Source organism: Pinus tabuliformis, chromosome 7 (assembly GCF_031772625.1).
Source record: "Pinus tabuliformis cultivar Carrire ecotype Pingquan chromosome 7, CPIR1, whole genome shotgun sequence".
NCBI lineage: Eukaryota > Viridiplantae > Streptophyta > Pinopsida > Pinales > Pinaceae > Pinus > Pinus tabuliformis.
Window position 1 is genome coordinate 573,129,672 of NC_142293.1, and position 72,089 is coordinate 573,201,760.

Below are 72,089 nucleotides of genomic sequence, written 5' to 3' on the forward strand. Positions count from 1 at the left end.
TTCCTAGAATCTAACGATATCTAGTGACAAGCAAGCCAATAAAAAACTATCTTTCTCTAAATATGCAATTATAAACAAAGGCAAGCAAGTGTTTTAGGCCTACCTTGGGTTCAATGCAAGTTTGTGGAAGCCTCGCTCCTTTGATCCAAATGAGCTCCCTTGTTGCGAATCTGCAAACACAAACAAGCAAAAAAATTAAATAGCACCTGAAAAGCCAATATCATAAAGCATACTTAACATGATGATCAAGGAATTCATGAAACAAATGACATAAGACAATTTGTTGAGAAAATGAATCTGATTGTATTAATTCAAATCAAAGAAGAACTTTACAACCTGTGCCTTGATGTTGTACAAGCTCCTCCCAGGGTCCAACAAGAAGTCTCCTCTACTTTGACAAGTTTCACTCTCTTCCCAATGAAGCCAAAAAGGTATGTGATCTCTCCTCTCAAGCTTAACTAGGAAGTCTCAATTCCACCAGCATTTACCCTAAAAAATGTTCAGCTTCTAATCTCTCCAGCAACCAGCCCAATGCCTTAATTTATAGTGCAATGGAGGGAAGTTACTAGGTCCTCTTTCAAAGGGATAAAGCCCTCCTTCAAAGGGATAGCTCCTCTCATCAAGGGATTAGCTCCTTCTCTTTTGGGATGCATGAACCACCTAAGAGCGACCAATCCACGTCAAAATTCCTTCTAGAATCATCTAGAATTAACCCAAAGTGAGTCTTTTAGAATAAACTTGTGCCTTTTTGACTTTCACAGGGGTACGCACCCACTCCTTTAGGGACAAAGCGGGCAGGTCCGCAGGTATTGTGAACAGGGGGTGTGGGACCGCAGGCAACAGTGAGAGAAAGTGCGGAACCAGAGCTTTGTTGATTTTTAATGGCTTTCTCTCATTTTCAAAGCTTGACTTGAAGAGCTGAGCTCTGAGACTTGCTTAGGAGGACAATACAAGTGATGATAGACCCATACTGACTGCAAATAGTCATGGTGACGATATTTTTGTGTAACAGATTTCCCCCTAAAGTGCGAAGTCTGTAGTAGATGAGGATTCCATTTATCATTTAGGAAGAGTGAAGTACTTTATCATTTCGAGGATCATCTTGTGGAGAGCCCGGTTGAAACCTGTAAAAACTTTCAATGCAAAATATATATTTGAGATCATATCATCGCTGAGGTAGGCATTCCCATACTCAGATCAAAACTGACTAGAAAACTAACTACTTCTTTGACATAGGAATGAACTTGTAATACATCAAAAGTATAGACACATGTAGACACAGTATGGACGCAGCCATCTGTTTATGAATAGTCCACAATATAATGAATACAAAATTCCTCGTAGCCTAGATTGTGGAAACTAGATCTAGGGTCTTCATTTCTACTTCCCGAAATAGTACGATTCTAACCATGCGAATGAATGTGTTGAAGTCAAACATGGTAGAAACCACTTGATTACCAGTCAATGATGTAAATTGTTAACAAGTGTGAGAGAAACCACCAGTAATGTCAATGGCTCTCAAAGTACCCAGTACAATCCATGAGATGTGAATAGATGTGTTGATGTCGAACATGTCATGGAGTCCTTTGATCGAAGGTCAATGATGCAACCTATCGTCGAAGGCGAGAAACCTGCCATTGAGGCATGAAGATCCCAAGGTACTGACGATTTCTAGATCATATTTCTAAATAATGAGCTGAAGTCGATAGAAAGCGATCCGTCATAGGCAAGCCGACAACACGAAATCATAGATCAAGTTGAAGAAATTTAGTTGCAAGGACTGACTCGGGGATGGTCAAGATGGATGACAGATATTTTGTAGATGAATGGCTTATTGGCACCGACCTTTTGAACACATAACGACACGGCAGATGGTTTGGTGACAATTTACCCAAAGTTAATACCCAGAAACCAGCTGAAGACTTTCAATGTGGTTTGATCAACTGTTAGGCAAAGGATTTCCCAACCCAGGTGAATGAAAGTGTCGTGTTCAAGAGTGGTTACAAAGTATGACAAACAGGCTCATTTTTCTCTCTTTCCCCCACCATTTCTGGCAAGTACCTCTTTATTTTTGACAATCTTGAGGAGGATAACATTTGCTTGATTATAAGTTCATCCTTCAGATGAGTCCAACTTAGTTTAAATTCGAACCCTAAGAAGGAGTGGTCTGTTCCTGTTTGTAATTGAATAGGTCCTTTACTGTTAAATTTTAACGAGTCCAGTATAGGAGAAACTCAGCGTTTTTCAATTTTAGAGAGTCTGAAAAAACTTAAGAAGACTCCAGGGTTGACCTTTTTCGTAAATTTGTGTCTCCCAAGCTCGAAGAAGTATAAAATAATACTTGAGAGAACCGCTTGATCTTTACGACCAAGGAGTACTTCTCGTAATTAGTGCCTCTAATCCAAAAAAGTAAAAAAGCGATCAACGACACGTCGTTTTATGACCAATATCAAATTTGAAACGACAAAAATCTGGCAATCTTTTCATGTTTTCACGGTCAGAAAAAGAGTTGTAAGTGGACCGTCTTTTTAGTTTTGTTTTAACGAGTTTAAAAAGAAAAACTCGGTGATCTTTTCATGTTTTAGGAGTCAGAAAAGAGCTTAAAGGTGACTCTAAATGTTTTTTCGTTGAAAATGACTGATTTCGCCTGAAAAATACGTTATCCTGAACAAAAATGCAAACATTACTCATACCTGTTTGAGATGGATAAAAATGCTGCAAGAGTTACCTTTCTAAAGTGAAACATAAACAAATTTACAATTCATTTATTCAAAAAAACTTATAAAAAGGGCTTTCATCAATTCATTTTTACCGTTTGAGATTTGGGTGAGAAAATAGTGCTTTTGGTCAGAAACTTCCCGTGAAGATTGTGAAAAATCCATCCATCGGAATCGAGCGCCCTCTCCTCCAAGTAATCCACATCATCCTACTCTTCAATTTTATCCATTTCAAATCATTTTTTAGGGTTTTATTTCATTTTTTAGAGGGTTTTTAGGCTAGAAACCTGCGCGTGGGGGCCCGCAGGCACAACACAGGTAACCTGTGGACCCCGACTTTTTCTCAAAATTTACCCAAACAATTCAATTTTTTGCATTCTAATTCGCCTTTTTGTTGGATGTAGATTATACATCATGCTTGATTGGCGAGAATGGGAGCATGAGGATGTAGATCTTGTCGCGTTAAATCACCAACCTTCGATCGATGCATTTAAGGCATGCGGCTTTTACAGATATTGGGCCATACCTGGCATGAGGGCCCAGGTGGACTTCTTGCAGTGGCTGGGAGACAGGTGGAGCATACAGGACTAGTGCTTCTTCATTGGTGGCCACTAGCTCGAAATTGAGCCGGCAGACATATACTTTTTGACTGGATTGCCTAAGAGAGGTGAAGACTTGACTCTATTTGGGACTAGGTTAGGTGGCCAATCTGTCGATAGCCTCTAGCTATTGTTCTGCAACAACCAGACTAGAGACAAAGGGATAGACATCAAAACCATATCCGGTCCTGAACTCATGGTGATCGCATTTACTGTTACCAAGCTCTGTGGGAGCGCTGCATTACATATAGCCACTGGATCCCAAATGCGGATGGCAGTTGACTGCTTTCGAGGCATCATCTTCAACTGGTGTGATGCTGTGTTGGCTAATGTAAAAGGTCAATTGACCAGAGCCAAGAACGAACAACTGAAGACCTTTGGATATGGTGCTTTAGTTGTGAGCTTTGGTCTGGAGAGAGTCCCAATGTTGGTCCTGCAGCACCTCACTATTGGAGTTGGACTTCCTCGAGAGCCGAAACTGATGCGATGGGTTGCAATTATGGCCCGTCATCCTGATGAGGGGACAGAGGTCATTCGATTCAAACCTAAGTATTTCCATTGGTTGGAAAACCAGGTTTTTGCTATTCAGGACTTCTCTTACGCTGGGGTAGATTTTCGCGGTGACCCAAACATGGCTCTTCCACCAGGAGAGCAATGGGATGACTCAGGTAAAATTATTTCCAACATTTTCCTAATTTTTTTTTTTTTGTTTTTATCTCGTCCAAAAAATGATAGTAAAAGTTTCAAATGCAGATGTGGGTCCACAGCAACCAGCCGCTCTCTGGCCTTACGAGAGGAAACAACCAGCTGCAGCGGCACTAGCCCCATAGGACGAATCAGCAGAGACCTTGGCCGAATTGGAGAGCCATCTAGAGCGTTTGACAGGAGACATTCTAGAGACCGGCATAGATGACATTCCTCGTCGACTATAGCGCTATGTGATTGGGGTCCCAGGACCTTTTAGGAGGTTCCTTTGTAAGGTGGCCCGTACAGTGGTTTCTTATCGAGATCATCACCAGTGATAGGATGATCGCCTATTGTAGACACATATGACATTTTTTGCTTTTTGTACTTATCATTTTTGCCGATCATAAGGTGTTTTTCAACCTATGATCGAGGACGATGTATATTTTGACACACTCCTATATTATACTATATCACTATTATCGGCTTATCTTGTAAAACATGTTATGGAATGCTTTTAAATTTACATGTATGATTATTGCAAATGTCTACTTAACATTCAAGAAGCAATTGCATTTTCTAATGTATTTAAAGATCTTGGAATATGTTGATATTTAATATAATCAAATTCACATTCCAAGAGATGCACTCTAAAAAACAATCTTAATAACATTGGATTTCTAATGGCATATACTCTATTAAGTTGTAATACAATGAGTTCAGAATCTAACCTCACTATCAAACTTCGAATCCCAAATGAAATAGATTCAGATAATAACTCATTCACTGCACTATACTCTGCAATGTTGATCGTTGTTTGACCGAGGATTACCCCATGCATAGATACCAGCTTGTCAGAGGGTGAATAGATAACCCAAGCTACGGAAGAAATGTTCCATGTATTACGACAAGCACCATTAGCAAAACCAATGTATGTTTGGAGAGGCATCGACATCTGCAATATCAAGAGTAAAACCAAGATAAGCACGAATAATGACGAAAAACACTCTCTAAGCTAAGCACACTTTTTAAAACTAAAACACACCAGCTAGAAAGAAAGCTAACCTAACTAAAAATCTCCACACCCATTCTTTAAGCATAATACCTCTTCAGGTAAAGACCATTTCTGGGTTTACCTAAAGAGTCCCCGTCAAAGTCTACCAATTCATAGGCCCCTTTTGCTAGCTTTCAACATAGGGACCATGCCACATAGGAACGAATTTTCCAGCGCCTAATTTGTCATTAGCTTGATTGAACAATAAGACTAGATCTCCTTCCGAAAAATTTCTAGGGGTCACATTTCGATCATACTGAGCTTTAATACATTTTGCATGAGTTTCGATCGCCAATGTAGCATCACGTCGATTCTCATCTAGTTGAGCTCAGTATAACAAATGTTTTTCCTCTTTGGAAGTGGCTGGAAGTAACTCAATGGCCATTTGCAATGACGGGATTTCGCATTCAATGGGTAACATAGCTTCCAGACCATAAACTAGTTGGAAAGGAGTGAACCCTGTTGACGTTTTTACTAAGGTTCGATACGCCCAAAGCGCTGAAAATAGCATGTTATGCCAATTCGACCGATGAATCCCAATGATTCGTCGGATCATGATGACTAAAACTTTGTTGATGGATTCAACCAGACCATTAGCTTGTGGATAGTAAGGAGTTGAATTATCGTGACGCAAGCCAAGCTAGCCTGTAAGTTCAGTCATCATAACGTTTCGAAAATGACGCCCATGATTAGTGATAATCGCTTGTGGAACAGCAAACCTAGCAATTATATGATTGAACACGAAAATCGTAGTTGTTTTGTCGTCTGCCTCAAAAGCAGACATCGCCTCAGCCCACTTGGTAAAATAATCTACCGCAAGGATGATATACGCATTCCCCTCGACCGAGTGAGGGTTACATGTAATAAAATCGATACCCCATTTGGAAAAAGGACCAATGGCAATTATAGGGTGGAGAGGAGCAGGTGGAGATCGCATCTTTCGATCAAAAATTTGGCAGTTGTGGCATTTTCGGACCGCGTTAATACAATCTTTAAACAAAGACGGCCAGAAGTAGCCAGTGCGCAATATCTTTTGGGCTGTGGCATACCCAGACATATGACTGCCACACGCTCCAGAGTGACAGTAATTTAGAACCCTTTCAGCTTCCTCGTGAGTTAGACAACGTTGAAAAACAGAGTCCGCCCCACAGCGATAAAGAGTATCTCCAATAATTCTGAATTGTTGGGACTGGAATCTTATTTTTCGACGTTCTGACCTTGAAATTTCTGGCCAAAAGGATTGGGTCTGGAGATAAATGATGATATCCCCATACCACAGATCTAAAGTGCTGATTAGAAACAAGGATTCGTCCGCAATGGGCTCCTCCGCCACAGTTTCTGTGTCAGCACGCGGGAAGTCACACATTAACTCCACAAAAACTAAAGATTTCTTAAACTTAGACTTTTCAAATTCCAAGTCGAACTCCTGTAGGATCACAATCCATTTGGAGTACTTGCCCCCTAGAAATTGCTTGGTCAAAATATAGATCATAGGGTTGCAATCAGAAATTACTGTAGTTTTACGTAGTAAAATGTAATGACGAAAATGTTGGACAGCTTGAACAACTGCCAATGCCAATTTCTCCACATGTGAGTATTTTAGCTCAGTTGGATTTAAAGTTAGACTAAGGTAATATATCACATGTTCAGTATCGAATTCATCTTCGTGAACTAACACCATTCTAATGGTGGAATGGGAAGCGGTGAGATACAAGAAGTAGTCCTAGTTGTAGTTGGGCAGATGCAATAACGGTGCATGGGTCAACACGTGTTTTAGTGCATCAAAAGATTTCTGAGCTATCTCATCCCAATAAAATGGAGTATTCTGTTTCAACAACCGGGTAAAACCCTTTGTAACCTCGGCGTAGCTAGGAATGAATCGTCGTAAAAAGTTTGCTTTCCCTTGCAAACTTTGGAGTTGGCGAAGACTCGAAGGAGGAGGAAATTTGACAATAGCTTCAACCTTCGAGGGATCGACACGAATGTCGGCTTTCGAAACAACAAACCCTAGCAAATGACCCGTTTTTATACAGAAAACACACTTGTGTGGATTCAACCTAATCCGATAATGCCTACACCTCATAAAGATTGCTCGCAAATGGATGAGATGATCAGCTCGATGTAATGAATGAGCAGGCAAATCATCGAGATAAGGTTGCACAATGTGCTTGATGTCATGAAACACATAAGACATGGCCCTCTGAAAAGTTGCCCCGGCATTCTTGAGCCCAAAAGGTAATTTGGAATAAGAAAATGTCCCCCATGGACAAATGAAAGCCGTTTTTGATTGATCGGCAGGTAGAATATTGATTTGATTGTATCCGGAAAAACCATCCATGAAGGAGAATTTTTTGCTGTCGGCACAATCATCAATGATTTGATCGATATAGGGAGTTGGGTAATTGGCCTTTGGACAGGCTCGATTAATGTCCCTATAATCGATACATATTCTTATTGTCCCTTGCTTTTTGTTAACTGGAACAATATTCGATACCCAATCCGTTAACGGAAACGGATAAATGAAACCTGCTTTGAGTCATTTTTCAACTTCTGCTTTAATAGCAGCAACTTTTCTCGGGTGAATCTGACACAAACGTTGCCGGACAGGTTTAGCATCCAGGTAAGTCTTGGTTTCATGAACAACAATTGCGGGGTCAATTCCTGTCATTTCCTCATATGACCAGGCAAACACGTTGCAGAATTCTTGAAATAGGGCCTTATATATTTGAATTTCATCTTCCGTATACGAGGCACCTATATGAATGTTTTCAACAATTCCAGGCTTAACCGAAATATCAACAGGAAAAGTTCGAGAAATGTTTCCCAAATTTAACTCTAAATCAGGATTTTTCATTGCATTCTGAGGTTCCTTGACATATTCAGTCGTAAAAATTGATGAAAAATCATTTTCAAAACGATCATTCTCGGGTAAAAACGAAGATCTGTGATGAAGATCTTCCCATGGTAAATCATCGACACATCGGATTTTATGAATTTGCTCATCAGTGTGAACAAGTTCAGAAAACATTGTTGAATCCGAGTTTGATGTGAAAAGTGATTCCTCATGGACCACATTCATTAAGTCAATTTTGGTTGAAGATGGGTCGGAAAACGACTGCACGGCCTGATACGCAATTTCATATGGACTCAAAGGCATAACATCACCAAAAGAGTCTATCTCAGATTCAGAAGGTACGATCCAAGGATCATCATAAACAATGGTGTCTGATGAATTCATATGAATGGTTGCAAAAGAGGATGATGCGTTGATAGGAGGAAAAGGAAAAGTTCCCAGTAAACCGACATCTTTAACTAGTCCTACTCCAACATCCTTATACAGGATAGTCATTTTACCGACATGCTGAATGCTTTCAGAAGAGGTTGGGTCGGACGAAAAGTAAGCCAGCTAGTCTATTGTTATGATCTTTCCATTATGAGGAAACTTTATAACTTGAAAGACCAATGAAACGACAACTGTCATAGCGTAAGACCAACAACAACCCAAGAGAAGGTTGTAATCTAGAGGGGCATCAACCACCTCCACATCTAGGTTAACAGTTTTGCCTTCTACCCCTATAGGTAAATCCTGAGAATGCCAAAAGGATGAAACCCACGGCCATCAAAGGCCTTTAAGGCCTTTAGAATCGTCGGCGATTGATTTAGCGAAGGAGAACCAAGTGATCTCCAACACTGTATCGACATAATACATGTTTAAGCTCCCTCATCAATCACAGTCCTATGAATAGGTCTGTTTTTTACTATCACTGGGATCCGGAAAGCCATTTGATGAGGTAAGCGCGGTGTACTATTTTCTAGATAAAAAATTATAAGGTTCAAGTCCTGAACGTCAACAGCTCCTATAGCCGACAAAATTAATTTACGTTGTGCTGGACATGATTGCATCACTTCCAAAGCCGACATTGTTGAAGGTGAAACAGCTAAATCCTCAACAATGTTATAGTTCTGAGCCACTCTCGCATGTGGATTGAAAGCTGACTTTCGAAGTATACCCTTGGTGGTCGGTTTGATTACTAAGTCTGGATTAGGTTTCTCGATCTGTAGTGGATCAGAACCGGGAGCTGAGGTTGATGGGTTAGAATGAGAAGATTCTGCTTCTTTACCATCAACAAGACTTTTACTACCATAATCATGCGATCGAGTCGCAATCCTAACATGGGACATCATCAGTATGGATTCTTCGTTGGCATTTGAGGAAGAACCTATCATCTTACTGTCTTAACTTGGAAAAGGATCCTTCAAAACAGCAGGCGTTTGGGAACCTTTGACAATTTTCGCAACCTCTGCACGATGAGGGCAGTCTCTTGTAAAATGCTCTTCGTCACAAATGAGACAAGGATAATGAGGTTTGCGTTTCTCATCATTTGATTCCACTTTTTCTGGTTTCTCTTTCGAATTTTTATCTTTTTTATTTTTCTTCTTCCCTTTCTTCTTACTACCGGATTTGGATTTGGCTGTAGATGACTCTACAACATGAATATCGGCGGAAACCTTCGCGGAAGAATCTCCTGTCAGGGAATCTGGCAAGGTTATGATAGGAGAAGAATTCTTGGAAGACTTCTTCTTACTTTTGGTATTAACCGTACCAATCATACCGTCAGCGGCATGAGACCCTGAAGGAGCTGTAGTGATTTGATTTTGCTTAGGAAGATTGGGGATTTTCTCGTGTAACGTACCTAACTGAGTATAAACTAATTCAAGGTACTGTGCGTGAGCAATTACTTGCTCCTTAGTAATGAATCCAGCCTTAGCTACATCCTCAGTGATCTTCGGCAGTAAAGATTTTACAAACCATTCAGCTAAGATCTGATCCGGAATAAAAACCTTCACTAAACACCGTCGACATCTCCATTCATGAATGTGATCTGAAATGTAAGTGGACGTCGATTTCTTTAATGAAGTTAGTAATTTCGTGCCATTGTCATATCTGACTGGCAACTGAAAATGAGTTAAAAACGAAGTAGCTAACTGACTAAAGATATAAAAAGTGGCTCGCGGTAACTCAATGTACCACTTGGCTGCAAGACCAATTAGAGTGCATTGGAAAAGCCTTAAACGGATTGAATCATCTGAAATGGAATTAGACGCACACCAGAGGTGATAAATCATCACATGGTTCGACGGGTCTTCTCCTGATTGGCCTTCAAACTTAGGAATATCACTAGGCAACTTATTCGGCATTGGCGGCCAAAACGGAAGATAGTTAATGGGATCATTCGTTAGGCGCGACAAGTCAGGCAAGTCCAAAGTTGCGATAAACGATAACTGACGATTAGGGTCCCTAAAACTCTGGGTCATGAGACCAGCCCCAGGAGGAGGATATCCAGGATAACCAGGAATTGGGATTGCATTTGGGATATTGTATCCTCCCAGAAAACCAGGATTAACCGGAACGTACTAGGGTTGTTGAGGTTGTTGATATGTATACCCAGGGTACGGTTGATACTGATAGACTGGCTGCTGCACAGTAGGACCGAATTGGTACTGTCCTGTTGAGTGGCCCGAGGTCGGGTCAACAACAAGGGGGATACCCACCCGGTCCGGAACCTGGTTGGCGGCTCCTTGCCCATTTGGAGTAGCGGGTCCGACTGGGGATAACGGGACCAGCTTCCCGATGCATGGGATGTGTATGTGTGTGTGTGTGGAATTTTGGTTAGGTTACTTCTAAGAAACGTTCTAAAGACTACTGCAAATCTATCTTACAAACTTGAGCCTAAATTACTATAATCAAATGAAAACAACACACAGAATTTACATTAACCCGGGATGTTTCTTTTATCATGCGATCTAGAAAGATTTCTAACAGCAGCTGGTGATAAAGATCATTCAACTGATATCAGAATATAAATCAATAAAGATAAACCATTCTGCATAAGAAGTTAGGCAGAGCGGTTGTGAACAACACATCGCATAATCAAATCATTTTCATATTAAATATGAATAGACAAATCCACCGTACAGAAGTGCCAAATGATAACTTATATATTCATACATTAACATGCAAACAATATCAGTTGTATATCGTTTTAAGAATACAAGCAGAAATTAATCAAGAGATAAAAGTACCATTGATGACTAATTCTTACCCATAGACTTCAAACAATAATGATCTACTTCTACTTGCTTCTAACATCTATCAAGAGTACAGAAGTGCAACATCAGTAACAGACATAAGAATGCAAACATAAATAAATCATGATCCTTCCATTCATCAAAACCTCCTCTGAGGGTGCAGAAGTGCATGTTCTGAGGACAAGTTTTTGACAAATATCTGGACCCTTCTCCAATGCAATGAGAAGGGTTAAAATACTAGTATCTAATCCTAATAATAGTATTATTACAAAATTTTAGGATACGGCTCCCAAATGACCGTCCTTTTTCTAATTCTGTAAAACAAAAAGAAAAACAACTTTCTAAATTGAAATTACTTCTTAATCTGGTCTCTGAAATTGCAGTTTTCAAGCATGGGCTTGAGAAGAGTCGGTTGGCCGACTTCCGTGCTTAGTTGGGCTGCGAAAACAGCGTCCATAAGAGCTGGCGCTACTTTCTCGGCCGCGTTCATGATGCACCTTACTGTCATGCATTGGCTGTGGGGCTTAACTAAGTAAGTCCAGTAACTTTCCCAGTTTAGCCTCGATAATGCTCGGATTGTCTCCCCATTTGCCTGTTCTTTCTACTTCCATTCAGCCTCCAGTTGCGATGCGATTGGTAGGTACCCCGGAGTGGATTCTGAAACTAAGTTGGCCCTGTGTAAATTTTCATTTACACAATCGATAAGTATGGTCGCCTGTGTTGCCGCTGACTCTGCCGCCTACTCCGCCTGTGTTATTTGCTTGTCCCACTTATTAAAGAGCAGTTCTTTATGATTTTCATTAATCTTGGGTGCCCCTGCCCTTTTCCCTTCCTCGTCATTTTGCCAAGCCAGGTATTCTGTTATTCTTTTGTTGGCCTGGTCATAGTCATTCCGTAGTTCCACTACTTGGCTGGTGATCTTGACGCTTATTTCACAAAACTCTCTCAACTGTGATATTTTGCGCACCATTTCCTCCTGTTGCTGTGACAATTGGTCGTTCAAGCCAATGGAATCTGAAATAAACTCTGTCAGCCTGGGTTCATCCTTATGCATTTCTTGCACCGTCTGCAGCTGTTTTTCTTTTTCTTCAATACTTCTTTGGTGGCTCACCTGCATCTGGCGAAAGCTTTCTTGTAACTCTTCAAGCTGCTTGGAGGCTTCAGCGTTCTCATTGGCTTGTCGCAACTGTTGTTGCAGTAGTTGTATTTGACTTTCACGTTATTTTAGAAGCTGTTGAACTTCAGAGGCCTTGTCGATAGTTGCAGAAGCATATGCTCCCGCAATTTGAGACAATTTCGTGAGATTTTCTGTTGGATTGTTATTCGAGTCTTTCCACAAGACATCTAGGTGTTCAGCATTCTGAGCCAGTGCATTTTCGAGCTTCCTTTTCTTTCTTTGTCTTCTCACAACTGCCTTGTGCTGTGGACTGTAAAATACATCCAGTGGAGGGATTTCTTCTACGCCGAGTAGAAGTTCTGAGGATGGATCTATAGGGAGATGCTCCGTCTCTACGGTACCACCGACTATGGTTGAGAAGACCTCTTGCACCACCTGAGTATTGCTCACAGGTGTTTGCGGGACTTGGCCTTCAAGACTTATCAGTTCATTGAAGGTCTCCCATTCTTTATCTAGTTCTGCTGTAACCAGAGGTCCTTCAGTGACGGGAGGGGGGATTCCTCTTGGTGGCGAGACGGCAACTTGCTGCTGAGCCATCGAACTTGACTGAGCCGTGTCTTTGATTGTTTCTTCGTTCTTGTCTTCTTTGTGGACAGACTCTTCAGGACCTAGAGATATTTCTTTTACGGCACTGGAATCGGATTTGGAGGCGTTGGAGTGTTCACTGAGGCTGACGCTTGGAGTCGTTTCTCTGGCAGCTATCCGCAACACTTCCAGTGGAATGTTAGCCAGCCTTCTTTCTCTATACAACTTGAATTTCCGGAGGTTGTCTGGGGACAACCTTGACTGAGCTTCTTGCAAAACTTCTTTGATCGAGTTCTTACTCTGAAATAGGTCGTCAAACGGATCTTTCTGTCCAGAGAACACACTTATCCTGACGCTAGTTGTAAATTCCTGGGCGACTTTATTTGGGTCGAATGGCCTTGGTGGGAGTTTAAATAGTTGGAGACACGTCACATTCTCCACCTCACCAAAAGCATGTCCCACATCGAATAAAGAGAAGGCCCCACACGTGACTGGGAATTGAGGCCAAATGGCCTTCTTTTTGTTCTTCAGGTCCTTAGTTAAACCACCTTCAGAACAAGTCTGATAAGCGATTTCTCGAGCCAACAATTTATCTGGGATATATAAGGGTAGGACATGCGGAGGTACTGTGCTTCCAAAAACTCGAATGTAGGTAAACCATTCTTCTCCAAACCATCTTGCTACGGAGGTGATGTCGTTTTGTGCTTCGGGAGAGCATCTCGGAGGGTCTTTATCATATATCATTCTATGGATGGGCAGTATGAGCCCGTGGCAAATCTGGTAAAAATGGGGGGCAAATTGAGAATCCCACAAGACTTTATGGTAGACATGAATGGGCAATGGGTCCTGGGTAGTCCATTGCCAGCCCATAGTGGGGAATTTAGACACATAACAGATAGAGTCCATTATGTAGGCAGACATATAAAAAGGGGGATAAAACCTTTGGGAGAAGGATCTTTTAGAACGATAGTAAAGAATGGCCGTGTATAGAGTGTCAGAAAGGATTTTGGCCCAATCTATTATCTTGGAGTTAGTCGCAGCATCAATTAACGGTAGCCATTCGGAGGGAAATTTATTGATATCAGGCTTACCGAATAGCCTACAGAGCATGGCTGCAGCAAAACAATACGGAGAAGTAAGGGAACCGGTGCTATACATACCGTTCTTATCTTTCTTCAGTGGTTCATCCCTTTTCGACCATTCTTTGGTAGTGTATGATAGGTCCGGATTCTCTGCTGCGAACTTCCTAACAAAATCTGCATTGTAGGTCGTTTGAGGTTCGGGAAGGTGATACATGAGCTTCAGGTCTTGAGCCGCGAACGATCCTACGAGCCCATGTCCTTTGACTTTGAATTGCCTATGATGCAGCTCTGTGTCATCTAAAACCCACTTGATCATGTCCGTATACGGTAGGATCTTCGGCCTTGATGCTATTCTGTGGAAGAAAGAGCACGCTAGATCTTCCAGGGATGCTTCTGAAGAGCGTGGTGCATCTGCGACAGCAGCAGTTGCCTTGATTATTCTAGGGTTCTCTTCCTCCAACAGTCTATACATGCTTTCCCATGTGGAAATTCCTACATCTTTATTGCATGCGGTATCTGTGTAAAGGGGCGCCATCTCCTTGGTCTTTTCTCTTGTTTCTCAGCTCTGAGCTTTGTTCTTCTTCCCCATCTTGCTTATCATTTCTGTTTGATTTTTGCCTTCGCACTTCGCTCCTGTAGGTTATGAGAGAAATGGAAAGATTGATCAAAAAGGTGATGGGAGAGTTTTGAAAGCAAGAGATAAATCAGATATGCCACCTTACGTGAAGTAAATCCGCATTAAGGCACGCGTCTTTATGCCACTTAATAACTGACAACTAATTCATTACTAACATTAAAAGCGCAATAATTTCCAAGTCAGGTTATAGTAAGTGGATTTTCTTTGGGTGGTGTGCCCGAAGGAGTCGTATCAAGGTGCTTTTATGACCTGCCAACGCATCCTGCATGCCGCGCGATCGCAAACGGTAGCTATCGCAATATCGCATATCGCAGCATCGCAACATCACAACATCGCGGATCGCAATGGTTTAATGTTTGCTAACGTACCCCGCCTCATTTCTGCGATGTGCGATCGCGCCATCGCAATATCGCAAATCAGCGGACTCGTAAGCTTTTGTCTATGGATGTTAACGTATTGCGATGCGACGTGGTTTATTAATGCCGAGATGATGTGCATATTGGCCTTTAGAAGGGAAATGCGGGCGTTTCTTACCCTTTTGTGCTGCGACCTTGAAGATTTGCTTTATGAACACAGGTTTAGGCTTAAGTTGTCCAAGAAACCTTTCCTAAGCTGATGCTTGCAATTTCAAAAGAAATCTTTATTATTATTATTTTTCTTTTTTTGAAATGTAACTAAGGGTCCCCATTCATTCTAGCATCGTGGTCGATACTAGTTTGAACAAAGGGGGGGGGTGTTGCTGGCCACAACAATTGGCAATTCACTTGGGAGAACCAGTTATCTCTGCTCTTTTTCTATTGACGTTTTCAGACCCTTTTCGAAAAAATTTCTCAGGGAATTCGAACTTTATTATAAAAGGATAAGAGAAATAATACTTTAAAGCGTCAATGATGTTTTGTCTTCGCCCCATTCTATTCCAATTACTTGCATTCCCAGGTTGTTTTCGAGTTTAGATCAGTTATTACTTGGTCTTGTAGAACATAAAAATAAAGTGTTCTCTATGTATCAGCCCCTTTTTAAAGAATGTTCCTTTGTTGCAGGTAGAGCCACTGCTGCCAGCAGGCGTCCATAGCCTCGACAGGGTTACCTATTATCCAGGAATGATCCTTTATCCTGCCTCAGTTTCTCGCAACTCTTTCAGAAGAATTATACCTTTCTTGATGCTTTTTTTTTTTTTTTTAAATAAATCCTCAAAAGAACAATGTCTTGGTTTGGTGGAAAAATTATGACACAGTCATTCACTTGATTTATACTTTTGCTGAACAAGCTGGCTCGTGATGAGACCCCTTGTCTTTTGATCGCAACAATCTTGAGTCGTTGCCTGTTTTGGTAGACAGTTTTGGCAAAGTCAGCAAGTTATAATATCTGTGATCATGATAAGTCGCCTCGTGATGAGACCTCTTATTCTTCGAGATATAGCATCCTTTCGGGTTATTCTCCTGAATCGTTGCATTCTTCTTCAGCAGGGAGGAAGTCAAATTCTCTTTCCTTAAGAAAGTTCTGGACGACAATGATAGGGCTACTTTTGATAATGGCTGTTTTCACAGAGAACCTTTATTCTAATATTGATACCTTTTATTGTGCTGATCTAACACGAATTCCTCACTGAGATAGCTTTCTTTAAAATTTTCTGGGTTTGAATTCAAACACCATCTTCCGGGTTAAAGATCTATTGACAATAAAGACCGAATTCCCAGAAGCTTAGTTGTTCATAAGAGCCGAAATTCCAAAATCTTTAATAGAGACAGGGTTTCTTTCGCAAACGTCAAATATTGCTTTGCAAGAACAAACTTTTCTTTGGGAGAGGCAACTATTCTCTGGGGTTATGTAGAGAATATAACTAACTTTGCCTATCAATTATTGGAAGCAAAACTAATAACTTTAGCTAAACTACTCCTACTCCTATTCTAATTATGTGCAGAAAATAGCTAAGAGAAATGGTATTTCCAGTGGAACCAACGATTCATTATTATTCCTAGTCGCATGGATTGCCTCAGGATAAAAAAAATGAATCGAATTCCCCATGGATAGGACTTGTTGTTTAGGGGAAAGGGAATCATGAATCCAGTTGGAAGCTTGTTTGATTTTATTTTCTTGTAATAGGTTTCTTCCAACTGAATACCTATTGGATCGCAGAAATTGGGATGAATTTCTTTTGTGAATGGGTGATCTTTCGATGGAAAGGACAACAAGCCAATCCGTGAGATATGTTCTTCGATTTTGGTGGCTTGTGACCCGTCGATTGTTAATTCTGGGTGTTTAGCGATCTCGTTTGGAATGAAAGCTTTTATACATAAATTGCCAAAATCTAATCTATCAAAATTTTGGAGTTTTAAAGAGAGATTCGATTTCGTACACAAAGAAAATAAGTGAGAAAGAAAAGATTGGGTAGCTGTATATACAGTGGTGTCGCTCATCTGGGAGTTACTTGAAACTCTGTGTTTTTCACAAGAACTGGCCGGGTTCTGTGAATCAGGAATTGAATCATGATTGCGATCAGGGATGGAGATCTCCTCTGGATATGAATCGTAGATAGGAGTATCGCTTCGAACAGTGAAATTATTCAAATGAGATTTTGCTTTGAGATGAGGGTCAGATAGAGCAGTTTCTGATCTAAGATGTTTCTTATAACCAGACCCTAGTTGAGTTACTTGCGACAATTCAATATCATCATAAATATCAAAGCAACTATCACGAAAGATTTCACAATTTTCCCTAGGTTCCTCTTTTTCATTATATGTTTTTAGACAAGGGAGATGAGGCAGCTCTTGTTTGATATGAATCGTAGACTGTGATATAGTGGTCTCTTTATTTTGGAAACCCAGTGATGTCTCGTTTGAATAGCCCTCTATTGGAATAGACTTGATACTATGAGGGAGAAGATTGTCATTACAAAAAACATCGGGGTAAAGAGAAAAATGTCGATCTGGAACAATGTATTTAAAATCATCAAACAAATCTCATTCATCAGATTCACAATAAGCATCGGGTTTTAGATCGTACCTTTTTGCGTCGATACTTTTCGAAAGAGAAACAGTAGGTGGATCTAACCTTGGCACCAGGAGTTGTTGATTTGAAATGATGTTGTCTGACTTTACATTAAAGTCAACTTCTGATGTCAGGGCACCTTCCCCTTCAGTACTTTCGCCTGCGTTTTCTGATGTTAGAGCATGCAAAACTCCTAGGCTAAATTCTGTCTGATCAGGTGCAGGAGGTGGGAAACACTCATCATAATCCGAAGATTCTTCATCTGTGAGTTCATCTTCAAGATCATATTGTAGACATTTAAGATGAAATCGTATATTGAAATCCCTTACGGGCTCGTCTTGTTTCCGCAGATGGTCGATCTCATCGTATACCTGGTCGTATTCATAGCAATCAAATTCCAAGATGAAAGCTCTAACAAGTTGGTCCCAGCTGTGGACTGATGCAGTTGGGAGGTTCCTGCACCATCTCCTAGCTTCTGCTGTGAACGTGAGAGTAAAAATCCTGCACAGAATGCCTTCGTCAATTTTCTGAATATCAGCACTAGAGACTCTATGAATGAACTGTAAGGCGTGATGAAATGCAGAAGAATTATTCTCACCATTAAATTTTACCTGAGATAATAGTCTTACCATGTCCAGTGGAGTGTTGGAGGATGTAGGAACCTGGATGCAACTCCAAATGGGAATTCTGTGAGTAGACATCCTTTTCCAGGACTTCTAGTTTTAAACATATCCCAACAGAAAATATGCTCAGGCCCTCCTTCTAGCGCCAGAAATGTTGAGTGGCCCGAGGTCGGGTCAACAACAAGGGGGATACCCACCCGTTCCGGAACCTGGTTGGCGGCTCCTTGCCCGTTTGGAGTAGCGGGTCCGACTGGGGATAATGGGACCAGCTTCCCGATGCATGGGATGTGTATGTGTGTGTGTGTGGAATTTTGGTTAGGTTACTTCTAAGAAACGTTCTAAAGACTACTGTAAATCTATCTTACAAACTTGAGCCTAAATTACTATAATCAAATGAAAACAACACACAGAATTTACATTAACCCGGGATGTTTCTTTTATCATGCGATCTAGAAAGATTTCTAACAGCAGCTGGTGATAAAGATCATTCAACTGATATCAGAATATAAATCAATAAAGATAAACCATTCAGCATAAGAAGTTAGGCAGAGCGGTTGTGAACAACACATCGCATAATCAAATCATTCGCATATTAAATATGAATAGACAAATCCACCGTACAGAAGTGCCAAATGATAACTTATATATTCATACATTAACATGCAAACAATATCAGCTGTATATCGTTTTAAGAATACAAGCAGAAATTAATCAAGAGCTAAAAGTACCATTGATGACTAATTATTACCCATAGACTTCAAACAATAACGATCTACTTCTACTTGCTTCTAACATCTATCAAGAGTACAGAAGTGCAACATCAGTAACAGACATAAGAATGCAAACATAAATAAATCACGATCCTTCCATTCATCAAAAACTCCTCTGAGGGTGCAGAAGTGCATGTTCTGAGGACAAGTTTTTGACAAATATCTGGACCCTTCTCCAATGCAATGAGAAGGGTTAAAATACTACTATCTAATCCTAATGATAGTATTATTACAAAATTTTAGGATACGGCTCTCAAATGACCGTCCTTTTTCTAATTCTGTAAAACAAAAAGAAAAACAACTTTCTAAATTGAAATTACTTCTTAATCTGGTCTCTGAAATTGCAGTTTTCAAGCATGGGCTTGAGAAGAGTCGGTTGTCCGACTTCCGTGCTTAGTTGGGCTGCGAAAACAGCGTCCATAAGAGCTGGCGCTACTTTCTCGGCCGCGTTCATGATGCACCTTACTGTCATGCATTGGCTGTGGGGCTTAACTAAGTAAGTCCAGTAACTTTCCCAGTTTAGCCTCGATAATGCTCGGATTGTCTCCCCATTTGCCTGTGCTTTCTGCTTCCATTCAGCCTCCAGCTGCGATGCGATTGGTAGGTACCCCGGAGTGGATTCTGAAACTAAGTTGGCCCTGTGTAAATTTTCATTTACACAATCGATAAGTATGATCGCCTGTGTTGCCGCTGACTCTGTCGCCTGCTCCGCCTGTGTTATTTGCTCGTCCCACTTGTTAAAGAGCAGTTCTTTATGATTTTCATTAATCTTGGGTGCCCCTGCCATTTTCTCTTCCTCGTCATTTTGCCAAGCCAGGTATTCTGTTATTCTTTTGTTGGCCTGGTCATAGTCATTCCGTAGTTCCACTACTTGGCTGGTGATCTTATCGCTTATTTCACAAAACTCTCTCCACTGTGATATTTTGCGCACCATTTCCTCCTGTTGCTGTGACAATTGGTCGTTCAAGCCAATGGACTCTGAAATAAACTCTGTCAGCCTGGGTTCATCCTTATGCATTTCTTGCACCGTCTGCAGCTGTTTTTCTTTTTCTTCAATACTTCTTTGGTGGCTCACCTGCATCTGGCGAAAGCTTTCTTGTAACTCTTCAAGCTGCTTGGAGGCTTCAGCGTTCTCATTGGCTTGTCGCAACTGTTGTTGCAGTAGTTGTATTTGACTTTCACGTTCTTTTAGAAGCTGTTGAACTTCAGAGGCCTTGTCGATAGTTGCAGAAGCATATGCTCCTGCAATTTGAGACAATTTCGTGAGATTTTCTGTTGGATTGTTATTCAGGTCTTTCCACAAGACATCTAGGTGTTCAACATTCTGAGCCAGTGCATTTTTGAGCTTCCTTTTCTTTCTTTGTCTTCTCACAACTGCCTTGTGATGTGGACTGTAAAATACGTCCAGTGGAGGGATTTCTTCTACGCCGAGTAGAAGTTCTGAGGATGGAGCTATAGGGAGATGCTCCGTCTCTACGGTACCACCGACTATGGTTGAGAAGACCTCTTGCACCACCTGAGTATTGCTCACAGGTGTTTGCGGGACTTGGCCTTCAAGATTTATCAGTGTTGGCATTATGATTCAAGTGTTGTCCTTGATGGCAACTCACTCAGAGGTTGGTACAGATGCTTAGAAGTTGGTACAGGTGATGGCAACTTACTCAGAAGACAGATCCTAGTACAGCTTGCCAAGGAAGTTCATACACGCAGGTTTGTTAAGCCCAAGTCGCGTGTACACGCAGGTTGGCTTCAGAAAAAGCGCGTGTATGTGGAAAAGTACCTTTGGTCCATGACGGTTAGTCCTTGGAAGTTGTGCCTATGGTTTCGGACCATTGTGTCTCGACGGGCGTGTCGATCCCTAGTTTTAAAGTTGATGGTATTGTGTTACTATGGTTTTGGCTCTTGGTATTGAGCAAGGCCTAAGGCTATATAAGGAGAAGTTCACTAGGCAAAGAGCAAGGGTGTGGGTGTCTGACGCAGTGAGAGGATCTGGTATTGCTGGTTATCTGTTCGGGACGCTTGACAAGGATCGGATCTGACAGCAAAGGCAGAAGTAATCATTTCTAGATCTGCACGCGGGTTGCCTCTGGATAAAGCGCGTATACACGCGGTTTTGGTACAGTGAAGTAGCGTATGCATGATAAGGGTTGATATTTCAGGTTGTTGCTGATTCTGGTGGTTGTTGCAGAGTTCTAGATTCTGGTTTGGGTTCTGTGTTCTTGATGACAGGGTTTCAGTGATTCGGTATTGGGTTGTTTAATGAATTATGATGCAAGTATAAGTTGATGATTGTATTGCGGTAATGTTTGCTTTGTACTCTTGGATCCAGTCTGAAAATTGATGAAACGTGGTCCCTGAAGGTTGTAGGGTCAGCACCTACGTACTAGTAAATGGATCAGCTAGTACAAGAGCTGAGGGGGTTGTAGCTCCCTTCCAGAAGTAGTGGGAAAACGAAAGAGAGGGTTGTAGCCCTCTGCAGGTTGTAGCCTGCATACTGGTAAAGGACTGCACCAGTATATTGTAAAAGAAGTTTCTCATTAAAGAAGAAAGAGACGAATTGCAGCAGGTGGTTTTCACCCACATTGGGTTTCCACCTTATATCATGGTGTTCATGTGTGTGGCTCTTGTGTGATGTTCTGTTCTGTTATACTGCACCTGTTTACTGTTAAATTGCTTAATAATGTTCTGATGCATTTACTGAAGATAAGATTAACTGAATCATAAGATATCTGCATATACGCTAGTTGCTTTAGACACAGTCGCGTGTACACGCGGATTCACTTAACTGAAGTCGCGTATATGTTTCTGAGTATGAAATTGAAAAGGTTTTATTGATCTGATAATACTGATTCACCCCCCCTCTCAGTATTATTTCCAACAATTGGTATCAGAGCAGGTCCTTCAGAGGAAGCTTGATCGCTTGAAGGAAAAGATCCATCAAAATGGCTAATCCAGAAAGAGAGGCACACATCAGGCCACCAGTCTTTGACGGGAACAATTTTACTCACTGGAAGATAAGAACCACTGCATATCTACAGTCTCTTGGAGCAGAAGTTTGGGGACTCGTAGAAGGAGGATACAAATTCCCATCAGCAACTCCTACAGATCCAGCAGAGAAAAAGCAATATGAGCTCAATGCCAAAGTAGTTAATGTTCTATTGAGTACTTTGACTCAATCAGAATTTATGAAGATCATGCATCTCAAATCAGCTAAGGAAATATGGGACAAAATCGTTACAAGCTACGAAGGAGATGATCAGGTAAAAATAGCGAAGCTTCAAACTCTCAGAATCCGGTATGAAACTCTTAAGATGCGAAGTAATGAAAGCGTAGCTAATTATTTCCTGCGTATGGATGAGATTGTGAATTGTATGAGGGATCTGGGTGAAGAATTTGAGGAAGTTGTCTTAGTTCAAAAGGTTTTGAGATCTCTGTCTACTAAATTTGATTCTAAAGTATCTGCCATAGAAGAAAAGGAGAATGTGCAGAAAATTACCATGTCACAGCTTCACGGGATCTTAACTGCTTTTGAAATGCGACAAGAGGTACCACCAGAGGCCGCATTCGAAGTGTCAGAGGAAGAAGATGAGGTAAATTTTGTCAAGAATCTTGAACGGGGAACTGGTCGGTTCAAAGATAAGCTACCTTTCAAATGTTTTCTATGTGGTAGAGTTGGTCACTATGCTGCTAGATGTCCTCATAACAAAGAAAGGATATATGAAGAAGATGGTAGAAGCTATTATTCCCATATTAAAAGTTCATTAAATGATAGTGAAGATATTAGAAGTCTCATGGCGCACAAGAAGAAGAATACTTCATCCAATAATAGCGAGGATATTAAAAGTCTCATGGCACATGAAGAGATGAATGCAGAAACTGAAGAAGCTGCCAAGTTAAAAGAACTATTGGAAACAGAAACCAGGGTAAGGGAGAGATTGCAGGATATAGCAAAAGATCAGAGCACAACTATTCAGAGACTTGAATCAAAGATCCTCTCTCTAAAAGAAGATCTTGAAGATCAAGAACATGAAGTGATCAAACTAAAGCGACAAGTGGAAGAAGGGAGAAAAGTTGAAGAAGACCTAAGGAAGCAGTATCTGAAAAAGGAAGAACAACATCAGGTTGAGGTAAATATCTTGAAAGGTAAACTAGAAGAAAAGGATAAGCTCTTACGATTTCAAGATAGTTCTAAAGTCTTGGATGATATTCTTAATAGTCAAAGATCTCCTGCTATCAAGACTGGTCTTGGTTTTCATGAATATGGTGAAGGTGAATCTAGTTCACAAGGTGAGGCAAGAAACTCTAATGAGAAATCTGAAATGCTCAAGGAACAACCAAGGAAAGAAATTCCTCAAGGAAGATCCTTTACTCCTAACTATGGACGTGATAGACGATTATTTCCTCCGCTGAATAATGTTGAATGTTATGTATGTCATAATCTTGGACATGTTGCAGCCAGATGCAGAAGTAGAATGGTTCAAGAAAGATCATCGCATTCCAGGCATTTCAGAGGGTATTGCTTTGCCTGCAATGCATATGGACACAAAGCAATTGATTGTGATAGAAGGAACATGAAAAATATAAGGTGTTATACATGCAACAACTATGGGCATAAAGCAAGGGAATGCAGGAGCAGATTTCAAAATTCAAGACAAGGGGACCATACATCACCACAGTGGCAGGAATTGAAGAAGACAGAGACAGAAAGGTGTGGGATAACTCAGTCAACTGACATAACAGACACAGGGGAATCTGAAAGTGATGAAATTCAGTATTCCATCCTGCATACGCTGATATAATGAAGACAAGTCGCGTATATACGCGAGTTACAGGCTGCAAAGTCGCGTATATGGAGAAGGGGCAGCAGAACAGACCCAGGTTCAGTCATGGTTGGCTCAGGCTCAGGGGGAGCAGAACAGACTCAGGAAATGGTTCAGACATGGTTGGCTCACACTCAGGGGGAGAATATTCTTCAAATAATGCATTGTTGGCATTATGGTTAGAAGTTGTTGATAAAGTCTATGAAGCTAAATGATACATCTTACTATGGTATTGCAGGCTGATGCTTATGGTACAGATCATGATGCTGTTGGTGGCTTTCATAAGTCTTGGTCTAGATATTTCGTCTCTATGTCATGTATCTCTTGTGATATCTCTTTTTATGGTGTCAAGGTCATGTAACGGCCTATGTTGGTTTCCCCACTATGCCTGGGATGAATGATGAATGTATGTTGAGTCTTTTGGTGATAGGAAGGTCTTCTATGATGTATAAGTCCTTGTTCTTCTTGAAGAACATCTTTTGCAGATCTTGCCTACAGTCAAGGGGAGCATGAACAGCACAATTCAGCAAGAGCAGGATGGATAGATTGGTACACTTTGGCATACACAAAGGGGGAGCACAGTTGGAGATTTCAGCAAGTACTCAGGGGGAGTATGGACAGCAGAAGGTATACCAAAGAAGAGAATATCTTGGTCCGCCCTTTGCCCTTGATGTCAAAGGGGGAGAGTGACTTGGTGTGGTGGTTGCCATCAAGTCCAAAGGGGGAGATTGTTGGCATTATGATTCAAGTGTTGTCCTTGATGGCAACTCACTCAGAGGTTGGTACAGATGCTCAGAAGTTGGTACAGGTGATGGCAACTTACTCAGAAGACAGATCCTAGTACAGCTTGCCAAGGAAGTTCATACACGCAGGTTTGTTAAGCCCAAGTCGCGTGTACACGCAGGTTGGCTTCAGAAAAAGCGCGTGTATGTGGAAAAGTACCTTTGGTCCATGACGGTTAGTCCTTGGAAGTTGTGCCTATGGTTTCGGACCATTGTGTCTCGACGGGCGTGTCGATCCCTAGTTTTAAAGTTGATGGTATTGTGTTACTATGGTTTTGGCTCTTGGTATTGAGCAAGGCCTAAGGCTATATAAGGAGAAGTTCACTAGGCAAAGAGCAAGGGTGTGGGTGTCTGACGCAGTGAGAGGATCTGGTATTGCTGGTTATCTGTTCGGGACGCTTGACAAGGATCGGATCTGACAGCAAAGGCAGAAGTAATCATTTCTAGATCTGCACGCGGGTTGCCTTTGGATAAAGCGCGTATACACGCGGTTTTGGTACAGTGAAGTAGCGTATGCATGATAAGGGTTGATATTTCAGGTTGTTGCTGATTCTGGTGGTTGTTGCAGAGTTCTAGATTCTGGTTTGGGTTCTGTGTTCTTGATGACAGGGTTTCAGTGATTCGGTATTGGGTTGTTTAATGAATTATGATGCAAGTATAAGTTGATGATTGTATTGCGGTAATGTTTGCTTTGTACTCTTGGATCCAGTCTGAAAATTGATGAAACGTGGTCCCTGAAGGTTGTAGGGTCAGCACCTACGTACTAGTAAATGGATCAGCTAGTACAAGAGCTGAGGGGGTTGTAGCTCCCTTCCAGAAGTAGTGGGAAAACGAAAGAGAGGGTTGTAGCCCTCTGCAGGTTGTAGCCTGCATACTGGTAAAGGACTGCACCAGTATATTGTAAAAGAAGTTTCTCATTAAAGAAGAAAGAGACGAATTGCAGCAGGTGGTTTTCACCCACATTGGGTTTCCACCTTATATCATGGTGTTCATGTGTGTGGCTCTTGTGTGATGTTCTGTTCTGTTATACTGCACCTGTTTACTGTTAAATTGCTTAATAATGTTCTGATGCATTTACTGAAGATAAGATTAACTGAATCATAAGATATCTGCATATACGCTAGTTGCTTTAGACACAGTCGCGTGTACACGCGGATTCACTTAACTGAAGTCGCGTATATGTTTCTGAGTATGAAATTGAAAAGGTTTTATTGATCTGATAATACTGATTCACCCCCCCTCTCAGTATTATTTCCAACAATCAGTTCATTGAAGGTCTCCCATTCTTTATCTAGTTCTGCTGTAACCAGAGGTGCTTCAGTGACGGGAGGGGGGATTCCTCTTGGTGGCAAGACGGCAACTTGCTGCTGAGCCATCGAACTTGACTGAGCCGTGTCTTTGATTGTTTCTTCATTCTTGTCTTCTTTGTGGACAGACTCTTTAGGACCTGGAGATATTTCTTTTACAGCACTGGAATCGGATTTGGAGGCGTTGGAGTGTTCACTGAGGCTGACGCTTGGAGTCGGTTCTCTGGCAGCTATCCGCAGCACTTCCAGTGGAATGTTAGCCAGCCTTCTTTCTCTATACAACTTGAATTTCCGGAGGTTGTCTGGGGACAACCTTGACTGAGCTTCTTGCAAAACTTCTTTGATCGAGTTCTTACTCTGAAAGAGGTTGTCAAATGGATCTTTCTGTCCAGAGAACACACTTATCCTGACGCTAGTTGTAAATTCCTGGGCGACTTTATTTGGGTCGAATGGCCTTGGTGGGAGTTTAAATAGTTGGAGACACGTCACATTCTCCACCTCACCAAAAGCGTGTCCCACATCGAATAAAGAGAAGGCCCCACACGTGACTGGGAATTGAGGCCAAATGGCCTTCTTTTTGTTCTTCAGGTCCTTAGTTAAACCACCTTCAGAACAAGTCTGATAAGCGATTTCTCGAGCCATCAATTTATCTGGGATATATAAGGGTAGGACATGCAGAGGTACTGTGCTTCCAAAAACTCGAATGTAGGTAAACCATTCTTCTCCAAACCATCTTTCTACGGAGGTGATGTCGTTTTGTGCTTCGGGAGAGCATCTCGGAGGGTCTTTATCATATATCATTCTATGGATGGGCAGTATGAGCCCGTGGCAAATCTGGTAAAAATGGGGGGCAAACTGAGAATCCCACAAGACTTTATGGTAGACATGAATGGGCAATGGGTCCTGGGTAGTCCATTGCCAACCCATAGTGGGGAATTTAGACACATAACAGATAGAGTCCATTATGTAGGCAGACATATAAAAAGGGGGATAAAACCTTTGGGAGAAGGATCTTTTACAGCGATAGTAAAGAATGGCTGTGTATAGAGTGTCAGAAAGGATTTTGGCCCAATCTATTACCTTGGAGTTAGTCGCAGCATCAATTAACGGTAGCCATTTGGATGGAAATTTATTGATATCAAGCTTACCGAATAGCCTACAGAGCATGGCTGCAGCAAAACAATAGGGAGAAGTAAGGGAACCGGTGCTATACATACCGTTCTTATCTTTCTTCAGTGGTTCATCCCTTTTCGACCATTCTTTGGTAGTGTCTAATAGGTCCGGATTCTCTGCTGCGAACTTCCTAACAAAATCTGCATTGTAGGTCGTTTGAGGTTCGGGAAGGTGATACATGAGCTTCAGGTCTTGAGCCGCGAACGATCCTACGAGCCCATGTCCTTTGACTTTGAATTGCCTATGATGCAGCTCTGCGTCATCTAAAACCCACTTGATCATGTCCGTATACGGTAGGATCTTCGGCCTTGATGCTATTCTGTGGAAGAAAGAGCACGCTAGATCTTCCAGGGATGCTTCTGAAGAGCGTGGTGCATCTGCGACAGCAGCAGTTGCCTTGATTATTCTAGGGTTCTCTTCCTCCAACAGTCTATACATGCTTTCCCATGTGGAAATTCCTGCATCTTTATTGCATGCGGTATCTGTGTAAAGGGGCGCCATCTCCTTGGTCTTTTCTCTTGTTTCTGAGCTCTGAGCTTTGTTCTTCTTCCCCATCTTGCTTATCGTTTCTGTTTGATTTTTGCCTTCGCACTTCGCTCCTGCAGGTTATGAGAGAAATGGAAAGATTGATCAAAAAGGTGATGGGAGAGTTTTGAATGCAAGAGATAAATCAGATACGCCACCTTACGTGAAGTAAATCCGCATTAAGGCACGCGTCTTTATGCCACTTAATAACTAACAACTAATTCATTACTAACATTAAAAGCGCAATAATTTCCAAGTCAGGTTATAGTAAGTGGATTTTCTTTGGGTGGTGTGCCCGAAGGAGTCATATCAAGGTGCTTTTATGACCTGCCAACGCATCCTGCATGCCGCGCGATCGCAAACGGTAGCGATCGCAATATCGCATATCGCAGCATCGCAACATCGCAACATCGCGGATCGCAATGGTTCAATGTTTGCTAACGTACCCCGCCTCATTTCTGCGATGTGCGATCGCGCCATCGCAATATCGCAAATCAGCAGACTCGTAAGCTTTTGTCTATGGATGTTAACGTATTGCGATGCGACGTGGTTTATTAATGCCGAGATGATGTGCATATTGGCCTTTAGAAGGGAAATGCGGGCGTTTCTTACCCTTTTGTGCTGCGACCTTGAAGATTTGCTTTATGAACACAGGTTTAGGCTTAAGTTTTCCAAGAAACCTTTCCTAAGCTGATGCTTGCAATTTCAAAAGAAATCTTTATTATTATTATTTTCTTTTTTTGAAATGTAACTAAGGGTCCCCATTCATTCTAGCATCGTGGTCGATACTAGTTTGAACAAAGGGGGGGGTGTTGCTGGCCACAACATGTCCCTGGTACGGTTGATAAGTAAATTGAGGTTGACTTGTGATAACCGTACTTGAACCAGGTTGTCCTACAGGCATCTGAATCGAAGTTTGAATTGTGGATCCAGACTGAGGTAAAGATGTCTGAGGAGTTGATACAGGAACAATAGAAACCGGAGCTGTCGATACTCCAGAAGTAGGTGGGGTTGATTGAACAAATGTTGCAGCAGTTGCAGCAGTCGTTTGAGGTGGAGTACAAGGCGTACTAGGCCCAGGTTGAGAAACTACCGAAGGTACAAAAGTTTGAATAGTAGACTGGACAGGTTGCTAGGGTGAACCAGAAACTAAGGGTTGTCCAGCTTGAGATGACAACTGTACATTTGGTTGCAAGACCTGTTGAGTTTGAGATGAATCCCACACTAAGCTCATTCCGGGGTATGGACCCATAACAGGTTGAGAATATTGAGGACCATAACCGGGTTGAGGGTAGGGTTGATAATTCAAAGGTACATTTCTAGTTCCTTGAACATATGATTGACCGGAGGGTGGTTGGAAACCTTGGTTCGAGTACTGACCTTGGGGTTGATAACCCTGAGGCACGTACTGATACTGGGGTTGACCTTTAGGTACATATTGATACTGGGGTTGACCTTGAAGTACATATTGAGTCTAGGGTTGACCTTGAGGAACGTACTGTCTCGTAGGTATGTACTATCCTTGAGGTTGTCCCCCAGGCGCAAATTGGGTACCTTGAGGTTGCCCCCCAGGCGATACTTGAGGATTTTGAGGCTGCCCCCCAGGCGGTAACTGGCCACCTTGAGGTTGAGGATTAGGAATAGTACCTAACATCATGAGAATATCTTCTACACTCAACAACTTAGTACCATTGTTTCCAGTTAATAACCCTTGTTCAATGGGTTGAGGAGACGCTCCCGCAAAAGTACCAAAAAGTGACTGATACCCAGAGGGAACAGAAGGACCGACATACAAAAAGGATTCTGGCAATTGAGAAAACATGGACCACTGTCTTGACATATTTAACGGAGGATAGTAACCTCTAGGTGTTGGGTGATAAGGAATACGAGGTGGTGAAAAACTTAGTCCCGGGTTTTCCAAAAAGTTTGTCAATGAAAGATACCAAGCACTACTCCTAGGTGGACTGTAAAATATTGATTCACGCTCCCTAAGTTCGATAATAGGTTGATTTTCAGGGATAGGGATGCCTACTTCTTCTTACGGAGTAGCAAGTTCTTCAATAGCTATAAGTCTAGAAGGAAGATTTTGGGTAATTATTCTTTCTACCCTGGGTGAACCAGGACCACTAGAAGTTGGAGAGGTAAACCCCGATGTTGGAGTAGCAGCAAATTCACTTTCAGGTTCGGATATTTTAGGTTCCTCACCTATATCACTAGTAGATGAAAAGCTACCAGTAATTTCGGAAACAGAGACCGATTATGGATTATAATCTGCTACTAAAGCTTGAAAATCAGGATGTACCACTAAAGAAGACTCTCCTTCTTCAGGTGACCCAAATCTACTGTCTCTAGGAGTTACGAGGGCTCTTAACCCTTCAGGTTGGCTCGGTGAAAACTCAGGAGGTTGGCCCCGAAGTCTACAGGATTTCCTCGGTAATTCAGCCACAATTAAAAAAATTTAACTACTTCACACGCAAACAAAGTAAAATCTCAATGAAAACCACCTAAAGCCTCTAAAGAACCAAACAAAATTGAATCACACGATTAAAGAATCTAGGAGATCAAACCACACACAAACAGTAACTTTCCATACTGAAAACACTAGTTGGTGATGAAACCCAACGTCGCAGAGTTCAATACAAAAATGGCGGTTGGAATAGTTACCCCGGCAACCTACTTAATGAATAGACTGGCACAAGTTCCTCCACTAAACCGTCTCGAGTGAAGAGAACCCCCTAGAAAATCCAAGTGAGTCTAGCCGATGTCTGCTCCAGGTACAGTGGGATCTTCCCACCATTGTTACCTTAGGAAGAATCCTATAGAATATGGTCACTATGGTTACCAACGGAAACAAATATACCTGGGGGAACAGTCTACGATCCGATACGCACGCAAGGGCAGAGTAACAAGCTCAATCCCCTTGAAGGCTCCTTGACATAATCCAAGGTTTACCAACAAGTGACCCCAGGCTCCTCGACAATGGTTAATCCAAGGTTTACCGTTTTTAATACGTGAATATCTGGCGTCGTTCCCAATGAGGAAGGATTGATTCCCACATTGGTTCGGACACGATCTCGTGCTTCTCCTTTAAGAGGAGCTTTCCCAGAGCATAAATGCAACAATTGGATTTTTCTCCTACCGCAAGATACAACTACTTGTTTTTTTTACTGTCTTGGAGAGTTAATTACTCCCTACTCCAAGACACTAGCCTAAGCTATGTTGGTGTATTAGAGCCCTAGAAATAAAAATATTACTAGATAGATTTTACTTTAAGCGTTATTTTTATTGGTTTTTGTTTAAGTCAAGAGGTGCGGAGATGAAACTCGTGGTGTGAAGACTCGACTCGAAATCACTAAAAAATGCACTTAAGATGATTAAGCAATCTTTTCCCTTCAATGAACTTCTAGCTAGGAAAGAGTTTGAAAATGCAAATGCTTGTAAACACAAATCTTTCTTAACAAACAAATTAAAAGAAGAGCTTTTTGTCTTTGCCAATGCACTCAAAACGAGACAACTAGTTATTTTCACAAAAATTTCCCTTTTCTTTCAAAACACTCAATAACACAAAAACAAACTTTTTCCAAAAGAGATTTTTTTAATTTTTTATAAAACACTCAAAACTATGGAAATAACTAATCTTGAGATCTATAAACTATAAAAAAACTATTTGAAGTCAAAGCTTACAAGATGTCTTTTTCAAGGATGTTTTACTTAGCTATAAACAAACTAAGGACGAATTTGTCCAGAATCACAAATCAGTCAAAAAATAACCAATTTTTGTTTTCTTTTCTGAAAATGAAATCCAAACTTTTAACACAAGCCTTTTCGAAGTTTCGTAAAGAGAAAACACAAGGTGGATTCCTCAACAAAGGTAGATTTTGCAAATGGTCAGACTCATAAGAAGGCTAGTAAAAACCAAGGTGATCTAAGGCTTCTACAGCTTCTAAGCTCAGAGATACTACAAGAAAAAAATGAAAACCAAACCCAACATTCAAAACTTCTAGGAATTTCACCTAAAACCCTAACACCAATGGAATTAACCTAAGAAAAGCTTCTGACAAGTTGCATGCATGTCTGGGTAGGGGATAATAACATATAAACAAAAACTAAGCTGACTAACAGAGAAAATCTTAAGTTTTTCAAAATTTTAGCAGGGTCCACAGGCCCACCGTTCACACAGGTGCAGTACCGCTCTGTGCTAAAAGAAAAAGTGCGGATAGGTCCGCACTGTGTCCCAAGACGAGGGTGCGGTCCTCTCCCAAAGTTATGAAAAACAAAAAATAATCCTAGATCTACTAAATCTACCCAATTCCACACACAACAAGCCAAAAACAGAAACAAAAACACAGTTTCTCAGGTCAAAGTAAAAACAAGGAAAAAATCAAGTCCTCAGCGGAGTCACCATTTTGTCACATGAAATGAGTCGATCTTGCGGACAAGATAGACCTTCCTATAATCTAACGATATCTAGTGACAAGAAAGCCAATCAAAAACTATCTTTCTCCAAATATGCAATTATAAACAAAGGCAAACAAGAGTTTTAGGCCTACCTTGGGTCCAATGCAAGTTTGTGGAAGCCTCGCTCCTTTGATCCAAATGAGCTCCCTTGTTGCGAATCTGCAAACACAAACAAGCAAACAAATTAAATAGCACCTGAAAAGCCAATATCATAAAGCATACTTAACATGATGATCAAGGAATTCATGAAACAAATGACATAAGACAATTTGTTGAGAAAAATGAATCTGATTGTATTAATTCAAATAAAAAAATAACTTTACAACCTGTGCCTTGATGTTGTACAAGCTCCTCCCAGGGTCCAACAAGAAGTCTCCTCTACTTTGACAAGTTTCACTCTCTTCCCAATGAAGCCAAAAAGGTATGTGATCTCTCCTCTCAAGCTTAACTAGGAAGTCTCAATTCCACTAGCATTTACCCTCAAAAATGTTAAGCTTCTAACCTCTTCAGCAACCAGCCCAATGCCTTAATTTATAGTGCAATGGAGGGAAGTTACTAGGTCCTCCTTCAAAGGGATAGCTCCTCTCATCAAGGGATTAGCTCCTTCTCTTTTGGGATGCATGTACCACCTAAGAGCGACCAATCCACGTCAAAATTCCTTCTAGAATCATCTAGAATCAACCCAAAGTGAGTTTTTTAGAATAAACTTGCGCCTTTTTTACTTTCATAGGGGTCCGCACCCACTCCTTTAGGGACAGAGCAGGCATGTCTGCAAGTATTGTGAACAGGGGGTGCGGGGCTGCAGGCAACAGTGAGAGAAAGTGCGGAACCAGAGCTTTGTTGATTTTTAATGTCTTTCTCTCATTTTCAAAGCATGACTTGAAGAGCTGAGGTCTGAGACTTGCTTAGGAGGACAATACAAGTGATGATAGACCCATACTAACTGCAAATAGTCATGGTGACGATATTTTTGTGTAACAAGCTTCTTCTAAAAATGATGCAATTTACTAAATATTCACTATGGCAAGATTTAGCCAATAAGTGTAACACCTAGAGAGAGAAAATGTGGCGAAAAAACAAATAAACAAAGATTTACTTGGCTTGAAAAGAGGGTTTAAATCCTAAGTAAAAAAATAAGAAGAAAATAGATTATCTGAAACCATGATTCTATAATGGCAAAACAACAGTAATGCAACCAATCAAATACCTCAAATTAATGATTGAAAATGAGAAAAGAAGATGATCTGAAAGCCTAGTATCATAGTTACAAAAATTCTATGATGCTACTAGTGAAAATCCATCTAAATAATGGATGAAAATGAGTAAAAATGGTGATAAGAAATTTGGCTCTTTATTCATAAAAATATAGTGATTCCACCAGCTAATAGCCTTAGATATGTTCAACAAAATTCCATGAAATAAATTGATGGGTAAGCCTTCAAATTGGGAACTCTAATCATATGCATAAGATCTCCAAATAAGTGCATAAACTAATATTAATGAATAACATCATGAAACCAACCACAATGCTCCTCAAGTTAGGCACACCTCCACATGCAAATTCTAATCACAAAAGCTACCAACTAAAGAAACTAAGAAAAATACCTAGCAATGAAATGATACCCACTAAAATACCATGCTAAAAATTCACAAGAGCAAGGAGGATCAGATGGAACCAACAAGTGAACCCTAAGTCCTACAATAAACAGAGAAGGAAACATCGCTAGGGAAACATAATATAAAATCCATAACACGTGTGCTATAGTTGAACCATAAGTGTGTTATAGAGAGAATCACCAAACACACTAGAGAGACAATATCACAATCGTAATAACCAAGAAAAAATATTGAACAATAGATAGAGGTGCTCATAGGCTAATCACTTGTAAAAACAATGAAGTAATAAAAAAATGTGAAATACAAATATGAGTGGGTTTATTTATATGCATCTCAAATTGTAGGGTGCTTTCCGTAAGAGGGGTTATTGGCTTATACAAACAACCTTTATTAACTAGTTCAACCTTAACCAAATTTAATAATAAAATTAAATAACTTTAGTGATGGGCGAAAGTGAATCTTACACCATTTCCAACACCTACCTTGACTAGCAAATGCCACATGGTATTGCCAATGCAACTAGGAAAACAACTTAATAAAGGAATGAGACTTATATCTACACTTGAATGTCATGAAATAGAAGGGAACTAATAGTTGTGAGATGGAGTAGGATGGAAGGATGTACCCATTGTCTTCCAATGCTATCATGTAAGGGCCAATAATGATGGATTATTTAATGAACATCAACTCCATCCATGATTCTATGGGATCTGAAAGAACATGAGAATGAGGTTTGTAAATAAAAGTGCATGAGAGAAACCTTACTCCTCACTCAAGTTAATTTTGTTTTTCATGAATTATGAAGCCAATTTCTTCCTCTTCCTTTCCTTTGCTACAGTATATGTTTCGTTTTTCAATCCTTCTTGACATTCTTCAACAATGTTTCCCTCTTTCTACAAAGGCCCTTCCTATGCAACAATGCCATCCTAATAAAAACCATTTTAACATAGGGTTTGTTGAAAATCAACAACAAGAATAGCTTCTTATATGTAGTCATTTTTGTACTCGACCTCAAAAATATGATCTTATTCTCTATCTTTGTAATCTTCCCCTAGTTGTCTTTCCATGTGAAGCAAATGAGGGGGGCAAGATGCAACAATGTTGTAGCAAATATTAGCTCTTTTCGAGTAAAGAAGAATTAGGTGTCATGGCCTCTTTAAGCTCTTGAATATACTTATTTGAATCTCCATGGATGGCCTCTAATTCATATTGATCTCCAACAATAAAATCATCTGCATTTTCAAGGCTGCCATCCCTAATAAAAAGGAAGCCTTTAGCTCCATACTGATTTCTGATTTCTTGAAATTCTTCATGATAAAACATATATGCCCTATCAACTCATCATATTTGTTATTTGGTTTGGTTTGATTTCTTGGATTATCTCCATGAGGAAAATAATTTGACCCATGGTCTCATGGTACCATCCTTTCGACGTCTCTCTTCACCCAAGAAGGGGAAAACATCATAATCCATCCTGAAAGTTTAGATCCCTAGAATGTGGAATCACCAAATGAACATTGAAATTTTTCAATTGAAGAGTTAAAGCTTTGTCAATTCTAATGAAACACATTTTGTTGCAGTCAAACCTTATTTCCTTGAAAAGTTGGACCATTTTCTTTTCCATTATGTAATAACACCACTCTAAATATTGTTTCAGAAGATGTTCCCTTAAAGAGAAAATGGAGCCAGGGTAGCCAATAGAGATGAAAATCTCTCACTTTAATCCATAATATGGCTCTCGTACTAAAGGGGCTAAGTCTTAATTTTTTTAACATGCATTATCACTGTCACCTCTGTGGTGCTCCTACTATCCATATTTGTATGCCAAATTTCATTGAATCCCTCATACTATAAGTATAGCAATCGAGTTCAAAAGAAGTGAAGAAATTGATAAGTTGATACCCAGTTAGACTAGGATTGGTGTACATTTTCCAGCTTTAGAAAGATTAAGTGTTGAAAGAAATAATAGATGAAAAACATATCTAGAAAAAGCACACACATAGTCATATCTATTATGTAGTGGGCACCTTTCCTCAAAACTATAACACACACAAATCATCAAAATGGAAGATGCAAAAGATAACAAAGAGTAAAAAATAATATTGATCAATCCAATAAAAATAATTGAATAACCATGAATGAAGGATAATATAGTTAAACAACTCTATCGTATTAACAACCAAGACAATGGACCATGTCATACGGAAAGAGTCGTTAGTGCGGACACAACTGACCTCCCTAGAAGCCTAAGACTTTCTAGTGACAAACAAGACAAATAAGAACAATCCTTCACTAAATATGCCTTTACAATATGAGAAATCAAGTGTTTAGATCCTACCTGTAACCCAACGCTGTTGTAGTAGTCCAGCTTCGTTGATCCAGATGAGCTCCTCCTTCCCTTCGAAACCTGCATTCACTAACAATCAAACGATTAAATAGCACTTGAATATCACATAAAATAAAACATATTTAACATATAGACCAAGGAGTATATGAAACAACTCATAAATAACAAATTGTTGAGAAGAATGGACTAATTTGTATTAAAAGGTAACAAAAGGAACCATTACAACTTGAGCCTTGGTGTTGTGCAGGTCCTTCCCAGGGTCCACAAGAGTTCTCCTTTACTCTGATCAACTCACCCACTTCCAAATGAAACAAGCAAAGATGGTAATCTCTCCTCACAAGCTTCTACAAGGAAGTCCTAATTCCAGCAGCATCTACCCTTAGGAATGTTCAGCTTTCAACCTCCCCTCCCTTTGGCCCAGTGCCTGTATTTATAGTGCTCTAGAGGAAGTTATTCAGGTCCACCATCAATGGGATAAGCCCCTCTTTGGATGGGATAGCTCCCCTCTTGATGGGATAAGTTCCTCTTTGGTAGGGATACATGAACCATCTGGAGGCGCTTCATACACGTCAAACAAGCTTCTAGAAGACTCTAGAAATGACCACAAGTAACTTTTTTAAGATGAAACTCGCACCTTTTGACCTTTACAGGGGTACGCACCCACCCTTTTACATACAGAGCGTACAAGTACGCAGGTATTGTGAACGTGGGTTGCGTACACGCAGGTAAGGCTAAGAGAAACTGCGTACCAGAGATAATTGACTTTAAATGACTTTTCTCTCTTTCTTGAAGTTTGACATGAAGAGCAGAGGCATGAGACTTGCCAAGGAGGATAGTATGACCATGGATGGAGCCATACTAACTGCAAATAGTCATGGTGACATTTTTTAGTGTAACAGATTGCCCCCTAAAGTGCGAAGCCTGTAGTAGATTAAGGTTTTATATGATCTAGGAAGGGTGAAGTACTTTATCATTTCAAGGAGTATCTTGTGGAGGGCCCGGTCAGAACCTGCAAATATTCAACACAAAATACATATATAAGATGATATCATCGCTGAGGTAGGCATTCCCATACTCAGATTGAAAACTTTAACTAACAATCTAACTACTGCTCTGATACAAGAATGGTTTTGCAGTACATCACAATCGTAGACTTTTGTAGACGCAGTATGGACGCAGCCATCTGTTTATGGTTAGTCTACTATATAATGAATACAAAACTCCTCGCAGCCTGGATGGTGGAAACTAGATCCAGGGTCTTCATCTCTACTTCCTGAATTGGTACGATTCTATCCATGCGAATAAATGAGTTGATGTCGAACATGGTAGAAACCACTTGATTACCAGTCAATGATGTAAACTGTTAACAAGCGTGAGAGAGACCACCAGTGATGTCAATGGTTCTCAAAGTACCCAGTACAATCCATGAAATGTGAATGAATGGGTTGATGTCGATCACGTCACGGAATCCTTTGATCGAAAGTCAATGATGTAAACTGTCGTCAAAGGCGAGAAACCTGCCATTGATGCATGCAGGCTTCAAGGTACTGACGATTTCTAAGTCATCTTTCTAGATAATGTGCTGATGTCGATAGAAAGTGACCCGTTGCAGGCAACCCCACAACACGAAATCATTGTTCAAGTTGAAGAAATGTTGCTGTAAGGACTGACTCAGGGATGGTCAAATGGATGACAAGTATTTTGCATATGAATGGTTTATTTGCAGAGACCTCTTGAACACATAACGACACGACAGATGGCTTGGTGACGATTGACCCAAAGTTAATACCCAGAAACGGTTGAAGACTTTCAGAGTGGTTTCATCAGCTTTAAGGCAAAGGATTTCCCAACCCAGGTGAATGAAACGTGTCGTGTCCAAGAGTGGTGATAAGGTTCTTCTGTAACAAAGGATAACAAATAGGTTCATTCTTCTCTCTTTTCCCCCACCATTTCTGGCAAGTACCTCTTTATTTTTTACAAGCTTGAGGAGGATAACATATGCTTGATTATAAGCTCATCCTTCGGATGAGTCCAACTTAGTTTAGATTCGGACCCTAAGAAGGAGTGGTCCGTTCCTGTTTGTAATCGAACAGGTCCTTTACTGTGAAATTTTAACGAGTCCAGTATAGGAGAAACTCGGCGTTTTTCAATTTTAGAGAGTCTGAAAAAACTAAAGAAGACTCCAAGGTGAACTTTTTCGTAAATTTGTGTCTCCCAAGCCCAAAAAAGTATAAAATAATACCTGAGAGAACCGCTTGATCTTGCGACCAAGGAGTACTTTCATGATTAATGCCTTTGACCTGAAAAGTGAAAAGCGATCAGAGGCATGTCGTTTTATTTCCAGTATCGAATTTGAAACGACAAAAATCCGACAATCTTTTCGTGTTTTTTACGGTCAGAAAAGGGTTGTAAGAGGACCGTCTTTTAATTCCATTTTAACGAGTGTAAAAGAAACGCTCGGCAATCTTTTCATGTTTTAGGAGTCAGAAAAGGGCTTAAAAGATGACTCTGATGTCTTGGTTCGTGAAAAATGATGATTTTACCCTAAAGTCCTTTTGTCCTGCACAAAAACAACACATTACTCATACCTATTTAAGATGGGCAAAAATACATTGAAAAATATCCTTTCATGGTGAAAAATAAACAAACTTAGCATTCATTTATCCAAAAAACCTATAAAAAGACTTTTTACCATGTCATTTTTACCATTTTACTGTTGAGGGTGAGAAAAGGGCTTTTGACAAGAAACTTCCCGTGGACTTTGCGGAGAATCCGACCGTCGGAATCGAGCGCCGTCTCTTTCAGGTATTTCACAACATCCTCCTCTTCAATTTCATCCGTTTAGAATTCCATTTTAAGTTTTAGTTTGATTTTTTGGAGGGTTTGGGGTTTTAGGGTCCGCTTTTCGGGGGACGCAGGTGCCCCATGGGTGACCTGCGTACCCCGACATTTTCGTATATGGGAAAATGGTCGGAGTACGCAGCCCACCTTTAGAACAGCTGCGTACCCACACTCTGTTTTCTGAACGCAGGGTGCGTACTTCGCGCAAAGCGGATTTTCAAAACCCAAACTCAAAACCTAACCATCAAAATTTGATTTAATGAATTCTAATCAATGTTTTTTGGTGTGTAGATTGCCCACCATGCTAGATTGGCGTGAAAGAGAGCACGAAGATGTCGATTTGGCCGCAATAGGTCATCAACCTTCCATTGATGCTTTAAAGGCATGTGGTCTCTACAAGTACTGGGCCATACCTGGCATGAGGGCCCAGGTGCCATTCTTAGAGTGGCTGGTTGAAAGGTGGAATATTCAGGATCAATGTTTTTACATCGGAGAACACCAGCTCGAGATAGAGTCCTCCGACATATATTTTCTCACTGGCTTGCCTAACAGGGGCGAGCAACTGTCTCTATTCGGGACTAGGCCGGGTGGCCAATCCCTTGCTAGTCTCCGGCTAGAGTGGTGCAACAATCAAAACCAGGAGAAGGGGATAGAAATCAAATACATATCCCGACCTGAACTTATGGTAATTGCCTTTACAGTTACCAGACTTTGCGGTGCTACCGCTTTGCACATAGCCACTGGTTCCCAAATGCGGATGGCTATAGATTGCTTTCGAGGCACCATTTTCAACTGGTGCGATGCTGTGTTGGCCAATATGAAGGGCCAATTGACTAGGGCAAAGAACGGACAATTGAAGACCTTTGGATATGGGCCTTTAGTTGTGAGCTTTGCCCTAGAGAGAGTTCCAATGCTGATCCCCCAGCATCTTACTGTTCCAGTTGGGCCTCCTCGGGAGCCTAAGTTGACACGATGGGTTTCGGTAATGGCCTGGCATCCTGATGAGGGAGCGGGAGTTGTCCGATTTCCTGCGGGTTACTTTCACTGGTTGGAGAGCCAGGTCTTTGCGATTCAGGATTTTCCTTATGCCGGAGTAGATTTTCGCAATGATCCGGACATGGTTCTTCCACAGGGAGAACAATGGGACGACAGAGGTACTTCGTTTTTCACAAGTTTTTAAATTATCTATTTTTTTTGTTTTTTATATATCGTCTCAAAACTGACAGCAAAAAATTTTCAAAATGCAGATGTAGGCCCACGGCGTCCGGCCAATCTCCGGGCTTTTGAGAGAAGAGTACCAGTTGCACCAGCACCAGCCCCACAGGATGCGGCTGCAAAGACCTTAGCCGAGCTGGAACAGGACTTAGAGCGTCTCACGGCGGGCATACCAGAGACGACTATAGACGATATTCCTATTCGACTTCAGCGCTATGTGGTCGCAGTCCCAAGACCTTTCAGGAGGTTCCTGTGTAGGGTAGCGCGGGCAGTGGTCTCATATAGAGAGCACCACCAGTGATTGGCTAGTCATTTTTTGTAGACACATGTGACATTTTTGGTTTTTTGTACTTATCATTTTTGTCGATCATAAGGTGTTTTTCAACCTATGATCGAAGACGATGTATATTTTTGACACACTCCTATCTATATATATCATTATTACCGGCTTATTTTGTTAAACATGTGTGATGAAATGTTTATAAATTTACATTTATGATTGTTACAAATGTCTATTTAACATTCGAGACGCCATTGCATCTGCTAATGTATTTAAAGACCTTGGAATATGCTGATATTCAATGTAATCAAATTCACGTTCCAAGAGACGCACCCTAAAAAAAAATCTTAATAACACTGGATTTCTAATGGCATAGACTCTATTAAGCTGAAGTACAACGAGTTCAGAATCTAACCTCACTATCAAACTCCGAATCCCAAATGAAATAGATTCAGATAATAATTCAATCACTGCACTGTATTCTACAATGTTGTTTGTTGTTTGACCGAGGCTCACCCCATGCATAGAAACTAACTCGTAAGAGGGTGAATAGATAACCCAAGCTGTGGAAGAGATATTCTGTGTACTATGACAAGCACCATTAGCAAATCCAATGTACGTTTGGAGAGGCGTCGACATCTGCAAAATCAAGAGTAAAACCAAGATAAGCCAGAATAACAACGAAAAACACACTCTCTAAGCTAAGCACACTGTCTAAACTTAACAAAACACACCAGCTAGAAAGAAAAATTAACCTAACTAACCTAACTGAATCTCCATACCCACCTTTTAAGCATAATACCTCTTTAGGTAAAGTCCATTTCTGGGCTTACCCAAAGAGTCCCCATCAAAATCTACCAGCTCATAGGCCCCTTTTGCTAGCTTTCGCTTGACAATGTAGGGCCCATGCCACATAGGAACGAATTTTCCAGCACCTAATTTATCGTTAGCTTGATCATATAATAGCACTAGGTCTCCTTCCGAAAAATTACGAGGGGTCACGTTACGATCATACTGAGCTTTCATCCTTTTTGCGTGAGTCTCGATTGCCAAAGCAGCGTCACGTCGAGTCTCATCTAATTTAGCTAAGTATAATAGATGCTTCTCCTCTTCAGAAGTAGCTTGGAGTAATTCGATAGCCATTTGAAGTGATGGGATTTCGCATTCAATGGGCAACACTGCTTCCAAACCATAAACTAGTTGGAAAGGAGTGAACCCTGTTGATGTTTTCACTGAGGTTTGGTATGCCCAAAGCGCTGAAAATAACATGTTATGCCAATTCGACCGATGAATACCAATGATTCGTCAGATCATGATAACTAGAACTTTGTTGATGGATTCAACCAAACCATTTGCTTGAGGATAATAAGGAGTAGAACTATCATGGCATAAACCAAGCTGTCTTGTAAGTTCTGTCATCATAATGTTTCGAAAATGGCGTCCATGGTCAGTGATTATCGCTTGTGGGACACCAAACCTAGTAATAATATGATTGAATACGAAAATCGCAGTTTTCTTGCCATCTGCCTCGAATGTAGGCATCGCCTCGGCCCACTTAGTAAAATAATCAACTGCAAGGATGATATACGCATGCCCCCAGGTCGAGTGAGGGTTACATGTAATAAAATCGATACCCCATTTAGCAAAAGGACCAACGGCAATTATAGGGTGGAGAGGAGCAGGTGGTGCGCGCATCTTGTGATCAAACACTTGACAGTTGTGGCATTTGCAGACCGCAATGATACAATCTTTAAACATGGACGGCCAGAAATAGCCAGCACGCAACACCTTCTGAGCTGTGGCATACCCAGTCATATGACCGCCACATGCTCCAGAATGACAGTCATTCAGAACCCTTTCTGCCTCTTCATGAGTTAAGCAACGACGAAAAACCAAGTCCGCCCCACGACGATAAAGAGTTTCTCCAAGAATTTTGTACTGTTGGGACTGGAATCAAATTTTCTGACGTTCCGACTTTGAAGCTTCAGGCCGAAAGGATTGGGTTTGGAGATAGACGATTATATCCCCATACCACGGATCTAAAGTGCTGATGAGAAACAGAGATTCGTCTGCAATGGGTTCCTCTGCCACAGTTTTTGTGTCAGCACGCGGGAAGTCACACATCAATTCCGCAAAAACTAAGGATTTCTTAGACTTAGATTTTTCAAAATCCAAATCGAACTCCTGCAGGATAACAATCCATTTGGAGTACTTGCCCCCTAGCAATTGTTTAGTTAGAATATAGATCATAGGGTTGCAATCTGAAATCACTGTAGTTTTACGGAGAAGAATGTAATGACGAAAACGTTGGACAGCCTGAACAGCTGCCAGGGCCAATTTCTCCACATGCGAATATTTTACCTCAGTGGGATTTAACGTCCTACTAAGATAATATATCACATGTTCCGTTCCGAATTCGTCTTCCTGAACTAAGACCATTCCAATGGTGGAGTGGGAGGTAGCAAGATACAAAAAGTAGTCCTGGTTGTAGTTGGGAGGATGCAGCAACGGTGCATGGGTCAACGCATGCTTCAGTGCATCAAAAGACTTCTGAGCTATCTCATCCCAAGAGAATTGTGCATTTTGTTTCAACAACCGGGTAAAACCCTTTGTAACCTCGGCGTAGTTAGGAATGAATCGACGTAAAAAGTTTGCTTTCCCCTGCAAACTTTGGAGTTGGCACAAACTCGAAGGAGGAGGCAATTTGATGATAGCTTCGACCTTCGAGGGATCGACGCGGATACTGGCTTTTGAAACGACAAATCCTAGCAATCGTCCCACTTCTATGCAGAAGACACATTTGTGTGGGTTCAACCGAATTCGATAATGCCGACACCTCATAAAAATAGCGCGTAAATGGACAAGGTGATCAGCTCGATGTAAAGAATGAGCAGGAAAATCATCGAGATACGGTTGCACAATGTGCTTGATGTCGTGAAACGCGTAAGACATTGCCCGTTGGAAAGTGGCTCCAGCGTTCTTAAGTCCAAAAGGTAATTTGCAGTAAGAAAATGTCCCCCAGGGACAAATGAAAGCCATTTTTGGTTGATCGGCAGGTAGAATATTGATTTGGTTGTAACCGGAAAAACCGTCCATAAAGGAAAATATTTCACTGTCGGCACAATCATCAATTATTTGATCGATATAGGGGGTAGGATAGTTGTCTTTTGGACAAGCACGATTTATATCCCTATAGTCGATGCATATTCTTATTGTTCCTTGTTTCTTGTTAACCGGAACAATATTCGATACCCAATCCGTTAACGGGATCGGATAAATGAAACCTGCTTTCAACAGCTTCTCGACTTCTGCTTTAATCGCAGCCGCTTTCCTAGGGTGTATCTGACGCAGACGTTGCCGAACGGGTTTAGCGTCCGGGCAGGTCTTGATTTCATGAACAACAATGGAGGGATCAATTCCTGACATTTCTTCATAGGACAAGGCAAACACGTCGGGGAATTCTTCAAATAGGACCTTGTATGTTTGAATTTCGTCATCTGTACACGAGGCACCTATATGAATGTTTTCAATAATTCCGGTTTTGACTGAAATGCCAATGGCAATAGTTTGGGAAATGTTTCCCAAATTCAACTCTGAATCAGGATGTTTCATGGGATTCTGAGCGCCCTTGACATATTCAGTTGTAAAAATTGATGAAAAATCATTTTCAAAGTCATCACCCTCAGGTAAAAACGAAGATCTATGATGAAGATCTTCCCATGGTAGATCGTCTACACTTATGATTTCGCGAAGTCGTTCGTCAGATGACACAACTTTAGGAAATGTTATCCATTCTGAGGTCGATGTGAAAAGTGATTCCTCATGGACCACATTCATTTGGTCGATTTGGGTTGAACTTGAGTCGGAAAAAGACTGCACGGCCTCATAAGCAATTTCATATGGACTCAAAGGCATTGCATTACCGAATGAGTCTATCTCAGATTCAGATGGGACAATCCAAGGATCATCATAGATAATAGTGTCTGAAGTAATCATATGAATGGTTGCGAATGAAGGGTCTGCGTTGATTGGAGGGAAAGGAAAAGTTCCCAGTAAACCGGAATCTTTAACTAATCCTACACCAACATCCTTGTAAGGGATAGTCGTTTTACCGACATGCTGGATACTCTCTGAAGAGGCTGGGTCGGATGAAAAGTAAGCCAGCTGGTCTATCGTCATGATTTTACCATTGTGTGGAAACTTTATGACTCTGAAAACCGATGAAACGACCGCTGTCATAGCGTAAGACCAACTTCGACCCAGAAGAAGGTTGTAGTCCAGAGGGGCATCAACCACCTCCACATCTAGACTAACGATTTTTCCTTCAACCCCTATAGGCAAATCCTGTAAAATGCCAAACGGATTGAACCACGGCCATCAAAGGCCTTAAGAATTGTCGGGGATTGGTTCAGTGAAGGAGAACCAAGCGATCTCCAACACTGAATCGACATAATACATGTAGAAGCTCCTTCATCAATTACAGTCCGATGAATTGGCCTGTTTTTTACTATCACTGGAATCTGGAAAGCCATCTGATGAGGGAGACGCGGTGTACTATTTTCTAGATCAAAGATTATCAGGTTCGGGTCCTGAACATTGACAGCTCCTATAGCGGACAAAAGTAATTTTCTCTGTGCTGGGCATGATTGCATCACTTCTAAAGCCGACATTGCTGAGGGTGAAACAGCTAAATCCTCAACAATGTTGTAATTCTGGGCCGCTCTCGCATGTGGATTGAAAGTAGACCTTCGAAGTACACCCTTGGCGGGCGGTTTTATTACTAAGTCAGGGTTAGGTTTCTTGATCTGTAGTGGATCGGAACCAAGAGCTGAGGTTGATGGATTTGAACGAGAAGATTCTGCTTCTTTCGATCCATCAACAGGACTTTTACTACCATAATCTTGTGATCGAGTCGCAATCCGTACATGAGACATCATCAATATGGGTTCTTCACTGGCACTCAAGGAAGAACCTATGATTTTACTCTCCTGCTTTGGAAATGGATCTTTCAAAACAGCAGGAGTTGGGGAACCTTTAACGATTTTCACAGCCTCCGCCCGATGAGGGCAATCTCTTATGAAATGATCTTCTTCACAAATTAAACAAGGATAGTGAGGTTTGCGCTTTTCGTCGTTAGATTCTGACTTCTCTCTTTTCTCCTTTGGAGCCTTGTCTACTTTATCCTTCTTCTTGCCTTTCTTCTTACCACCGTTTTTTGATTTAGCCGTAGATGACTCTACAGCGTGAATGTCGGCGGTAATTTCAGGAGAAGACTCTCCTGTCGGGGAGTCTGGTAAGGTTATTATTGGAGAAGAATTCTTTGAGGATTTCTTCTTACATTTAGTATTCACCGTACCAATCATGCCATCAGCAGCATGAGACCCCGAAGGAGCAGCAGTGATTTGATTCGACTTAGGAAGATCTGGGATCTTCTCGTGCAACGTACCCGACTGAGTGTAAACTAAGTCAAGGTACTGGGCTTGAGTAATGACTTGCTCCTCAGTAACTACTCCGGCCTTAGCTACATCTTCAGTAATCTTCGGTAATAATGATTTTACAAACCATTCAGCTAAGATTTGGTCCGGAATAAAAACTTTCACTAATCGCCGTCGACGTCTCCATTCATGTATATGATCGGAAATATAAGTGGAGGTCAACTATTTTAATGAAGTTAATAACTCCATGTCGTTATCGTATCTGACCGGCAATTTAAAATGAGTTAGGAACGAGGTAGCCAACTGACTAAAATTGTAAAAAGAGGCCCGTGGTAACTCAATGTACCACTTGGCCGCGAGACCAATGAGCGTACGCTGGAAAATACGTAAGCGGATTGAACCATCCGAGATGGAATTTGAAGCACACCAGAGGTGGTAAGTCATCACGTGATTGGACAGATCCTCTCCAGACTTACCTTCGAACTTGGGTATATCACTGGGCAACTTATTTGGCATTGGCGGCCAGAATGGAAGATATTGTATTGGATCGTTCGTTAGGTGCGTCAAGTCTGGTAAATCCAAAGTTGCGATAAACAGTAATTGCCGATTAGGATCCCTAAAACTTTGGGTCACAAGACCAGTCCCAGGAGGAGGATATCTAGGATAACTTGGAACAGGAATCACATTCGGGATATTATATCCTCCTGGAAAACCAGGATTAACCGGACCGTACTGGGGTTATTGAGGTTGTTGATAAGTATACCCAGGATACGGTTGATACTGGTAAACCGGCTATTGGACAGCAGAACCGAATTGGTACTGTCCCTGGTACTGTTGATAGGTAAATTGAGGTTGACTTGTTACAACAGTACTTAAACCAGGCTGCCCTACAGGCATCTGGACCGTGGTTTGAATCGTAGATCCAGACAATGGTAAAGATGTCTGGGGAGTGGTTGCAGAGACAGTAGAAACCGGAGCTGTCGATACTCCAGAAGTAAGTGCGGTAGTTGCAGCAGTCGTTTGAGATGGAGTACAAGGTGCAATTGGCAGCTGAGTAACTACCGAAGTTACAGAAGTTTGAATATTTGACTGGACAGGTTGCAGTTGCTGGGGTGAACCAGAAACTACGGGTTGTCCAGTTTGAGGTAACAACTGTATACTTGGCTGCAACACTTGTTGACCTTGTGATGGATCCCACACTATCATTCCGAGGTATTGACCCGTAACAGGTTGAGGATACTGAGATCCATAACCGGATTGAGGATAGGATTGATAACTGAAAGGCACAGCTCCCATACCTTGAACATATGACTGACCTTGAGGTGGTTGATAACCTTGACTCGAGTATTGACCTTGAGGTTGATAACCTTGAGGTAAATACTGATACTGGGGTTGACCTTGACCTTGAGGTTGATACCCTTGAGGTAAATATTGATACTGAGGTTGACCTTGGGGTACATATTGAGGCTGGGGTTGACCTTGAGGCATGTATTGTACTATGGGTACATACTGTCCTTGAGGTTGCCCCCCAGACGCAATTTGTGTACCTTGAGGTTGCCCCCCAGGCGTTAATTGAGGCTGCCCCCCAGGCGGTAATTGGCCACCTTGAGGTTGAGAATTGGAAACTGAACCTGACATCATGTAAATGTCCCCTACACCCAACGGTTTATTACCATTGTTTCCAGCTAATAACCCATGTTCAATGGGTTGAGGAGATGCCCCCGCAAAGGTACCAGAAAGTGACTGATACCCGGAGGGAACAGAAGGACCGCCGTACAAGAAAGATTCAGGAGATTGAGTGAACACGGACGACTGACTAGACATATTTATAGGAGTATAAATACCTCCAGGTGGAAAAGGAGTACGAGGTGGAGAAAAATTTATCCCTGAGTTGTCTAAATAATTGGTTAACGAAAGGTACCAAGTAGTACTTCTAGGAGGACTGTAAAAGATAGATTCACGCTCCCTTAGATCAATAGTAGGTTGATCTTCAAGGATGGATACGCCTAATTCTTCCTCTGGAGCAAGTTCTTCAATAGCTATCAAACCAGTAGGAAGATTTGCGGTGATGACTCTTTCTACCCTAGGTGAATCTGCCGCACTAGAAGTTGGAGGAACAGGTTCAGATACTTCAGGTTCTTCGCCTATATCACTAGTAGATGAAAAAATACCAGCAAGCTCGGAAACTGCAACTGCCTCAGGATTATAACCTGTTTCTAGACCTTGGTAATCTGGATGGACTACCAATGACGATTCTCCTTCTTCAGGTGAACCTACTTTACTGCCACTAGGAGTTACAAGGACCTTTAAACCTTCGTAATGACTTGGGACGTCTTGAGGAGGTTCACCCCGAAGTCTACGGGATTTCCTCAACAATTCGGCCACAGAAACAACCTCAGGAGACTTGCCCCGAAGTCGACGGGACTGTCTCGGTAATTCCGCCACAGTTAAAAACTTTTAACTAATGCACACGCAAACAAAGTAAAATCTCAAAGCAAACCACCTAAATTATCTAAAGAACCAAACAAATTTGAAACACACGCCTAAAGAATCTAGGGCGTCAAACCAAGCACAAACAGTAGCCTTCCGGACCAAAAACGCTAGTTGGAGATGAAACCCAACATCGTCGGATTCAGTACAGAAGTGGCGGGTGGAACAGTTACCCCGGCAAACTGCTTAATGAATAGACCGGCACAAGTTCCTCCACTTTAACCGTCTCGAGTGAAGTGAACCCCCCGGAAAATCCAAGTGAGTCTAGCCGACGTCTGTTCCAGGTACAGTGGGATCTTCCCTCCACCGTCACCTCAGTAGAATCCTAAAGATAATGGTCACTAAGGTTACCAACAGTAACAAATGCACCTGGGGGAACAGTCTACACTCCGACAGCACGCAAGGGCAGAGTATCAAGCTCAATCCCCTTGCCGGCTCCTTGACAACAATCCAAGGTTTACCGAAAAGTGACCCCTGGCTCCTCGACAATGGTTAATCTGAGGTTTACCGTTTGTAATACGTGCGTGTCTGGCGTCGTTCCCAACGAGGGAGGATTGATCCCCTCACTGGTTCGGACACGAGCTCGTGCTTCTCCTTTAAGAGGAGCTTTCCCAGAGTACAAATGAAACAATTGGATTTATTCTATCACAAGATAAGCTACTTGTTTGGTTTTGTTGTCTTGGAGAGTTAATTACTCTCCTACTCCAAGACACTAGCCTGATCTAAATTGGTGTTTCAGAGCCCTAGTAAATAAAAGTTACTAAGTTGATTTTACTTTAAGCGTTAATTTTATGGTTTTTGTTAAAGACAAAAAGGTAGTGGAGATGAAACTGGTGGTGTGTAGACTCGACTCGCAACCACTACAAAGATGCACCTAAGATGATTTACACTACTTTTCTTTTTCAATGAATCTCCTAGCTAAGAGAGTTGGAAAATGCAAATTTGATAGAAAACAACTTTCTTGGCAAAGACAATCAAAGAAACAATTTATTTATCTTTTCAAAACATATAACTCATGACAACTAATTACCTCACGAGATTTTCTTTTCTCTCCCAAAAGACTACAAATGCTACCAAAGCAAACTTTTTCCAAAAGAATTTTTGTGTTTTTTCTATATTAATAAAGCATGTAAAACTATTTATCAAATCAAATTTAACAAATCTAAGGCAATCAAACCAAATTCACTCAAAAGAAAATTAAAAGGAAATTTACCTAAAAGCAAAAAATAATGAGGACAAAAGCCTACAAGGATAATTCCCGAATGTTTTACTCAGTCAAAATGCAACTAAGGATCAGTTTATGCAGAATCATAAACTAATCAAAAAACAAAATCGAAATCTTTTTGTTCTTTTTTCTCAAGAATGAAATTCAAGGCTTTAACAAACAAACTTTTCGAGATTCGCAAAGAGAAGACACAAAGGTAGGTTTCTCACAAGGGTGACTTCTATAACAGGCCCGACTCCTAAGAGGACTGATCAAAACCAAGGAGATCCAAAGTTTGACAACCTCTAACGCCAAAGTCACTACAGGACCAGTTAAAAATCAAACCCTAAGGCAAAATCCCTATGAATTCCACCAAAACCCTCGACACTAACGGGACAAGTTCAGGTGAAGATCTCTGACAGTAAACCAATGGATCTGGGCAGTAAAAACAATTTAAAAACAAAATCTAAAGAGCAAAAAGAGGAAAAATGAAATTTTCTCAAATTTGACAGGGGTACGCAGGTGATCTGTTGACACAGGCGCGGGGACGCCCTGTGCACAAAGACGCAGTGCGTACAAGTACGCACTGTGCCTAACTCAGAGACTGCGTACTGCTGGCAAAGCTAAGAAAAATAAAAATCTAATTTGACTCTAAGCTAACCCACCCAAATACACAGTTAGACAGCCAAAAATCAGAAAACAAGCGATTTTTCTCAGACCAAAATATCAAATCAAAAAGAACTCAAACACATTCATGGAGTCCCCAGTGGAGTCACCATTTTGTCATATGGAAAGAGTCGTTAGTGCGGACACAACTGACCTCCCTAGAAGCCTAAGACTTTCTAGTGACAAACAAGACAAATAAGAGCAATCCTTCACTAAATATGTCTTTACAATATGAGAAATCAAGTGTTTAGATCCTACCTGTAACCCAACGCTGTTGTAGTAGTCCAGCTTCGTTGATTCGGATGAGCTCCTCCTTCCCTTCGAAACCTGCATTCACTAACAATCAAACGATTAAATAGCACTTGAATATCACATAAAATAAAACATATTTAACATATAGACCAAGGAGTATATGAAACAACTCATAAATAACAAATTGTTGAGAAGAATGGACTAATTTGTATTAAAAGGTAACAAAAGGAACCATTACAACCTGAGCCTTGGTGTTGTACAGGTCCTTCCCAGGGTCCACAAGAGTTCTCCTTTACTCTGATCAGCTCACCCACTTCCAAATGAAACAAGCAAAGATGGTAATCTCTCCTCACAAGCTTCTACAAGGAAGTCCTAATTCCAGCAACATCTACCCTTAGGAATGTTCAGGTTTCAACCTCCCCTCCCTTTGGCCCAATGCCTGTATTTATAGTGCTCTAGAGGAAGTTATTCAGGTCCACCATCAATGGGATAAGCCCCTCTTTGGATGGGATAGCTCCCCTCTTGATGGGATAAGTTCCTCTTTGGTAGGGATACATGAACCATCTGGAGGCGCTTCATACACGTCAAACAAGCTTCTAGAAGACTCTAGAAATGACCACAAGTAACTTTTTTAAGATGAAACTCGCGCCTTTTGACCTTTATAGTGGTACGCACCCACCCCTTTACATACAGAGCGTACAAGTACGCAGGTATTTTGAACGTGGGTTGCGTACACGCAGGTAAGGTTAAGAGAAACTGCGTACCAGAGATAATTGACTTTAAATGACTTTTCTCTCTTTCTTGAAGTTTGACATGAAGAGCAGAGGCATGAGACTTGCCAAGGAGGATAGTATGACCATGGATGGAGCCATACTAACTGCAAATAGTCATGGTGACATTTTTTAGTGTAACAGACCAAATTATTGAGAGTTGAAAATTTTCAAACTCTACAATATATCTCTTTAATATAATGTATCAAGATGACTCGAGGATATATAACCAACACAATTTCACAACAAAAAATGCTTTTAGTAAGATTACTACATTAAGTTGCATGGTTACAATACCATAGAAACGAAGAAGAATAGGAGGAGATCTAACAGAGCTAAAGAAGAAAACTCATAAAATACATATTGAAACTTTTAATACACCTTGTGGGTGAATGCTCTAAGCCCCAAGATCTCTCTACTCTAACTCTAAGATCTGCAAAATCCAAAAAGCTTTCCATGATTGTTGATGTCTTGTTAACTCTCCTTGCTCCCTTTCATGGTTCTCTCAATATTATGCTAGTGGCACAATAAATGCAACTCATTTTCTATTAAGCATAAGATCTTTGTTACTTCATTATCATAATAACACCAAGCCAATAACAACCCTCCATTTGGAAGTAAAGTGCCTCTCTAAGAAAAATGTTGAAAAAAGGTTAAATTTACTTATAGTCAATAATAAATGTATCACTTCTAACTAAGAGATCAGTAATATTGATTTTAATTCTTCCCTGTTGATGCAAAGGAAGACTTAATGATGATTACCCATGATCTCTTCACCAATTGACTAATTTTCTCCCTGAGATATTTATTATGGTGCTTATGTTTCACATATTTATATCAAATTAATATACAACAGTTATTGGGGAAAAAGATATTCCATACATGAACACTTTATATTATTTATCATAGAATGTACAGTTATAAAATTGCAAGAGACTTGATACTAAACCAAGTGTCCTAATTTCATTTTGCTTGTTCACTAGTCCCGTACAATCCCTAAGCCATTGATTTGAAATCATTAATATTACTTTTAGGAAAGTTACAAATTTTTGTATGATCCTAATGCCCCCAAAATTATTGATAGTTGTTCACATGTTTCAATTTTATGTATTTTGATGTTTGAGAGAAAAAATTGGTCAAGAAGGTTTTGGAACCCCGAAATCACTAGGACCTAAGAAGTATCTCTCTAAGTTTTCCATTTCAAAATGTAAAGAAAACTTAGAATGGAGTAATATGGAGTATGAAATCACCAAAAATCTTTTGCATAATGTTTTTAGACCCTTTCCCTACATTTTTTAAAGCATAAAAGGATTTTCATGATAAAATGTTGAAAGATCCTCGAAATGAATAATAGTCATCCACATTTTTCAATATCCACTACCCTTAAGAAAGGTGAAAACTCCATTCCAAAAGGACTAATTCTTAGGACTCAACACTTTTAATGAGACAATAAATCCTTCCTTATATAAAAAAAATACAATAACTCCTTTGGATGATACTTGTAAGAAGTTACATGCCATTCTTTTAGAGCATGGTTCCTTTAAAAGAGAGTTTTGATCCAAATAAAAAGAGCCACAACCAAATTTTCTCCATGCACCTGAGGCTGAAAGAAGAATATCATAATATGGCTTTGGCCTATATTGGGTTGCTGATCTAGTCTATGCAAAGAATGAATACCATAGAACCTACACAAAAGACTCGTCTGGGCATGGGATGAGACTTTGTATGTGATCTCACTAACTGAGTGCCTATTGTGCCACTCACTAAAATATCTTCTTGTTACTTAGTACCACTAAGTGTTGAAGTTAGATGAAGAAATATGGTAACCAATATCACAAGGAGGGCTCTAGAAGTAATGTCCATGAACTACCATTTGAAGGTTAACACTTCACAATCAATAGTGCTAAAAGACCTTCCCTGAGGGTTTTCACTGACCAACAAGAGGCCCCACCACTTCTCAACATTTGTTCTCTTACTAGCCTCCAAAACCTTCCCAACCATGAGATCCATCCTATCATAATATCTACATGAAATCATTTGATGTCAACCTTCAAACTCACAATCATATTTATGGCTACCCCAAGTAAAATCCAACAAATCATGATGAAACTCAACCCTCGCAATCCCTTACAAATTCCATGTCATAGTAACAACCATACACCCACCCCATATACCAAAGGTGCATCTACATTTCACTACTAATAAACCACATGTGAGGGTTGATCATGGCTATAATATTGCAAATGACTTGGGTTAATCACTAGCTTCCATGTCATCCCTGTGTGTCCTCCAAACATACCTTCCTAGAAGAAGGCTTCACTATTTGTGATGGGTATCATCAACCCCTATCCTTCTAATACTGAGAATGAAGAGAAAAAAAAAAGTTGAATAATAAAAAGTAGCCAACAAGGGTACTAAATAATTATAGAAAAAAGGAAGACAAAAGAAGAGGCAAACAATAAATATGCTAAGCAAGAGGCTAGGAAAAGAGATTCAAAAGAAGTAGTATCTAGGGCTATATAAGAAGAGGAAAAGATAATAGTAGAGATAACACAAGATGTTGTAGAGGAGGGGGCAAGAATAACAATAGATATAACACAAAAGGTAACAGAGGTGTTGAAATTGTAACTAGGTTCGGTCTTCATAATTACCTTTTTGTAATCATGACATTGTATACTTTGTATGAAGAAAGAAAAATAAAGAAAATAAAATTTTAATTTTATGTAAATCATGATTTTCATGCTCAAGTCTAGGTCAAAATCATAGTATTCATGCTTCTAGGTATTTCTATGTCTTTCTAGGACAAAAAATCATTTATGTCATGTATTATAGTCCCTTTGGACTCATTGTAACAAAGGAAAATATTTATTTTGTCAATAAAATTAAATTTATTCCTCCAAGTCCAAGTTGGCACCAGTTAAGGACAAATCGTCCTAAGGTAGGGCTATTTGACCCCTTAATAAGGCTATAAATACAAGGAGATCGACCTCATTTGTCTCACTCTCTCATCGTCAAGTTTGATCTGCAATAGTGAAGGAGAAGAAGACTTGATTGGACAAAGAAAGGAAGAAAAGAAGTTTAAGTTTATTGGGATCATTTCTCTCTCTCTTCTCATGTGGAAAGTTAGGGTTTTCTTACTACCAGTTGTGGGAGGCCAAAATTGCATGGCTGAAATTTTGAGGTGCAGTTGTAGGGCTGAAAATCTAGGATGAAGTCATAGTAGGTTGAATTTTGGAAGTTTCCTTGAAGAAGACTTTGTTGGGGTGTTGACTTGGTGCTTGGAGGATCTTGGGCTTTGATATTTGGGTCTTGTAAGTCTAATTTTAATAAGATTCTATAAAAACAGAAGCATTATTTGGGTTTCCCCTTTGGAGGGGTTTTTCCCTAGCTTGGATCCTATATCTTATGTATTTTGTCTTGTTGTGATCTTAATGTTTTGTAGAAATTCGCATTGTAGATCACCTGATAATGCAATAGACTAAAGCAAAATACTTGATCTACTTCTACAACCAATTTAGCGGAAGCTTAATCGAACATGAACAACATCAATAACAACACATATAACTGATAAGAAGGAATTAATCACACATAATACAGAAGATATAACCCGAGGAAAGCCTTAGCCTAAAACCCCAACTCTGTATTATCATACAAGTGGAAATATAGCCAGTATTACAAAAAGAATCAGCTCAAAAGCTATCCTACTCTCTCTGCAATACCTATGTTGCTCATAGATAGTCAAAGGCCTTTATCTAACCTCTAGTCTGCCCTTCAAGACTCCTATTTCTTTGTGCAATTTTGATTGGGGTCCAGTGCAACCACTTGTGTGAATTTGCCCCTTCACACACTCACTAACCTTTGATCCAACTACGCAGTCCTGAAGGAGATAAATCCTCATCTATGGATGAGCTTCCTTTATAGTAAAAATTTCATCGAACTGATAGTACATTGTCCCTTCTTTGATCTCAACTGGGTCTCTGTCTAAACTGACATGCATGAGTTATTCATGAGAGAATCTTTAGTTATCTGAAGTGCAGCAATTATATGCAAGCATGCATTAACTAACTGAACTCACACTAATTTAAACAAACTATTTAAATCAATTATAACTGGACTTGACTCAGTTAACTGAGCCAACTAATTACTACTCAAATTCAAACTCATCCTTATCTCTTTAACTGATGGATAAATTCCTCAATTAATAGAGAAATTGTTGCATATCCTCACATAGAATTCATGTTTGATTTTTCTCAACTAATTAACTCATGGTGAATTAATTAATTTATTTTCAAACAGCTGTTAAGTCCAGATTCATATTTTACTTCCTATTTTTAGTCCGGAGACTGACTAAAATAGGAACCCATCCTGAACTGCTAAAAATAGAATTCTATTTTTAGCACTTCCATTTTTCATTCCCTATTGCCTAATCTAGCACTGGTACCCAAACTGCTATTTTTAGCAGTGCTATTTTTAGCATTTCTTGTTGCCATTTTTCAACACTCCCTCTCAATAAGAAATGCTTCCTCTCAAACCCAATCCTATACCTTCGGAATGTTCTGCATGCAACACTTCTACCAAGTGTGGTTGCTCTAGCAACTCTCGGAACAAAAAAAACTCCCAACTGACCTCTCTATTGGGTTGGAAACATACTCTGATGTTGAACCTCTACCTACTGCTAACAATTGCTCCCTCTCTAACCTCTGTGCTACTGCAACATATCCATGCATCTCGCACCATTGCACACCTCTCTGTTCCATCCTACACTGGTGCAACACACTTGTGCCTCTCGCATTGTTGCAGCCTACTAGCTGTGCACAGTCTTGGGATTCTTGCACTGTAGCGCTCTCTACCACTCCATCCGCATCTGTCTCTACCCAATCATTCAGTCCTACTACTCCTCATCGGGGCTCCTGTAGCAAAGTCGAATGAAAGAGGTTGGATACCTCAAGGATCCTGCCCCTCCTCCTTGGGACGATCATTCCACATCGCCCCACCTCCTACCTGGAGGTATGGCTGCGTGTGATCCCTTTTGCCCAGTTGGCTCAAAGTTTCCCCCTAGTGGAGGCCTCTGCATGAGTATATGTCTCTACTTGATCTCCTCTCAGCTTCTCTAGTTGTTGCTGCTCCACAACCTCCTGAAGTTGCTTCACCAATTGTGGCTCCTCCACAATTGTCTGAGAATTCTTCTGCTGCTACATGTTGAGAGGTAATTTACTCTCCCTCTCAACCACCAAGCATCTAACCTTTTTCTTGCTCCTCAAGGCTTTGCATGCATCTTGTACCTCAATTGCATACAGGTTCTTGGCTAGCACACCAGTCTATTTCCACTTTCCCGTCGTCATGAAATTTTCTTGAAACAGAGCTAATTTTAAATCAACGATATCTCCCTCATCCGAACTCCGATTCAAGCGATTTGTTTTTTGAATTTGGGTCTTTTTCCGCAAGGAATCCAAATGTGCTATTTGCTTCTGAAAATTTTGTACATAAATTTTGAGATCTGCTCTGCAAACTCTTGGCCCAAAACTCAAAACTTTGAAATCTCCTCTCAGTATACTATTCTCTCCTTTCATCACCTTTGCTTGGATACCATGTAGAAATTCACATTGTAGATCACCTAACAATGCAATAGACTAAAGCAAAATACTTGATCTACTTCTACAACCAATTTAGCGGAAGCTTAATTGAACATGAGCAACATCAATAAGAACACATATAACTAATAAGAAGGAATCAATCACACATAACACAAAAGATATAACCCGGAGAAAGCCTTAGCCTAAAACCCCAACTCTGTATTATCATACAAGTGGAAATATAGCCAGTATTACAAAAGGAATTAGCTCAAAAGCTATCCTGCTCTCTCTGCAATACCTCTGCTGCTCATAGACAGTCAAAGGCCTCTATCTAACCTCTGGTCTACCCTGCAAGCCTCCTATTTCTTTGCGCAATTTTGATTGGGATCCAGTGTAGCCACTTGGGTGAATTGGCCTCTTCACACACTCACTCACCTTTGATCCAACTACGCAGTCCTGAAGGAGATAAATCCTCATCTATGGATGAGCTTCCTTTATAGGAAAATTTTCATCCAACTGATAGTACACTATCCCTTCTTTGATCTCAACTGGGTCTCTATCTGAACTGACATGCATGAGTTATTCATGAGAGAATCTTTAGTTATCTGAAGTGCAGTAGTTATATGCAAGCATGCATTAACTAACTGAACTCACATTAATTTAAAAAAAATGTTTAAATCAATTATAACTAGACTTGACTCAGTTAACTGAGCCAACTAATTACTACTCAAATTAGAACTCATCCTTATCTCTTTAACTAATGGATAAATTCCTCAATTAATAGAGAAGCTATTGCATGTCCTCACATAGACTTCATGTTTGATTTTTCTCAACTAATTAAATCATGGTGAATTAATTAATTTATTTTCAAACAACTGTTAAGCCTAAATTCGAATTTTACTTCCTATTTTTAGTCCAGGGACTAACTAAAATAGGAATCCATCCTGAACTGCTAAAAATAGAATTCTATTTTTAGCACTTCCATTTTTCATTCCCTATTGCCCAATCTAGCACTAGTACCCAAACTGCTATTTTTAGAAGTGCTATTTTTAGCACTTCTATTTTTAGCATTTCTTGTTGCCATTTTTCAACATGTTTTTGGTAATTGATTTATGAACAAGAACTAATAAAAGTAATAAAAGGTCAACATATATCACAAGTAATTATCAAGTTAAGGAAAATTGTCTATAATACATAAGTCTCCTAATTTTCCAACATGGTATCAAATCTAAGGTGCAAGAAGGAGACTAAAGATTACATCATTGTTGGCACTATGGTAAGGGTTAAAAAGAAAGGTTTCAAGTTTGTTAGGAATATCTCTACATCTATCAAGAATTTCATATTTAACATCATCTCCAAGATACCAAAGGAAGTAATAGATGGAATTTTTTTCTACGCTTTATCCGACACTTTTAAGGATGAGAATCAATGGGTTATCGATAGTGGTACTTCCAAACACATGATGGGAGATTGAAATCAACTCTAGAACTTGTCAAAATGAACCTCCTCTTATTCAATCGATCTTTGGAGACAAGAAGAGTTATCCATTGAAATGGATTGGATCTACTTCATTGGAGCTTGAGTATGGTGGAAGTATTCACGTCAACAATATTCTATATGTTCCAGATTTGAAGAAAAACTTACTTTCTATTTATTTTCTAGAGGATACAGGTGATATAATTTCTTTTGTTCATGGAAAAGTTTTGGTTTGGGGTAAGGGCTTTAGTATTGATAATTCTAGGGTGATTATGATTCATGAGGGGACATTATATATACTTCTTACACTTATGTCTCAATCCCTAGTCCACTTGGATGTAAGCCCATCCAAACTATGGCATAGAAGGTATGGACACCTTCATTATAGCATTTTTCCATCTATAAGTCAAATGGTCAATGGCATCCCCAAATTAAAGGAATATCATGAAGGGACTGGTAAGGGATTTTCTCTAGGCAAGAATGTGAAGAAGTCATTTGAAAGAAGTGATACTAGATATAAGGAATTTTACATCTCATACACACAAATATATGTGGACCCATGGCAATAAAATCGGTTGGTGGGAATCAATATTATGTAACCTTCATTGATGATTTCTCAAGGACAATTTGGCTATACCTCATCAAGAACAAGGATGATGTATTAGAGAAGTTTCAAGAATTCAAGAAAGAAGTAGGGAATCTAATTGAAAGAAAGATCAAGAATTTGAGCTCTGACAATGGTGGAGAATACACCTCCAAAGAAAAAATAACATTTTGCAAGGAAGTAGGGATTACGAGGGAGCTAATTGTTCCTTATAATCTTGAACTTAATGGTGTGGTTGAAAGGAAGAATAGAGAAATTGAAGAATGTGTTAGGGCCATGCTACATGATCTAGATCTCCCTTAATTCCTATGGGGAGAAGCATGTGTGATAGTTGTTTACTTGTAGAACCAAAGTCCTCATAAGATTCTTTACAACATGACTCCGAAGGAAGTATTTACAGGAAAGAAGCCAAGTGTGGATCATCTTTGAATATTTGGTATATTCATATACCCAAGTGTTACACAAAAATATCGTCACCATGATTATTTGCAGTCAGTATGGGTCTATCATCACTTATACTGTCCTCCTAAGCAAGTCTCAGACCTCAGCTCTTCAAGTCAAGCTTTGAAAATGAGAGAAAGACATTAAAAATCAATGAAACTCTGGTTCCGCACTTTCTCTCACTATTACCTACGGTCCCGCACCTTCTGTTTACAAAAACTGCGGACCTGCCCGCTCTGTCCTTAAAGGTGTGGGTGCGAACCCCTGTGAAAGTCAAAAGGCGCAAGTTTTATCTTAAAAAACTCACTTTGGGTTAATTCTAGAGGATTCTAGAAGGAATTTTGATGTGGATTGTTTGCTCTGAGGTGGTTCATGCATCCCAAAAGAGAAGGAGCTAATCCCTTGATGAGAGGAGCTATCCCTTTGAAGGAGGGCTTTATCCCTTTGAAGGAGGACCTAGTAACCTCCCTCCATTGCACTATAAATTCAGGCATTGGGCTGGTTGCTGGAGAGGTTAGAAGCTGAACATTTTTAGGGTAAATGCTGGTGAAATTAAGACTTCCTAGTTGAGCTTAAGAGGAGAGATCACATACCTTTTTGGCTTCATTGGGGAGTGAGTGAAACTTGTCAAAGTAGAGGAGACTTCTTGCTAGACCCTGGGAGGAGCTTGTACAACGTCAAGGCACAGGTTGCAAAGTTATTCTTCTTTTGAATTAATACAATCAAACTCATTTTTCTCAACAAGTATCTCATGTTATTTGTTTCATGGACTCCTTGACTTTCATGTTAAATATGTTTTATGATATTGGCTTTTCAGGTGCTATTTAATTTTTTTGCCTTGTTTGTGTTTGCAGATTCGCGACAAAGGAGCTCATTTGGATTGAAGGAGCAAGGGCATCCACAAACATGCGTTGGACCTAAGGTAGGCCCTAAAAACACTTGTTTGGAATTGTTTATAAAAGCATATTTAGAGAAAGATAGTATCTGGTTGGTTTTCTTGTCATTAGGTCTTCTTTAGATTCTCGGAAGGTCTATCTTGTCCGCAAGATCGAATTATTCCGTGTGACAAAATGGCAACTCCACTGGGGACTTGATTGTTTTCCTTGCTTTTACTTTGACCTGAGAAACTGTGTTTTTGTTTCTGTTTTTGGCTTGTTGTGTGTAAAATTGGGTAGAGTTTGTAGATCCAGGGTTATTTTTTGTTTTTCATAGCTTTGGGAGAGGACCGCACTCTAACCCTTTGACACAGTGCGTACCTATCCGCACCTTTGCTTTTAGCACAGAGCGGGACCGCACCTGTGTCAATTGTGGGCCTGTGGACCCTGTCAAAATTTTGAAAAACCTAAGATTTCCTCTGTTAGTCAGCTTAGTTTTTGTTTAGAAATTGTTATCCACTGCCCAGACCTGCATATAACTTGTCAGAATCTTTCCTTAGGTTGATTTCGTTAGTGTTAGGGTTTTAGGTGAAATTCCTAAGAGTTTTGCTTGTTGGGCTTGTTTTTCATTTTGGTTGTGTAGTGGCTCTGAGCTTAGAAGCTGTAGGGACTTCAGATCACCTTGGTGTCTACCAGCCTTCTTATGAGTCTGACCATTTATGAAATCTCCCCTTGTTGAGGAATCCGCTTTGAGTTTTCTCTTTACAAAACTTCGAAAAGCTTGTGTTTAAAAGTTTGGATTTTCATTTTCAAAAAGAAAACAAAATTGGTTGTTCTTGACTGATTTGTGATTCTGCATAAATTGGTCCTTAGCTTACATTTAGCTAAGTAAAACATCCTTAAAAAAGACATCTAGTAGGCTTTGACTTCAAATAGGTTTTTATAATTTATAGATCTCAAAGTTAGTCATTTCCATAGTTTTGAGTGTTTTATAAAAAAATAAAAAATCTCTTTTGGAAAAAGTTTGTTTTTTGTAGTGGTTGAGTGCTTTGAAACGAAAAAGGAAATTTTTGTGAAATAACTAGTTGTCTCGTTTTGAGTGCATTGGAAAGGACAAAAGCTCTTCTTTTAATTTGTTTCTTAAGAAGGATTTGTGTTTACAAAGTATTTGCATTCTCAAACTCTTTCTTAGTTTAGAAGTTCATCGAAGAGAAAAAGATTGTTTAAATCATCTTAGGTGCATTTTTAGTGATTTTGAGTCGAGTCTTCATACCACGAGTTTCATCTCCGCACCTTTTGACTTAAACAAAAACCAATAAAAAATAACGCTTAAAGTAAAATTCATCTAGTAACATTTTTATTTCTAGGGCTCTGATACACCAACTTAGCTTAGGCTAGTGTCTTGGAGTAGGAGAGTAATTAACTCTCCAAGACAGTAAAAACAAACAAGTAGTTGTATCTTATGGTAGGGAAGAAATCCAATTGTTGCATTTATGCTCTGGGAAAGCTCCTCTTAAAGTAGAAGCACGAGATCGTGTTCGAACCAGTGTGGGAATCAATCCTTCCTCATTGGGAACGACGCCAAATATTCACGTATTAAAAACGGTAAACCTCGGATTAACCATTGTCGAGGAGCCTGGGGTCACTTGTTGGTAAACCTTGGATTATGTCAAGGAGCCTTCAAGGGGATTGAGCTTGCTACTCTGCCCTTGCGTGTGTATCGGATCGTAGACTGTTCCCCCAGGTATATTTGTTTCAGTTGGTAACCTTAGTGGCCATATTCTTTAGGATTCTTCCTGAGGTGACAGTGGTGGGAAGATCGCACTGTACCTGGAGCAGACGTCGGCTAGACTCACTTGGATTTTCTGGGGGGTTCTCTTCACTCGAGACGGTTAAGTGGAGGAACTTGTGCCAGTCTATTCATTAAGCAGGTTGCCAGGGTAACTGTTGCAACCGCCATTTCTGTATTGAACTCTGCGATGTTGGATTTCATCACCAACTAGTGTTTTCAGTATGGAAAGTTACTGTTTGTGTGTGTTTGATCTCCTAGATTCTTTAAGCGTGTGATTCAAATTTGTTTATTTCTTTAGAGGCTTTAGGTGGTTTTCATTGATATTTTACTTTATTTGCGTGTGAAGTAGTTAAAAGTTTTTAACTGTGGCTGAATTACCAAGGCAGTCCCGTAGACTTCGGGGCCAACCTCCTGAGTTTTTAAACGTGGCTGAATTACTAAGGAAGTCCCGTAGACTTCGGGGCCAACCTCCTGAGGAAGTCCCGAGCCAGCTTGAAGGCTTGAAAGTCCTCGTAACTCCTAGAGACAGTAGAGTTGGGTCACCTGAAGAAGGAGAATCTTCTTTGATAGTACATCCTGATTTTCAAACGTTAGTGGCAGATTATAATCCACAGTCAGTGTCTGTTTCCGAAGTGACTGGTAGCTTTTCATCTACTAGTGATATAGGTGAGGAACCTGAAATATCCGAGCCTAAAAGTGAATTTGCTGCTACTCCGACATCGGGGTTTGTTTCTCCAGCTTCTAGTGGTCCTGGTTCACCTAGGGTAGAAAGAGTAATCACCCAAGATCTTCCTTCTGGACTTATTGCTATTGAAGAACTTGCTACTCCAGAAGAAGAAGTAGGCATCCCTATCCCTAAAAATCAACCTGTTATTGAGCTAAGGGAGTGTGAATCAATTTTTACAGTCCACCTAGGAGCAGTACTTGGTATCTTTCTTTGACTAATTTCTTAGAAAACCCAGGGTTAAGTTTTTCACCACCTCGCGCTCCTTATCACCCAACACCTAGAGGTTATTATCCTCTGTTAAATATGTCGAATCAGTCGTCCATGTTTACTCAATCGCCTGAATCCTTTTTGTACAGCGATCCTTCTGTTCCCTCTGGGTATCAGTCCCTTTCTGGTACTTTTTCGAGAGCATATCCTCAACCCATTGAGCAAGGGTTATTAACTGGAAGCAATGGTACTAAGCTGTTGAGCATAGAAGACATTCTTATGATGTCAGGTTCTATTCCCAATCCTCAACCTCAAGGTGGCCAGTTACCGCCTGGGGGGCAACCTCAAGGTACCCAATTTGCATCTTGGGGGCAACCTCAAGGACAATACATACCTACGGGACAGTACGTTCCTCAAGGTCAACCCCAGACTCAATATGTACCCCAAGGTCAACCCCAGTATCAATTTATACCTCAAGGTCAACCCCAGTATCAGTACGTGCCTCAAGGGTATCAACCCCAAGGTCAGTACTCAACCAAGGTTTCCAAATACTCTGGTCAAACGTATGTTCAAGGAACGAGAAATATACCTTTTGATTATCAATCCTACCCTCAACCTGGTTATGGTCCTCAGTATTCTCAACCTGTTATGTGTCAGTACCCCGGAATGAATATAGTGTGGGATCCATTGCAAACTCAACAGGTGTTGCAGCCAAATGTACAGTTATCATCTCAAACTGGACAACCCTTAGTTTCTGGTACACCCCAGCAACCAGCCCAGTATAACATTCAAACTTCTGTACCTTCGGTAGTTTCTCAGCTTGGGCCTAGTACGCCTCATACTCAAACCACTGCTACAACTGCCGCAACATCTATTCAATCTACCCCACCTACTTCCAGAGTATCGACAGCTCCGGTTTCTACTGTTCCTGTATCTACTCCTCAGACATCTTTACCACCATCTGGATCTACGATTCAAACTTCGGTTCAGATACCTGTAGGACAACCTGGTTCAAGTACGATTGTCACAAGTCAACCACAATTTACTTATCAACCGTACGAGGGACAGTACTAATTCGGTCCTGCTGTGCAGCAGCCAGTCTATCAGTATCAACCATACCCTGGGTACACTTATCAACAACCTCAACAACCCCAGGACGGTTCGGTTAATCCTGGTTTTCTGGGAGGATACAATATCCCAAATGCAATTCCTATTCCTAGTTATCCCGGATATCCTCCTCCTGGGGCTGGTCTCATGACCCAGAGTTTTAGGGATCCTAATCGTCAGTTACCGTTTATCACAACTTTAGACTTACCTAACTTGTCACGCCTAACGAACGATCCCATTAATTATCTTCTGTTTGGCCGCCAATGCCAAATAAGTTGCCCAGTGACATTCCTAAGTTCGAAGGTAAATCAGGAGAGGACCCGTCGAACCATGTGATGACTTACCACATCTGGTGTGCGTCTAACTCCATTTCAGATGATTCAATCCATCTTAGTCTTTTCCAGCACACTCTAATTGGTCTCGCGGCCAAGTGGTACATTGAGTTACCGCGAGGCACTTTTTATAATTTTAGTCAGCTCGCTACCTCGTTTTTAACTCATTTTCAGTTGCCAGTCCGATATGACAATGGCATGGAATTTTTAACTTCGTTAAAACAATCGACATCCACTTACATTTCAGATCACATTCATGAGTGGAGACATCAACGGCGTTTAGTGAAGGTGTTTATTCCGGATCATATCTTGGCCGAGTGGTTTGTAAAATCTTTGTTGCCAAAGATCATTGAAGATGTAGCTAAAGCCGGAGTTGTTACTGAGGAGCAAGTAATTGCTCAAGCACAGTACCTTGACTTGGTCTATACTCAGTCAGGTATGTTACACGAGAAAATCCCCGATCTTCCAAAGCAAAATCAAATCGCTGCAGCTCCTTCGGGATCTCATGCCGCCGATGGTATGATTGGTACGGTTAACACTAAAAGTAAGAAGAAGTCTTCCAAGAATTCTTCTCCTATCATAACCTTGCCTGATTCCCCAATAGGAGATTCTTTTGCAGAGATTTCCGCCGATATTCACGTTGTAGAGTCATCTACAGCCAAATCAAAATCCGGTGGGAAGAAGAAAGGAAAGAAGAAGAATAAAATGGACAAAAATCCAAAGGAGAAACCTAAAAAATCGGAATCCAATGATGAAAAGCGCAAACCTCGTTATCCTTGTCTCATTTGTGACGATGAACATTTTACAAGAGACTGACCTCATCGTGCAGAGGTTGCGAAGATTGTCAAAGATTCCCAAACTCCTACTGTTTTGAAGGATCCTTTTCCAGCTCAAGACAGTAAGATGATAGGTTCATCCTGGAGCGCCAATGAAGAACCCATACTAATGATGTCGCATGTTAGGATTGCGACTCGATCGCAAGATTATGGTACTAAAAGTTCTGTTGATGGTAAAGAAGCAGAATCTTCTCATTCTAATCCATCAACCTCAGCTCCCGGTTCCGATCCACTACAGATCGAGAAACCTAATCCAGACTTGGTAATCAAACTGCCCGCCAAGGGTATACTTCGAAAGTCAGCTTTCAATCCACATGCGAGATCGACTCAGAATTATAACATTGTTGAGGATTTAGCTGTTTCACCCTTAGCAATTTCGGCTTTGGAAGTGCTGCAATCATGTCCAGCACAACGTAAATTACTTTTGTCGGTTATAGGAGCTATTGACGTTTAGGACTCGAACCTAATAATTTTCGATCTAGAAAATAGTACACCGCGTTTGCCTCATCAAATGGCTTTCCAGGTTCCAGTGATAGTAAAAAACAGGCCTATTCATTGGACTGTAATTGATGAGGGAGCCTCAACGTGTATTATGTCGATACAGTGTTGCAGATCGCTTGGTTCTCCTTCGCTAAATCAATCCCCGACGATTCTAAAGGCCTTTGATGGCCGTGGGTTTCATCCTTTTGGCATTCTACAGGATTTTCCTATAGGGGTTGAAGGAAAAACCGTTAGTCTAGATGTGGAGGTGGTTGATGCCCCTCTAGATTACAACCTTCTCTTGGGTCGAAGTTGGTCTTACGCTATGACAACGGTCGTTTCATCGGTCTTTCGAGTAATAAAGTTTCCACATAATGGAAAGATCGTAACAATAGACCAACTGGTTTACTTTTCGTCCGACCCAGCCTCTTCTGAGAGTATTCAGCATGTCGGTAAAACGATTATCCCATATAAGGATGTTGGAGTAGGACTAGTTAAAGATGCCAGTTTACTGGGAACTTTTCCTTTTCCTCCAATCAATGCATCGTCTTCATTTGCAACCATTCATATGATCACATCAGACACCATTATTTATGATGATCCTTGGATCATTCCTTCTAAATCTGAGATAGACTCATTTGGTGATGTCATGCCTTTGAGTCCATATGAAATTGTGTATGAGGCCGTGCAATCGTTTACCGACCCATTTTCAACCGAAAATGACTTCATGAATGTGGTCCGTGAGGAATCACTTTTCACATCAAGCTTGGATTTAATCATGTTTTCTGAACTTGTTCATTTTGATGAGCAAATTCATGAAATCCTATGTGTAGATGATTTACCATGGGAAGATCTCCATCACAGATATTCGTTTTTACCCAAGAATTATCGTTTTGAAAATGATTTCTCATCAATTTTTACAACTGAATATGTCAAGGAACCTCAGAATCCAATGAAACATCCTGATTCAGAGTTAAATTTGGGAAACATCTCTCAAACTATTCATATTGACATTTCGGTTAAGCCCGGAATTGTTGAGAACATTCATATAGGTGCCTCGTGTACAGATGATCAACTATATAAGGCCCTATTTCAAGAATTCTGCGACGTGTTTGCCTGGTCCTATGAGGAAATGCCAGGAATTGATCCTGCGATTGTTGTTCATGAGATCAATACTTACCCGGATGCTAAACTCGTCCGGCAACGTTTGCGTCAGATTCACCCAAGAAAAGCTGCTGCAATTAAAGCAGAAGTTGAAAAATTACTCAAAGCGGGTTTCATTTATCCAATCCTGTTAACGGATTGGGTATCGAATATTGTTCCGGTTAACAAAAAACAGGGAACAATAAGAATATGCATCGATTATAGGGACATTAATCGAGCCTGTCCAAAGGAAAATTACCCAACTCCCTATATCGATCAAATCATTGATGATTGTGCCGGCAGCGAAATATTCTCCTTCATGGACGGTTTTTCCGGATACAATCAAATCAATATTCTACCTGCCGATCAACCAAAAATGGCTTTCATTTGTCCATGGGGGACATTTGCTTATTGCAAGTTACCTTTTGGGCTCAAGAATGCCGGAGCAACTTTTCAAAGGGCCATGTCTTATGCGTTTCATGACATCAAACACATTGTGCAACCATATCTCGATGACTTGCCTGCTCATTCATTACATCGAGCTAATCACCTCGTCCATTTACGAGCAATCTTTATGAGGTGTAGGCATTATTGGATTCGGTTGAACCCACACAAATGTGTTTTCTGTATAGAAATGGGTCGATTACTGGGATTTGTAGTTTCGAAAGCCGGCATTCATGTCGATCCCTCGAAGGTCGAAGCTATCGGCAAATTGCCTCCTCCTTCGAGTCTTCGCCAACTCCAAAGTTTGCAAGGGAAAGAAAACTTTTTACAACGATTCATTCCTAACTACACCGAGGTTACAAAAGGTTTTACCCGGTTGTTGAAACAAAATACTCCATTCTATTGGGACGAGATAGCTCAGAAATCTTTTGATGTACTTAAACACGCGTTGACCCATGCACCGTTATTGCATCCTCCCAACTACAACCAGGATTACTTCTTGTATCTCGCCACCTCTCATTCCACCATTGGAATGGTCTTAGTTCAGGAGTCGCACTTTAAATCCAACTGAGCTAAAAGACTCACATGAGGAGAAATTGGCATTGGCAGTTGTTCAAGCTGTCCAACATTTTCGTCACTACATTTTACTACGTAAAACTACAGTAATTTCGGATTGCAACACTATGATCTACATTTTGACCAAGAAATTGCTAGGGGGCAAGTACTCTAAATGGATTGTTATCCTGCAGGAGTTCAACTTGGAATTTGAGAAATCCAAGTCTAAGAAATCTTTAGTTTTTGCGGAGTTAATGTGTGACTTCCCGCGTGCTGACACGGAAACTGTGGCGGAGCAGCCCATTGCGGACGAATCCTTGTTTCTAATTAGCACTTTAGATCTGTGGTATGGGGATATCATCGTTTATCTCCAAACCCAATCGTTTCGGCCAGAAATTTCAAGGTCAGAACGTCGAAAAATTCGATTCCAGTCCCAACAATTCAGGATTATTGGAGATACTCTTTATCGTCGTGGGGCGGACTCTGTGTTTCGACGTTGCTTAACTCACGAGGAAGCTGAAAGGGTTCTAAATGACTGTCACTCTGGAGTGTGTGGCGGTCATATGTTTGGGTATGCCACAGCCCAAAAGATATTGCGCGCTGGCTACTTCTGGCCGTCTTTATTTAAAGATTGTATTACGACGGTCCGAAAATACCACAACTGCCAAATTTTTTATCGAAAGATGCGCGCTCCACCTGCTCCTCTCCACCCTATAATTGCCATTGGTCCTTTTGCCAAATGGGGTATCGATTTTATTACATGTAACCCTCACTCGGCCGGGGGGCATGCGTATATCATCCTTGCGGTAGATTATTTTACCAAGTGGGCCGAGGTGATGCCTACATTTGAGGCAGACGGCAAGACAGCTACAATTTTTGTGTTCAATCATATAATTGCTAGGTTTGGTGTCCCGCAAGCGATAATCACTGATCATGGACGTCATTTTTGAAACGTTATGATGACTGAACTTACAGGCAGCTTGATTTACATCACGATAGTTCAACCCCTTATTATCCACAAGCTAATGGTCTGGTTGAATCCATCAGCAAAGTTTTAGTTATCATGATCCGACGAATCATTTGGATTCATCGGTCGAATTGGCATAACATGCTATTTTCAGTGCTTTGGGCATACCGAACTTCAGTAAAAACATCAACAGGGTTCACTCCTTTCCAACTAGTCTATGGTTTGGAAGTTGTGTTACCCATTGAACGCGAAATCCCGTCACTGCAAATGGCCATCGAGTTGCTTCCAGCCACTTCCGAAGAGGAAAAGCATTTGTTATACTTGGCTCAATTAGATGAGAATCGACGTGATGCTGCATTGGCAATCGAGACTCACGCAAAACGCATGAAAGCTCAGTATGGTCGAAATGTGACCCCTCGAAATTTTTCGAAAGGAGATCTAGTCTTAGTTTACGTTCAAGCTAATGATAAATTAGGCACTGGAAAATTCGTTCCTATGTGGCATGGTCCCTATGTTTTCAAGAAAAAGCTAGCAAAAGGGGCCTATGAATTGGTAGACTTTGACGGGGACTCTTTGGGTAAACCCAGAAATGGTCCTTACTTGAAGAGGTATTATGCTTAAAGAATGGGTATGGAGATTTTTAGTTAGGATAGTTTTTCCTTCTAGCTAGTGTGATTTAGTTTAGAGAGTGTTTTTTCGTCATTATTCCTGCTTATCTTGGTTTTACTCTTGATATTGCAGATGTCGATGCCTCTCCAGACATACATTGGTTTCGCTGATGGTGCTTGTTGTAATACATGGAACATTTCTTCCGCAGCTTGGGTTATCTATTCGCCCTCTCACGAGTTAGTATCTATGCATGGGGTAAGCCTCAGTCAAACAACGAACAACATTGCCGAGTATAGTGCAGTGATTGAGTTATTATCTGAATCTATTTCATTTGGGATTCGGAGTTTGATAGTGAGGTTAGATTTTGAACTCGTTGTATTACAGCTTAATAGAGTGTATGCCATTAGAAATCCAGTGTTATTAAGATTATTTTTGAGAGTTCGTCTCTTGGAACGTGAATTTGATTATATTGAATATCAGCATATTCCAAGATCTTTAAATACATTAGCAGGTGCAATTGCTTCTCGAATGTTAAATAGACATTTGCAATAATCATACATGTAAATTTAAAACCATTCCATAACATGATTTACAAGATAAGCCGGTAATAGTGATATATATATAGGAGTGTGTCAAAAAATACATTGTCCTCGATCATAGGTTGAAAAACACCTTATGATCGGCAAAAATGATAAGTACAAAAAACAAAAATGTCATATGTGCCCACAATAGGCGATCATCCTATCACTAGCGATGATCTCGATAAGAAACCACTGCATGGGCCACCTTGCAAAGGAACCTCCTAAAAGGTCTCAGGACCCCAATCATATAGCGCTAAAGTCGACGAGGAATGTCATCTATAGTGGTCTCTGGAATATATCCTGTCAAGCGCTCGAGATGACCCTCCAACTCGGCCAAAACCTCTGCTGATTCGTCCTGTGGGGCTAGCGCGGCTGCAACTGGTTGTTTCCTCTCGTAAGACCGGAGAGCGGCTGGTCGCTGTGGACCCACATCTGCATTTCAAACTTTTGTTATCAGTTTTGAGACGATGGAAAAATAAAAAAAATAAAAATAGGAAAAATGTTGAAAATGATTTTACCTGAGTCATCCCACTGCTCTCCTGGTGGAAGAGCCATGTCTGGGTCGCCACGAAAATCTACCCCAGCGTAAGGGAAGTCCTGAATAGAAAAGATCTGGTTTTCCAACCATTGGAAATACTCAGGTTTGAATCGAGCAACCTCTGTCCTCTCGTTTGGGTGACGGGCCATAACTGCGACCCATCGCATCAGTTTGGGCTCTCGAGGAAGCCCAGCTCCAATAGTAAGGTGTTGCGGGATCAACATGGGAACCCTCTCCAGGCCAAAACTCACAACCAAAGCCCCATAACCAAATGTCTTTAGTTGTCCATTCTTGGCCCTGGTCATTTGGCCTTTCAAATTGGCCAACACGGCATCGCACCAATTGAAGATGGTGCCTCGAAAGCAATCAACTGCCATACACATCTAGGATTCGGTGGCAATATGTAATGCGGCAACCCTGCAAAGTCTGGTGACAGTAAATGCAATCACCATGAGTTCAGGACGGGATATGATCTTTATTTATATCCCTTTGTCTCTAGCCTGGCTGTTGCAATACTCTAGCCGGAGGCTATCGACAGACTAGCCACCTGGCCTAGCCCTAAACAGAGTCAAGTCTTCACCTGTCTTAGGCAAACCAGTCAAGAAATATATGTTCGTCGGCTCGATTTCGAGTTGGTGGCCACCAATGAAGAAGCACTGGTCCTGTATGCTCCATCTGTCAACCAATCACTATAAGAAATCCACCTGAGCCCTCATGCCAGGAATGGCCCAGAATTTGTACAAGCCGCACACTCTCAAAGTATCAAATTAAGGCTAATGATTCCATGTAGTAGCATCCACGTCCTCATGCTCTCGTTCACGCCAATCTAGCATGATGTACTCTCTGCATCAAGTATAAAGATAAATTAAATTGCTAGAAATTATTTTGTTTGGTCCATTTTTGAGAATTTTTGGGTTAAAAACCCTTGCGACAGGGACCGCACCCTCCGGGTTAGACACAGTGCGTGGGACCGCAACTTGTCTACATGGAAGGTGCGGACCCCTGGCTTTTTCCCAATGGAGAAAAAGTCGGGGTCCGCAGGCCAGCAGTGGTAAACCTGTGGGCCCCTGCACGCGGGTTTTAAGCCTAAAAACCCTCCCAAAAAATGAAATGAATGACTAAAACAAAAATTGAAACGGTCAAAAATGAAGAGTAAGATGATGTGGATTACCTGGACAAGACGGCATTCGATTCCGACAGTTGGATTTTCCGCAATCTTCACGGGAAGTTTTATGAACAAAAGCACTATTTTCTCACCCAAAACTCAAATGGTAAAAATGAATTGACGAAGGCCCTTTTTATAAGTTTTTTGAGTAAATAAATTGCAAATTTGTTTATGTTTCACTTTGAAAATGTATTTTTGCGACATTTTTATCCATTTCAAACAGGTATGAGTAATGTTTGCATTTTTGTTCAGGATAATGGATTATTCAGGCGAAATCTATCATTTTCAACGAAAAAACATTTAGAGTCACCTTTAAGCTCTTTTCTGACTCCTGAAACATGAAAAGATCGCCGAGTTTTTCTTTTAAAATCGTTATAACGGAATTAAAAGACGATCCACTTACAGCTCTTTTCCGACCGTCAAAACATGAAAAGATTACCGGATTTTTGTCGTTTCAAATTTGATATTGGTTATAAAACGACGTGTCATTGATCGCTTTTTTACTTTTT